At 42.8% G+C, this 59195-nt stretch overlaps 2 protein-coding genes across 4 annotated transcripts; both read left to right on the top strand.

Moving 5' to 3' along the window:
- The first annotated feature begins 6919 nt into the window (after nucleotides 1-6919).
- On the top strand, nucleotides 6920-19678 carry LOC127455936 (sodium- and chloride-dependent GABA transporter 2-like). 2 transcript variants are annotated; one of them, XM_051724124.1, is made up of 14 exons: nucleotides 8399-8537; nucleotides 8635-8769; nucleotides 9169-9309; nucleotides 9419-9506; nucleotides 10781-10913; nucleotides 11004-11138; nucleotides 11901-12004; nucleotides 12280-12404; nucleotides 12536-12648; nucleotides 14993-15130; nucleotides 16210-16312; nucleotides 16421-16521; nucleotides 16697-16867; nucleotides 18682-19678. In XM_051724124.1, exons 1-14 carry the CDS (start codon nucleotides 8399-8401, stop codon nucleotides 18814-18816), a joined length of 1761 nt encoding a protein of 586 aa, XP_051580084.1. In that variant the 3' UTR covers nucleotides 18817-19678. The 2 variants fall into 2 exon arrangements, with proteins under 2 accessions (XP_051580085.1, XP_051580084.1); XM_051724125.1 differs by lacking the exons at nucleotides 8399-8537; nucleotides 8635-8769 and adding an exon at nucleotides 6920-7055.
- A 9735-nt stretch (nucleotides 19679-29413) lies between these two features.
- On the top strand, nucleotides 29414-54630 carry LOC127456466 (sodium- and chloride-dependent GABA transporter 3-like). Of its 2 annotated transcripts, XR_007899837.1 has the most exons (4): nucleotides 29414-29583; nucleotides 29795-29929; nucleotides 43009-43141; nucleotides 54492-54630. XR_007899837.1 is itself a non-coding variant. In XM_051724986.1 (3 exons), the coding sequence occupies exons 1-3, from the start codon at nucleotides 29445-29447 to the stop codon at nucleotides 43086-43088; spliced, it is 354 nt and encodes a 117-aa protein (XP_051580946.1). In that variant the 5' UTR covers nucleotides 29414-29444; the 3' UTR covers nucleotides 43089-43307. The 2 variants fall into 2 exon arrangements, 1 of the variants encoding a protein (XP_051580946.1); XM_051724986.1 differs by lacking the exon at nucleotides 54492-54630 and having other exon boundaries at nucleotides 43009-43307.
- The last annotated feature ends 4565 nt before the right edge of the window (nucleotides 54631-59195 follow it).

The following is a 59195-nucleotide window of genomic DNA, read 5'->3' as shown; positions in this document are numbered from 1 at the left end:
TGTGTTGTGACACATTCTGCCCGAAAACATCAATAAAATGTTCTGTAACCATCAATAACATTTTCTGTGACTTGTGCTACAGTAGACCTTCTGACAGTTCAGACCAGATGGGATAGCCTTTGTTGCCCTCGTGCACTGATGAGCCTTGAGTGCCCAAAACCCTGTTGCCAGTTTGTGGGTTGTCCCTCCTCGGATCACTGTCGGTTGCCTTGCCGTTTCAGAGATGCTCTGACCCAGTCATCTGGCCATAACAATTTGGCCCTTGTCAAAGTCACTCAGGTCTTTACTCCTGTCCATTTCTCCTGCATTCAACACATTGACTATTTAATCTACCCAGACTTAGACATGTGGCCATGTTAGGAGATGATCAACATTATTCGCTTTGCCTTTGTGTGGTCATAATATTTTGGCTCATTGATGATACGGCAAGGCTTGTGGGGTGCTCTCGGTCAGAAGTGGTGAGTACCTATCAATAGTGGTCTGAGGTGGGACAAACCACAAACCGGCAACAGGGCGTTGGGCACCCAAGGCTTATCGATGCTTATCGAGGGCAACAAAGTCTATCCCGTCTGGTACGAACTGACAGAATGTCTACTATGGCACAAGTCACAGAAAGTTTAATGGTCCAATGAGTCCAAATGAGCCACCTACCTAAACATTGTTTCAGACCAGGTACACCCCTTCATGGCAATGGTATTTCCTGATGGCAGTGGCCTCATTCAGCAGGATAATGCGCCCTGCCACACTGAACACATTGTTCGGGAATGATTTTGGGAACATGATGAAGAGTTCAAGGTGTTCCCCTGGCCTCCAAATTCCCCAGATCTCAATCCAATTGAGCATCTGTGGGATGTGCTGAACCAGATACCACATGACACCTTTAGGGGTCTTGTACAGTCCATGCCATCCCAAAATGAGCTATATTGAGAGCAGAAATGATTTTTTAAAAACAACAGCTGCAAAATAGCATCCTCATCTGATAACTGTTATGAAAAACATGGCATAAAAATGCATTATGCCTTAATAATTTGCTGCATCTACAATACTATGAGACCATGGACACATCTTTGTTTGCTGTTTATAGCATCTACAGCAGCCACAGAGACCAGTGAAATATCTCTGGACACTTATTTCATTAGTATCTCTCAAGGAGTAGGACAATTTGTTTGCATACCTTTCCATGAAAAACATGGTTTACAGCACCTTTAAATGTTTCCAAAAGTCTAAGTGTGAGGTAGACTTCTTGAAAGAACTAGTCTCCCCATAGGTTGCATTTTCATTGCAATAGGTATTAAATCTCTTAAATTCTCATCCTCCACAATACTAATCTGCCAGCAGACTGTGGCTATCCGCATTGCTACACCAATCACAAAGCTACATTCATGATTAGCATCAGAGCATCAACGCCAGCATCAAACGGCACTTTGAACTCCATGGTTGCAGACAAATACGTCTCATTCTGCGTTTTGGTGATAGTTATGACTTGATGTGCTTCTGTGGTTATTAAAATGCACCTTGCATAGGTTCCATCCATCCATCCATATCCTAAGGCGCTTGTCCTATGTAGGGTGGCGGGTAGTGCTGAAGCCTATCCCAGCTGTCTCAGGCTGAATGCAGGGAAACATCCTGGACAGGTGGCTAGTCCATCACAGCAGTGGTTCCCAATCCTGTTCCTAGAGGCCCCTAACACTGCACATTTTGTATATCTCCCTTATCTGACACACCCAATTCAGGTTGTGGAGTCTCTACTAATGAGCTAATGAGTTGAATCAGGTATGTTTGATTTGGAAGATAACAAAAATGTGTAGTGTTGAGGGGCATCCAGGAACAGGGTTGGAAACCACTGCATCACAGGCAAACACACACACAGAGACACATTCATACTCTCACTAACAGCCAATTTTGAATTTCCAATTTCACTTAATGTGCATGATTTTGAACTGTGGGGGAAACCGGAGCACCTGGAGAAAACCCACGCAAACCCTGGGAGAACATGCAAACTCCACAAAGGTAGGCCCTGGGTGAGCCAGAACTCAAATCGGGGACCTTCTTGCTGTGAGGCGATGCAGTGCTATACACTGAGCCACCGTGCTGCCTCTACATAGGTTCCATCCAGCTATTTTTGTACAAAAAATAGCATTAAGAGTTCCTTTTTTCCATCATTTTATCACTGACAGGGAAGGGCTGTGTGTCCGTCAGTGTAATGCCTCCGGGTGGATACATTACAAAGGTTCCACCCTCCTAAGAATTGTTTATACTGGTTAATGCTGTATTTAGGGTAAATGTGTTAATCGTGATTAAGAAAATCAACGCATTAAACTTATTTAATTAATCGCATGCATTAACTCTGACAGCACTAATATACATATATTGTATATATTTTATGGACAGATTAGTTATATGAAAACAAATATAGTGTATTTAAAGAAAATAAAACACTCCATATGCTAAAAAACTATACTGAAATAATTTATCATGAAGAGTCGATTAGTGGATTTCTTATTCAGTTGTAGTATATTGTGATCATAACCCATTATAATTATTTGATCGAATGCACAACGCAAACCAGCACTCAATGCATTGGAGTTTAATTATTCAGCCATATGACCTCCAAACACAACATGTTTGCAGTAAAGACAATGCTTTTGCGGATGCTTTGCCTAGAGCTAGAAATATTTTTTTTTTTAAATTGCTATCTCTAGACTGTCTATCTTATCTTCCTTGGTGTTTGACTTTATGGTGGCAGGCTAACGCCTTTAACTGAGCTCAAATTTGAATGTAATTTATTATTTATTTATTTTTGGTGACTGTGGCCACCATTTTGGGGTGGGGTGTTACGTCCCTCATTCCCTTGTGGTTATCACATTTTTCATTGTTAGATCCTCCCTTGTGAGGGTATTTTTTTGTTGTATTTAGTTTTTCCCTAATTGCAGGTTAGGGTAAGGACGATATTATTGTAATTACTACTCGTATGTTTCTGAAAATTGGACATACTGTGCCTTTCACTTCACATTCATTCAAAGAAGTATGTGAAAATACATAGTTTTGGTCTAAGTATTGTTATGGTTAAGGCCCAGGTATACTTTGTTTTTGCGCACGTTCTGAATCTGGTCACGCCTTTCTGAGTATACTATTCTGACCATAAACAAATAGGAATGCGTTCGATGAATGCACACTACAACTGCTTTGTGAACCTCTTTTAGTACAGTCAATGGCCAGAGCATGTGTAGATGATGCGCACAGACAAGGACCGTGTGTGCGAGTCAAGAAAATCAAATTACTACTTATCTGTTTCTGAAAATTTGTACAATGTACTGTTCCTTTCATGGCACATCTATTCAAAAAAGTGAAAAAACACTACTAGAGGGCAGTTTGGACATTTAGAAAGCATTTTTAGCAGAAAAAACATCCATTCCCTATCCAGAAGGTAACTTTGATGCTGCATCAGATGCTGACTCTAAGGGAGCTCCTCCCAGGGACAGTGACCTTGAATCCTTTTTCAACTGTGCCAGTCTGATTGGCTAGTGAAGTTTGGTGTTCCTCCTATGCTGACGTATAGAAAGCATATAAGGCCAAGGTCAGCTTCGTATCATCAGAATTATCCTCTTTCAGGGCAACAGTCACCTCTTGAGTACCTGGAACCCTAAACAAACACTTTGCTGAGATTTCTGCTCATGGTCAGCAGGGCAAGTTATATTCTTCTCCCTGTGTGTGCCAGCAAAGAAGCAGTCTGGGACTTAGCGCTGGTGTTAAATGTGCTTAGGGGTTCTCCATTTGAGCCACCAGAGGCAGTACGTTTATGCAAACTCTCTTTCGGGACTATGCTGCTACTCACTTCAAGTATCAGTCAAATGTACTGGGGACTCTCAGACCCTTTTGGTCAATAACTCCAGTGTAGAGTTCGGACCGGGTCTGCCGTAAGCCATTCTTAAGCCCAGGAAAGGTTATGCGCCCAAAATGTTGGCAACCTCCTTTAGGGCTCAGGTTGTTACCTTAAAAATATTCTCTCCTCCTTGAGTCAGACGAGGCTAAGAGACTACTCATGCTCTGCCCAGTTAAGGCATTAGTCATGTACATTGACCAAACGAGTAAATTCAGGGTATCAGAACAACTGTTTTTTGCTTGTATGCCGCACAGGGTTTGGCCATCCCCAAGCAAAAATGTCCCACTGGGTCTTTGATGCTGTGTTCGCATATGGCTTGCAAGGCATACAATTCCCATTGGGCATAAAAGCTAATTTAACCAGGAGTATGGCCACCTCCTGGACATGGGCAAAGGGTGTGACTCTAGAAGACATATGTCTGGCTGCAGGTTGGGCTTCCCCTAACACCTTTGCCAGGTTTTATAACCTGCATGTATCTTCCCTATCTTCTCAGATCTTTACAGAGGAAAAGGTTAATCACTGATCAGTTGGTGTAAAATTTGGTCTCTCCATTTGCAGTGGTGTGAATGAATGCACAGGTACCAATGTTTCACAACCCTGTCGGCTAGTGTCATTGTGCCAAAAGCCATTAGTTCACCACTTTGTTGACTAGTGTCATGGTGACAAAGCCCTTGGCCAGGCTTTCAATCTGCTCCCCTCATTTCCGCTGACCCGGAACACTGACCCACAACCCAGAATGACTAGTACCTCTGTCTTGTAGGGCTGAAACGATTTGTCGACATTATCGACAACATCGACAATAAAAAATTGTCTACAAAAATTTCCGTTGTCGAATAGTCGTTTGATGTAATTTAACGTAACATGAGATCACATGAAACTCTAATGATGAGCACAAGAGCAGCAATGCAGCTCACGCCTGACTGAGAAGAGGAAGAAAACACAGCTCACAGTCCAGATGCACTCTAAACTTTCCAAACAGCTTCAGGTGAAGTAGATCACAAAGTATGAGGGAATTATACAAAAATACCAAATAAGTAAATACAGAAGCACTTTCATTGTGGAATAAGCGGAGCCAGAGCTACCGCTCCGCTTAAGCAAAACTTGCGTGTCGAGCGTCTTTAAAGGAAACACCCCAGCATTACAGCTTTAATGTAGTTATATTTAATGTGTTATAGCTTTATTAAAGTTCAAATAATAAGGAAGCAGCTCATGTAAATAACTACAAACTCCGAAACTTGCATTTCTCTGTGCGGTCAGCGCCTCTAATATGAGTTGCGCGAAGTGTCCCGATTTAAGGGGGAGGGTTTGAAACTGCATCCGGTTGATGCACAGTCTGTCGCAGGGACGCTTGTCCCTCGAGCTCACGCGCTTGCTGCAGCTAGATTATAACTTATTGAATCAAAATATAGTATGTGTCACTGTGCATTTCTTATTGTGAAGAAAATTGGCAATACGCAGGTTTATTCATTTTTGTTTATAGCAGAGTTTGTTTTTTGTGAGTTAAAGATGGATTGAAGTGAACAAAAAGGTGAGAGAGGGTAGTCTTCGCCCCATTATACACTGCAACAAAATATGTTTTTGATTTTTGTTTTGGCTTGTTTTCCAATATAAATATCTAAAACTCCTTTAAAACAACATACATTTACTTTAGCTGCTATACTGCAGAAGAATTTTTTATTTTTTTTATCTGAGAATGATGAATATAATATTAAAAATACAAATATTTTAAAATATCTAAAAATCCTTTAAAAAGATGCATTCACCTGAAAAGCAGCATATAAGAAATTTACACTTGCTTTTAGAGAATAGATTTTGAATATATGTACATTTTCACTTTACTGCACTCGCAGAAGTATAACCAAGTGAAAAAAAATACACTTATATACAAAATACACTCATATTTAAGATACATTCTCTTAAAGCAAGTCTAAATATCTTATATGTTGCTTCTCAAGTAAATGTATCTTGTTTTAATGATTTTTAGTTCATTTTAAATGTAAAATAAGACAAAAACACTTGATAACAATAGGGATTTTTTGCAGTGATTTTTTTACTGAATTAAACTTTATAAAAAAGTATTTTTTCCTTTAATTCAGTCAATGTCATTTAGAGGTATTTTTAAAAGATGGTTTTGTCCTCTTTATTGTTAGCAAGCATGTTTAATACATCCTTTTAAGTCGGGGCACAAGCTGAATAGTCGGTTAAGAGCTAATGATTAATCATTGCAATAATCGCCTGAATAGTCGAATAATCATTCTAATAATCATTAGATTAGTCGATTATCAAAATAATCTTAAATTACAGCCCTAATGTCTTGACATCGAGCTCTGTCTTGACATCGAGGCTTATTGTTCCCACCTTCCTTCCTGTTTTTCAGGACGTAGGAGTGGCTTCAGCAATGCTTTTGACAACCATGTAATGGTTAGTAGACACTGCACATCAGCGCTACAACATGATTGAATATGACTCCCTTAGCTTTTGACACAGCATCAAAGTTACCTTCTTGAAAGGGAACATCTCAGTTACTAAGTAAGCCTGGTTCCTTGAAAGGAGGGAATGAGATGCTGCATAGCTGTGCCGGAGCCACTGATTTTTCACTTTTAAAGGACAGCAAAATGTCTTCTCTCCTTCCTTCAGTCAGAAAATCCTGATAATGTGGTGCTGACTCCGGCCATATATGCTCACTATACGTCAGCATAGGCTGAGCGCCAAGCTTGACAAGCCAATTAAATTGGTGTGATTTGAATAGGATTTGAAGCTTACCGCCCCTGGGAGGATCTCGCTTAGCATCAGCTTCTGACGCAGTATCTGTTCTCTCCTTTCAGTGAAACCAGGGTTACATAGTAACTAAGACTATTTCCTGTTGCAGATTTTCCTCAAAGATTATTTGCTAGACATTTGATACATAGGTTATGCAATCCAAAGAACATTAGAAAATCATAAAATTGTATTACACACTAATGCCAGGGTCTCTGGAGAGAAGTTTGGATGGTGATATATTTTTGTTACATTTAATCGAGCGATGAGTTCAGTGACGGCGACGTCTTCCACTGGTGTTTCAGGGCCACGTTATGATGGGGAAGGAGCTGGATTCCATTTCAACAGCCTTGGACATGAAGGAGCTGAGGAATGCTGATCCCCCGGAAGCACCGAGAGGGTTCTTGAAATACAGGTATATGGCCCTTATGGCGGCACCGAAAGTTTCTTTATCTGTAACGCAGATGAACGAAACGTGAAAAGGTTTGCTCGTCAGATCTTAACCTTGTCACTGGTATTCTTATCTCCCTGGCATGGAGATTCGAACTTGCCAATGATATTGTCTCTTAGTGAGACTTGGTACTTGGTCAACGTCATATTGTCTCTCTTGGATTGAGTATCCGAATGTTGGACAATTTGTTATTCTCTCTTTCTCTCTGTGAAGCGGAGACTTTAGAGTGTTACTGTTATTGCCTCCTGGAGCGGAGACTAAACACTAAGGTTTCATATTCTGTTATTGTCTCCTTTCTCGGGAGTGGAGATACAGAACAAAGGTTGCTCTGTAACTGCCTCCTTTCTTGCCTGACTCAGGACTCGACTTGAATTGTTTTATTCTGTTTGCCGTTGATATTGCATATTCTGTTATTGCCTCCTGACTTGCAAGCCGGCAACCCAGAATAAAGTTGTGGCTGATTGTAAGGATACTTTATACCTTCCGGATGAGGAGGAGATTCCAGTTTGGCGCCTTCCTTCTCTCGTTGACCAATGAGAAGTCCTTTCCAATGTGTTGGAATGTCCAGGGCCTTCCTTATGAGGTGTCTGGCAGTTGACTGAGCAGCTTATCGGATGGCTGCTTTGCAACTGTTTGTGTTGGTCCACCACAATCCAATCAAAATGGAGCCACTTTTCCCTTCCTTGACAGTTAGTGAGCCATAAACTGAGATTCCTGAAATTTCATTTTGTCCAATTGTTCACCACACACCTCCTTTAATAAACATTTCCACTCTCTGAATGAGTATCTATCCTTATGGTTTCAAAACTGCAAATCAACACAGGGAGTTAATTTTCTTCTAATGCTAACAAGCAGCTCCTGCGAGTAAAAAAACTTTTGTTTTTTTCAACATTTAAATGGTAGAATGTTGCTCTTTGGTTAAATGTTAAAACTCTAATTTGAAGCATTAGTAGACTGAATTAATGTTTTCCTAGACTGTACCCTACAGGTGTTATATGTTTAATTTGAATCCTTGTTAATCCATGTTATTTAAATGAATCACTTTGTAGTATTACAGATTTTACCCAATTTTACATACCACATTACATTATGGGTTTTACAAGGCTGATCCAGTGACTTTTCTGTTTCTCAAATTATGTCCTGAGCTGTCATTTTAGCTGGGGAGAATCATTCAATGAATAGCTTGAAGAATTTACATAAATTTACAGCTAACCTGAATTCAGTGCATGCTCCACATCTGTGGACTGTGGAATTAGAGCAGTTTGGACAGCAGAATCAGAGAAAGCTGGTAAAAGCAGTGAGGAGGTATGAACAGAATAGATGGACAAATAGAGGAAAGAGGGTACTGGGGGAGTAAAGCAGAGTTTATTCTGGCTGTGGCAGGGAATGTGGTTGGATTAGGAAATGTGTGGAGGTTTCCCTACCTCTGCTACAAGTATGGAGGAGGTAAGAACCCATCAACAGCTTAAATACACAAAATTATCTGCCTGGAACCTCTGTAAATGGTATTTAAATAATATGTTTTGCACTGCCGTGGTCTCAGGGGCATTCTTGATACCTTACCTGGTGTTTGTGGTTACCTGTGGAGTGCCTTTGTTTCTGCTGGAGACAGCAATGGGACAGTACACACGGGAAGGTGGCATTACATGCTGGCATCGCCTCTGTCCATTGGCTGAGGGTGAGAGTCATGAAGAAAACAAATTTATTTAATAAAATAACTCCTTTTCCTGATGCAAACGTTTCTAATGTTCCTAATATTCATTGAGTATATTATTCGTGTTGCAGTGGCAAAAGAAGACATTTCATTTTATTATCAATAACATTTGGTCCTCTTTAGATGAAAAAATGAGAGAGATGAGTGAGAAAAATAAGAACGCACAATGCAGTAGAAAGTGATTCATGAAAGCTTAAGGAACCCATCTAGTCTTGTCAGTAGAAAGAGACAAAATTCACAGTGCGGTTGTGTAGAAACAGGAGGACTGCATTTTTCATGGGTCAGTGAGTGTGGATCAATCATATACTACTTTGATTATCTTCTTGCTGGTCAGTATGTCACTTGTCTGTTTCCTTTTGTCAGGTATTGGTTATGCAGGACAGCTGATTCTGCTGTACAGCTGCATGTATTACATCATCATTCTGGCCTGGGCACTTTTCTATCTTGTCTACTCTTTCAGCTCCCAACTGCCATGGGCCAGCTGTGATAACACCTGGAACACAGGTGATAATTTGACCCCCATATAAATCAATAAAACTGGGCTAAAAAGAGAATAGCAACATTTGAATAGGCTGGAATAAAAAGGTAACACTCTTTTTTTCTCTTTTTTTAGATGACTGTGTAAATCTTGCTGCAAAGAATCTTACTCTCAACCGGACAGCACAAATTAATACAACCTCAGCAACTACTGAGTTCTGGGAGTAAATACACAAATAATGAGTCTTGCAAGAACAGTCTGAAGTTATACATTTTCACCCTTGGATGGACTCACAGGTCAATTTGACCAGTTTGAACTTTTAACACTAATTTACATTAACTTAACTTTGCTTTCTCGGCCTGAAACTTCCTGACATCCTCCACAGAGGTGATCTGAACCTGAAGTTTTAAATTAAAATGTAACGTTTAATTTATAAACAAAGCTACAAAAAATTACCTACTTTGTACCTACAGGTCAGTTTGACATGAATCATATAAAAACACATACATACATTAATCCACACACACACACACACACACACACACACACACACACAAACACTAATTAACAACAAACACAAATGCAAGCACAATATTTTTTATTGATATTCTTTTGTTCAAAAGTTATTTTACTGTTCATTTAGTGTACATTATATGCTAATTAAATGCTTGAAATGCTTAAATGCTCGATATAATAAACAAATAAACACCTGTTCAGCAAAACGTAGAATAAATGCAAATTAAAGTTATTGGTTAATGGATTATTTTGTTTGAAGTCTTTTGTCTACTCCGATCATTACTTCTCTAAGCCCCTAACAGCCTCTATATCAGCTCTTACCATAGGTTGTTTTCTACTAAATTAGTCTATTTTTACTTGTCTCTCAGCTTGCTGGGCAAATAATCCAATGTCTCAAATGTCAAAATGATCCAAGATCATGCTTGTTGTCCATTCAGAGGCTGAGATATTCCACAAAACATGGAGGAAGGGCGAGGCTTTCAAAAAAGACTGGATGTCTATGGGCGGAGTTACAAAACATGTTGGGGCACCCCTGCCTTTCAGATATGTATATTGTGATAGAAGATGATTATTTTTCTAGTGTTTGGTGCCATCTAGTAGAATGATCTAAGACTAAAATGAGAGCGATAGAACAAACAGAGCCTTTATTACAAGCTATTTTATTACAAGACTTTTGAAGCTGCGTTGCGATGTCCCCTGACTTTCAGATTTGTGGATTGTGATAGAGAAAAAAAAAATGTTTTTTATTTGCTGCTACCTAGAGGAATCGAGATAAAGCAAATTGAGCCTTTATTACAAGCTTTTGAAATTTAAGATAAAAAATGGGTCAATTTTTCCAAGCAGGTTCAAAGTAGGGACTTGATCATGAAGACCATCCAAGGGTTAAGTGAATAAAATGTATATTAATTAATAGTAATAATGAAATGCAAAAATGTATTGTTTATTGCATTCTCTCTCTGTCTCATTACTGACACTGTACAGACGCAGAGTGCTGTCAATCTCTGGCGGTATTGAGGAGATGGGTAAGATCAAATGGGAGATTCTTCTGTGTCTCATTGTAATGTGGATCATATGCTATTTCTGTATCTGGAAAGGAGTCAAATCTACAGGCAAGGTGTGTAAAAATGTCATCTAAGAGAATTTTGTCTAAAATCAATATATTTTCATCTAATTTTGCAATAACCATCTTGTTTTGTGCCTGCAGGTTGTGTATTTCACAGCCACATTTCCTTACGTGATGTTACTGGTGTTGTTGATTCGTGGGTTGACTCTGCCTGGAGCCCTGCAGGGGGTTGTGTTTTACCTGTACCCTGAACCAGCCCGCCTCTCTGACCCACAGGTACTCTTATCTGCCGTCTACCTCCATGGGACCTTGTTAACACATTTTAAGGCAAAGGCTAAATCAGTTGATCAGTATTAATAGTGTAAACAATTATAAAATGCATTTAAAAAGGTCTAAATTTTTCACATAAGCAGTTGTGCCCTTCAAGTGGATTCAGAAATATCGTAATTACAAGTTCTGAGCACATGAATGACCCAGCGAAGTCAAGTGGGAAACTCGGAATTCTAGATTATACCCGAGTTTCCGAGATGGGAGGAGTCCTAAACTTTCAACATGGCGGAGGAGAGTACAGTGTCTGTAGTGAATGACAGATATTGTTAATTTTTCTAAATACAGCTAATTGTTAGCACTTGCCGTTTTGGTCATATACATTTATGTATATCAGCAACCATTCTATACATGTTGTAAATTTTTACACCATGAAAATAGCTTGTATTTGACCAAAATTTCATTATCGTCAGCAAGCTAACTGAGTGAAATTTATTATGTGTCAAAATAATAGTTCCTCACGAAATATGAATGAATGAACCTGGCGTCGTCCATGTTTCCTGTTCTTTCCGACAACAAAGCATGTGAACACAATGTACTCATAATTGCCACTTCAGAAGAGGGAAGTAGGAAAATTCTAATAGCACATGAAGGCAGCAAGTATTTCAAAAACCAGTGAAAAGTATGTTTCTTTCTGTAAGTAGAAAAAAAAAACTTAAACGTAGTATTAATATAGTACTGAATATAGATCAGGTGCTGTGTGCTTTCTAGGTTTGGATGGAAGCTGGAGCTCAGATCTTTTTCTCCTACAGTGTGTGTGTTGGAACTCTCACTGTATTAGGCAGCTACAATCAATACAACAACAACTGCTACAGGTTAGTATTATTGTCAATAAAATGACAGTATGAATGTGTAAATGATGAGCAAACAAATGGACAAGTAAAGTGTGAACTACTTGTTGTGTTGCGTACTTTCTTGTGAATGTGAACGCTGCATGGGCAATTATTTTACATTTTATTTTTAAATATTTGTGTACTGCTTCTTGTGATTTTATTTTTTTATTTTTAATGTTCAGCTAGCAGATGCCAGAAAATGAATAACACTGATGTGTGCATATGTGTTTGTATAATGTCCATGTGTGCCCTAACAGGGACACCTTGCAACTGTGCCTACTAAACAGTGGCACAAGTGTGGTGGCTGGCTTTGCTGTGTTCTCAGTTCTGGGCTTCATGGCAAATAAGCAAGGTATCCCTATTGAGGAGGTTGCAGAATCAGGTACTGCAATATTTAATAAAAACACTATGGGTATTTTAAGAAGAGAAATAAAATTACCAACATACAGTATTGCAATACGAGAATTTACTGAAGTAATGAATTTTAAATGCTTTTTCTCTCATTTTTCTCAGGTCCAGGACTTGCGTTCATAGCTTATCCACAGGCAGTAGCTATGATGCCTCTCTCTCAGTTGTGGGCTGCATGTTTCTTCATCATGATAATTTTGCTGGGGATAGATACACAGGTGAGATTAAACTCACACATACATACAGAGGTGTTAAACCCTGAATACAATACATCATATTTTTGGGATTGGCAGTCGGCAGGGATTGGCAAACAACAATGCCTGAGGGACAAGAGATAAGCCAAAGTCCAAGAGTTGAATCAGGGTCCAAAAACCAGAGAGGCCAGGAAGGAATAACAGACAAACAAATCCAGTAAGGGGCAGACCAAAAGCGGAGTCAGACAACAGGAAAAATATAAACACTTTAAGTCAAGCGGGGTCTGCAGATAAACAGACAGAAAGAAAACTAACTAACAGGAGAACAAAAAAGGCTCGATTTAACACATCAAAAACTGAAAATACATTCTGGCACCGGATAGCGCCCGGGGGAGGGAATAAATAGGGTAGAAACTAATTAGGGGAAATGGAGAGCAGATGCCGCTGATAGGAGACAACTAAAGTAGCTGCCACGCTAGTTTATTTGTCTTAAGTCTAATTTTTAAATATAAATTTACAGTAAATGTTAAATATACAGCTTTGTATAAATATATATACACTGATGAGCCAAAACATTATCACTACTCACAGGTAAAGTGAATAATGTTGATCATCTCCTAACAAGGCCACATGTCAAGGTCTGGGTAGATTAGATGGTAATTGAACAATCAGTTCTTGTAGTCAATGTGTTGAATGCAGGAGAAATGGGCAGAAGTGAAGACCTGAGTGACTTTGATAAGGCCAAATTATTATTGCCAGACGACTGGCTCAGAGCATCTCCGAAACGGCAAGACTTCCCTGCTGAAAAGACCAGCCTAACCAGCATGCAATTCCCATGCTGGTCTAGGCTGGTTTATGCTGGTTGTTGATGGTTTGGTGCTGGTCAGCATAGCCATGTTTTTCACTAGCAAACCTAGTCGGTGAAGCTAGTTGACCAGCATAGTCTTTCCGATGAATCTGGTTAAGTTAGTTTAAAAGCCTGCTGGGGACACCAGCATCCAAAACACAACATAAGCTGATGACCAGTAATGCTGGTCTTTTCACCAGGGTTGTGGGGTGCTCCCGGTCAGCATTGGTGAGTACAGTGGTCCGAGGAGGGACAGACCACAATCTGGTGACAGGGTGGTGGATGCCCAAAGCTCATCGATTCGCAAAGGGCAACGAAGGCTCTCCCATCTGTTCTGAACCAACAGAAAGTATACTGTAGCACAAGTCACAGAAAATGTTAATGATGATTACGGGAAGAATATGTCACAACACACAGTGCATTGCACCCTGCTGCATATGGGGCTGCGTAGCCGCAGACCAGTCAGATTGCCCATAATGACCCCTGTCCACTGTCAAAAGTGCTAACAATGAGCACGCAAGCATCAGAACTGGACCTTGGAGTAGTGAAAGAAGGTCGCCTAGTCTGATGAGTTCCGTTTTCTTTTATATCACGTGGACAGCCTTGTGTGTTTGCGCTGTTTTCCTGGGGAAGTGATGGCACCAGGATGCACTGTTGGAAGACGACAAGCCGGTGGAGGGAGTGTGATGGCAATGTTCTGCTGGGAAACCCTGGATCCAGCCATTCACGTGGATGTCAATTTGACATGAGCCACCTACCTAAACATCGTTGCAGACCAGGTACCTCCTTTTATTGCAATGGTATTCCCTGATGGCAGTGGCCTCTTTCAGCAGGATAATGCGCCCTGCCACATTGCACACAGTGTTCAGGAATGGTTTGAGAGACATGATGAAGGGTTCGAGGTGTTGCATTGGCCTCCAAAGTCCCCAGATCTCAATCCGATTGAGCATCTGTGGGATGTGCTGGACCAACAAGTCCGATCCATGGCGGCTCCACCTCGCAACTTACAGGACTTGAAGGATCTGCTGCTAATGTCTTGGTGCCAGATACCACAGGACACCTTCAAGGGTCTTGTAGAGTCCATGCCTCGGTGGGTCGGCGCTGTTGTGTCGGCACACGGAGGACCAACAACATATTAGGCAGGTGGTCATAATCTTTTGGCTCATCCATGTACATAGAATTTTTGTTGATCTTCTCAAGTGAGATCAAAATACAAAGTTATCAAACAAACAAAATCTATATCTCTGTTGCTAAATCTGATAAAATTTCCCTTTATTGTTTATAACAGCTTTTTTATGTTTTATTTTATTTTTTGGGGCATGCCATATGATCTGGGTTATTTTCAACATAATCTAATATCTATGTGGCATGCTGTCAATTACTACAAACAATAATTTTTATTCAGTGTGTTTAAAAGAATAGGAAGTGCATTTAGAACAAATAGAATATGTTCCATTCATTCTAAATACTAAATTAATTTCAGTGATATTGCTCTAATGCTGTGCTCTACATCTCTTTAAGTTTGTTGCAATGGAAAGTGTCATTACATCAGTAATGGACCTTTTCCCCATGTTGCTGCGCAAAGCTGGACGTCGAGAAATTTTCCTTCTTCTTTTCTGTCTCATTTGCTTCTTTGGACAGCTTGCCATGGTCACAAAGGTTAGGGGAGAGTGTGTTTGTGTGTGAGAGAGTGAACTGAACAAAATGAGTTATTATAACACAAAAACATTAACTGATTATATAAAGGTTAGGCCTTGGTTTAATATGAAAAGTAAATATATGGGCCCAACTTTCCATTTGAAAGTTCTTTTAACCAGGGTTGGGAGGGTTACTTTTGAAATGTATTCCACTACAGATTACAGAATTCATGCTGTAAAATTTAATTTGTAATGTATTCCATTAGATTACTCAAGGTCAGTAACGTATTCTAAATACTTTGGATTACTTCTTCAGCACTGGTAGATTTTTTCACTTGTTTTGACTATAAAAACTCTGCCAGTACAGTAAGACAAAATACACATGTTAAAAATACATTCTCTGAAAAACCTAAATATCTTATGCAGTGTTGTTTCTAAAACAAGATAAATCAAATTGATCTTGTTTTAAGGATTTTTAGATATTTTTACAGGAAAATAATACAAAAATTATTATCAAGAGTACGATTTTTGCCCTAATATCAAAGGTCTTACTAGAAAAAAAGAAATTAAGATCCAACGTGAATTTTCTTGATAACAAAATATAATCGTGCCTGGTAACATGCATGTAAAATGGCTAGAAATAGCATTTTAGCTTAGCATAAAGCTGACAATTTACACAAGGTTTATTTCTATTTCTTCTGCTCCAAACTTACTTCAAACTTACTTCTTTATCTGCTCGTATGAATGTAAAACATCATAAGAGATTGTTTCACCACTGTTCAAATGCACTTTGGATCGCACTTTATATTTATAAATATTTTCCATCTGAAAGGATTAATATTAAATATTAAATGAAACAAATGACAATAAAATGCAAAGTAATCTCTTCAGTAATCAAATACTTTTTGAATATAACTGTATTCTAATTACCAATGATTTAAATTGTAACTGTAGTGGAATACTTTGTATTTTAAATATGTAATCCCATTACATGTATTCCGTTACTCCCCATCCCTGCTTTTAACTAGACAGAACAATATACCTGTATAATGGGTTTGTGAGACTTTATCCTGAGTTGTAATGTTGTTTTGTGATCTGCAGGGGGGGATGTATGTATTCCAGTTGTTTGATTATTATGCCTGCAATGGAGCCTGTGTTCTGTTCCTGTCTGTGTTTGAGTCTCTGGCAATGGGTTGGATCTTTGGTGAGACACACACAAGCTACAGAAAATTGCCTTAGCATACAAATTTGCAACAGGCTATTAGAACATTTCTTAAAAGTCAGTTGCTCAGTTATACCCTACATACCACAGGGGCTGAAAGAATGTTTGACATCATTGAAAACATGACAAGATCACGACCCAACTACATATTCATGTTGTGCTGGAAATATCTGACTCCTCTTGTGTCTCTGGTAAGAGCCTCTTCGTTCCAATCATCTATTAGAGCTTCAAAGATGCCTTTAAAAAAGTCAAACAATGTCTTCATGAAGCTTATTTGGTTGTAAATTTCTTTTTTTTTCTAAATGTTCTTATTCACATTTTGCTTTTCAATCCGTTCTTCCCATTTACTCTTCCGTCCATTTTCAGGTGTCTTTTGTTTATTCTCTTGTGGAGTACCAGCCCCTGACTTTTAACCGCTGGTATGTGTACCCGGGTTGGGCGTATGCACTTGGCTGGCTTCTGGCCCTGTCCTCTATACTGCTGGTGCCTGGATGTGCACTGGGCCGACTCATTGCTGGCAAAGGCAGCCTGAAACAGGTGAGGAAGAAAGCAAATTAAGCTTTGTTTTTTTCAACAAAACTAATCTACTTAACTAACCAAGTAAACCTGTCTAAAATGCCTTTATGCTAGTGGTTTGGAATCCGATAAAAATCTGATTTTTTTTAATGCGTCTCAGTCTGAATGGTGTTTTTTTTCTTCATTTGCTGTGCGCAACAGTTGTTATACATCAGTTTTTGCGACGAGAAAACATACTCCGCTCTGAACGGCATAATTAATGCCTCCACAGGGCACTTCAAATTTAATACAATAATGATGGCCATGCAGTAGGATCGTTACAAACAGAATTTTCAATAAAAATGTCTTCAAAGGTGAGTTCAGCCTGTTTTATTACACATTTTAGCCCTACAAAACTCTCACAGTGGAAGGTAAATAGGGCATAGAGATCATCACTTCTGAATGAAACACCCATATGTCATTTATATGTTACAGGGCATGCAAAACACTGCAAACCTCTTATAGTAATACAGACATTGGCTTAACTTACCCAAAGAGATGCGCTAAGGTGCAATTACCTATACCGGTTGCGAGAAACCACAACGCGATAAAGTATTGAATGTAAGCATTTCATCACAGGACACGGGTCCTCGTCTCACCATCCGACCTTTTTATGCTTTAATATGAGAGACAAAGCCTTCAATACGGGATGTTTCGCTCTCTGCTAAAATACAGGACCTCAAGATAAAAGGCGTCCCGTATGGGACGTTGTAATTTTGGCCAAAATACAGGTACAGGACTTCCCCGCTAATACGGACAGCAACAACACTAGCAGCAACAAACATTGCATTTGCCACTTCTCCCATTTTTAAGCCGTTGTCTGTGAAGAATGTTCATATTTGGATACTGCCCTCATGAAAATCATAATCAGTGGTAAAACATCCATCGCTAATATCTCATGCATGGTGAACAGGGTTGGGAGGGTTACTTCTAAAATGTATTCCACTATAGATTACAGAATACATGCTAAAATACTTTAGATTACTTTTTCAGCAATGGCATATTTTTTCACTTGTCTTGGCAATAAACAAGTTAATAACAAGTGAAAAAAAGTCTGTCAGAACAGAAAGACAAAATACAGTTTTGTGAGAGGTGCATGTAAAAGGGCTAGAAAACTTTTTAGCTTAGCATAAAGCTAAGTGTTTACATGTCAATTTACACAAGGTTAACCATTTCTGCTAGTCCAAACTTACTTCAAAACCCCACAGAGTATATACAACAACATCATCTTCTGATCGTATAACATCATAATTACCTTATCATTCATAACAGTGTGAAAGCGCCCTCCGTCTGTTGGTATGAATGCAACACATCATAAGAAAGTGTTTCACGGCTGTTTAAACACTCCTAGGATCGCATAGATGGATGTAGACTAAAACTTTTGTGAAACAAATAGTAATCTTGTAATGCAAAGTAATCTCTTCAGTAATCAAAATACTTTTTGAATGTAACTGTATTCTAATTACCAATTATTTAAATTGTTACTGTAGTGGAATACAGTTACTTATATTTTGTATTTTAAATACGTAATCCCGTTACATGTATTCCCCAAACCTGATGGTGAATATACGCAAGTTTGCTGCGTTACCATGACAACTAATGTGGACGTGGTGGCAAAAGCGACTAGTCTGAACAAAAAAAATCTGATCTGGACATATATAACTTGCAGTTTGAACAGTCACAGTTTTTTTTTTTTTTTTTTGAGGAAAAATCTGATTTTTCCTGCAGTGTGAACAAAGCCTTAGAGTTCAGTACTGCTCAATTGTTTTATCCCCTGTGTCTGTGTTTCTTAACAGCGTTGGCTTCACCTGTGTAGTCCTGACAAAAACCTCCCGCTTACCTGTAAGCAACGAGCTGAAATTCAGGAAATTACTTTGACCACAGAGATGGAAGACTTGGTCAGGAGAAACCCAGAGGAACATGGACACTGAAAGAACAATTAAAACACTAGTGAATCATTCCTATACTAGTTATTTTTCTCCATTAACTAACATCTAATGGAGTTTTGTGTTCCTTGCCACAGTCGACTTTGGCTTGCCTACTGGACAAAATAATATTTTTTTTAAAGCATAATCTACAATCACATTTTTCATTAAACCCCAGAATGATGACTTTGACATTACAGGTTTGATGTCTGTTACAGCATAATTTTCTGTAAAGCTGCTTTGAAACTAAGTGTGTAGTGAAAAGTGAAAGACAAATAAAACTGTCTTGACTTAACAGCAATGAATATTATTTAGTAGCAAAGCATCATGTAAGCTACTAATCTCTCAGTGAGTTACACAACCCATTGTTATATAATTATCTATATTTAGCAATGTTTCACCACATGCAGTTCTGGAGATACATTTTGCATGGGCATCTTTTTATTTTATAAAGTGCTAGGGGCAGTTTTAGGGTGGGGTACAGACATGTTGGTTGTGACACTAAACATCATGAATATTAATTAGTCTATGCACAAATGATTTCAAATCTTCTACTGTTTTGATAAATAGTCATTCTTGCTGACAAAAACAAGCGCTCAAATAAATATTTGACATATTTAATTTGATAACTTCATCCCTGTATTTGCCACTGTCAGTCCTGAGATTCTGTGAGTTAGTGCATAAACAAGAAAATACAGTACAAGGTATGACTGACTGGTCTAGTAGTTACATTTTCGCTTCGAGAACAAGGGGTCCTGGGTTCTTGACCGCCCTAAAATAATTATTTTAAGAAACTTAAGATTGCAGAAACAGGGACATATTTGTTTGCAGTTTGTTTTGTGATTTTAATAAAAATGGATAGTGAGCTGCGGAAAAACGGAATGCGTGTTTGTCTTTGTGCACAATATAATCATTAGACACCCCTGATAACCATAGAAATCAATTAGTAGATCCTGCATTAGCAACTGTTCTCATGGACCGTGAAAAATCTGCACATCCACCATATTTAAAAGGTAAAGATCCACTTGTAAAGACATGAAACTGAATTGGCAGATGCGGTCTGCATCAGGCAGTAGTCTTGTCCAGCCAATTTTCACAAGATTTGGTTTGCCATAAACATTGGACAAATCTGCATGTTATAAAAGATATTTAAAATTCTAAATTAAACAGTATTGGTAAAACACTATTTAAAATAATGTTGAGCTTTAGAGTGTAGTCTGATTTTCTTTTAACATTTAATAAAAGTGGTTGGACTAGTCATCATAACCGAATTGCCATGGTTACTTTATTTGGAGTTTTCTACAAGAAAAAAAATGCTGTTATAAGAGAATTCAAAGGAATTTTGCAACAAGTACGATTTATTTACGGCACTAATTATTTTCAAATCTATAGTTCAGCCAGGACCACTTTGTATGTTAGATATAATAATTGTACTTTGGCGGTGTGGTTCCATTATGGGGGGGTGCTCTTCTCCCACAGTTAAAGGAAGTAGCTCTACAAGAACCCCCCATACTGGAAACATCAGCTAGAAAAGCAAAACATTTGTCAAAATATCCAAGGAAAGGAGACTCCTGATCTGAAGAGGGGTATCTCAGAGGTGATCCATCTGGGCTGCTTAGAAGATCTGGTCATGACAGCTGTCACCTGGAACATAAAGCAACAAACAGAAAAGTGCACAGAGCTAGGCCGGCTAAAGCTATAAACTATTAACAATGGAGACTAATGCATATGGAAGGTAGCTGGGGAGGAGGTGGGTTGTTGTCAGGTGCTTGGCTAGGCTGTCAAGAATGCTGTGTTGAATATACACAACCAGTCAAAAGTTTTGAAACACTCATTCTTTATAATATATATATTTGTTTTTTTTTTTTGTTTTTTTTTTTTGTTTTTTTGCACATTTGAGAATAATAGTAAAGTCATCAAAACTATGGAATAACATAATTCCCATAGTTCCATTTATGTTGTGACTAAACAAAATCCAAAATAAATCAAAACTGTGTTATATTTTAGCATTTTCAAAGTAGTCACCCTTTGCCTAGAATTTGCAGAATTTTCTGTTCTCTTTTCTTGTAGTTTCTGTCCATTTCTTGTAGTGTGGTTCGACACTGATATGTTGAAAGTTTATCTGCTCGTTTATGAATCATCTTCACAACTTGCACAGCGGCTCCTGCCTGTCATTAGTGAAGTCCGCGATGCACTGTTTTAGTTGTAGCTTGTAAACTGTATAGTCACGGGGTCCGTTGATAATTTCTCTGAACTCAAGTCATGGAATGCGCCGATATAGGTTGAGATCGCTCGGTTTCTACAGTTTCACTCTCTAACAGCGGCATGCTCCATGCTAATTAATGTCGAGCATGGTTGTGTGAACAGTTGAGATTAGCTGAAGGTGGTCAATTCATTAAGTGATTAAAATAGTTAGATGAGGTAAACGTCATGGAAGGCTGACGTCCTGGCGGCCGTGATGATCTGAGTTAAGAAAATTCCAATCTCTCTCCAAGCCTTGTCATCACCACACACACTGTCTGGAGTTTGTGCTGTGAATCATATGCCTGATCTCTGAGAGACATCTTGAATATTATCCATTTAGTGACTTGGGTAACAATTTCTCAGCTGGCATGTGCGACAGTAAATGAAGCATCACTTATGCTATTTAGGCTAAAGCTTGGCTCCTCTAAAGGAAGGCTCGGATGTAATCAAGAATGACAAAGTCGTAGGTAATACGAGGTCAATTGCAATTGTTTTAGAAAATCTAGCTGCTTAGACTGTGTATCGAATATACATGGCTGCTGCATCCGAAGGTATTCTTGCCAGAGATAATTTAGCTGAGATGGGCCACTACTTTAAAAAATAAAGTGAGGATTGGAAAGCCCAAAAAAGGAGCTCTAGCACCCGGTGGTCAACGTATGTGAAAGGAGTATGGTAATATCTTGTCATGAGCCATGCATGCCTAATACTTTTGCTTTATAGAGATTATTTAGCAGATATGTCAATCTTTTCAAATGAATGGGTATAATTGGAACGCTCAACCAAGCAGATCTGAGCGCCCAATGGTCAACAGATATACAGTAGAAGGGAAGTCCCGCCTTACATTTAAAGAGCCAATCACCTTTAGATATGGACATCACCTGTCAATCTCTAAAAGTGCATAAGCTATCCACCTTTTCCTGGGTCTTACTGGAGAAACGAAGTGGTTGGAACTTCCGCCAGAAGTCGTTCTGTGGCATTCCCTAGGTCTGGCTGCAGTCATTTTAGACCCTGTTTACAGCTGGTAATAAGATGCGCTTCTGATGATCCTATCACAAATGGTCAGCACCAAATATATATGTAAACGGGGTGCAAAATATTTTGTTATTGGGTCACAAAAAACACATAGAGAGTTAGTCAAAACCACTTCGCATTTGAGGTTTAAAACGCTGTCCTGATCCATCCCGGATGGCAGTTAAGCTCCACCTCTCACCAGTCAATCACCTGCCGAACAGAGTTTAAACTTACGTGCAGATTTAAAGTAAATAACCGACCGATCAGAAAACTTGAAAGAGATTACATACCCAGGATGAGAACTTCAAAGCTCCTCCTCAGTGTGCCTGTCTGATTTGAACATGCAGGATGACACAATGGATGACATGCTCAAAATCCCAACACCGCAATGAAAGAATGAACATACACCACAACAACAGCTGTTTACTTGACAACGGAAGTAATGCCTATGTTTCTCACTAAGCATCACAGGACGTAGGAAAAATGTGGATAACTGCCGGGAAAATTACTTTGCGTAATACAGGTAAAGAATCACAATTTATGATACCGTTATTGACAGATTTAATAGCTGATTTGAAGTGTATTCTTTAATCGTAGTTCCCCTTGTCACTCACTCGACGTTGTGTCGATGCAGTGACACTAGGGGTCACTTTTGAGAGCCCCAATCACCTCAGATCTTTGAGAAAAGGTCAGTGAGAATTGGTGGAATTTGCATGCCATTCCCCAGGACATACGGATATAAAAGGGAGCTGGAATGCAGGATTCATTCAGATTTTTTCTTTGGAGCCGAGCAGTTGTACTATCAGTGAGCTGAATACTACTGCTGTTCCATTCACCTCTTAAGAAGCGAATGCTGTTGGATATACGATGCATTTCCAGCAGCTTCCTCTCCTTCTAAACGATGAGTGCAGATTTCGCCCCTGGGCACTTCGACAGCGCTAAAAGAGTGTACATTCCTGCTAAAGAGTATATTTTCCCTATTAGAGCACACACATTGACGTTGAATGTCTTTTTATAGACGCGTCTTTTTAAAGATGCCTTTCCATCTTTGTGTGATTCCTGGATGCGGTCGTTATCTCTCCACCTCCAAAGGCCACGGGTGCTGCCTCACGTGTCTGGGCAGTGATCACACTGAGGCAGCGTTTGTGGATGGTTCATGTTCTCATTGCGAGGATATGACCATGGCAACGTTGTGGTCGCGGCTTTCCTTCTTCTGAGGGAAAGCCACTCTAGCCGCCCCCCGTGCTGTGCCTTCTACCCACGGGTGTGAGGCCGGCCCGGCTGGCGCTGGAGGTGATTTGGGGAGTTCAATGGGCGCGGTCTCACCAGGTAATTCCCCTCGGACCTTCTGTTCCCCAGCACGCTCATTTGCTCCCGTCCGGTTCCGAAATGAGACCAGCCCGACTCATGGCCGGCTTGACGTCTCTTTCGGGGCCCGCGAGCAGGATGAGTCTTCGATTGCTGCATCGGAGAGCACACTGGCGATGTCAGATGCCGAGGACTCGACTGGGCTGCCACCTTTGGGTCTGCCTGCTCCGATGCAGAGCTGACCGCCATGCTTGCCCGGGCCGCCGCAAGTTTCAGGTTTGACTGGAACCCTCCTGCCTCCCCTGAGTGCTCGCGGCTTGATGATTGATGATTGGTTCCTGGGTTCGGGGTGCTGCGGTTCCTTTCTTCCCGGAGGTGCATGACGAACTCACGAGGTCTTGGAGGGCACCTTTCGCTGCCCGAAACAGACTTCCGAGTTCGTCCACTCTCACTTCCCTCGACGGCGGGGTGGTCCACGGGTACACAGAGGTCCCTCAGGTGGATCAGGTGGTTGCGATGCACCAGTGCCCGCAAAACGCCGCCACCTGGCGGGATCGTCCTGCGCTCCCCTCCAGAGCCTGTAGGACTACGTCGTATCTGGTGACCAAAGCCTACAGTGCCGCTGGACAGGCTGCCTCCACCCTGCATGCCATGGCCCTCCAGCAGGTACACCAGGCCAAGGCACTAAAAGAACTGCACGTGGGTAGTCCTGATCCCGATGTGCTGCAGGAGCTGCGTTCGGCGACCGACCTCGCCCTCCGGGCGACGAAGGTCACGGCGCGAGCACTCGGGCAGGTGATGTCCACTTTGGTGGTCCAGGAGCACCACCTGTGGCTGAATTTGGTCGAGATGAGGGACGCAGACAAAGCACGCTTTCTCAATGTGCACATCTCCCTTTTTGGCGACACCGTTGAGGACTTTGCCACCGATGCGGCTCAAGATCCCGCACCCTGTCTGCTCACCGAGGGCATCCCCCTGCGGTGGCGAAAGCCCAGGCGGCTCTGCCTCAGCCCGAGCCTAGCTCTCAGCCCTAGCATAGAGCTCCCCGCAGGAAGCTGACGCCCCCCGTCTCTCGGGCCAGCACGAGGACCCGGAAGGCTCCTAAGCGCCCCTAAGACGGACGACCCAGGGAGCGAGATGTCTGCTACGGAGCTGGTATCCAGACCACTCCATCCCCCGCTGGAGGGCTGGGAGGTAAATCGGTTCATGCATGCAGGGTTGAGGCGGCCTTTCCAGCGGCACTGTAGATGTGATCGTCCCCTTAGTGCCCCTTGCCCGGAGCTTGGACGCATGGCTAATGCTTTCCAATCCGTCGCGGTGGCTGGCCAGGACCATCCGACTCAGCTATGCAATTCAGTTTGCCAGGCGCCCACCCCGGTTCAGCGGCGTCCGCTTCACTTCAGTGCAAGGCGAGAACGCTGCCACCCTGCGTGTGGAGATCGCGACCCTTCTACACAAGGGCGCAATAGAGCCTGTCCCTCCAGCCGAGATGGGGAAAGGGTTCTACAACCCTTACTTCATCGTACCAAAGAAAGGCGGTGGGTTGCGGCCAATCTTGGACCTGCAAGTTCTGAACCGGGCCTTACACAAGCTCCCGTTCAAGATGCTAATGCAGAAACACATTCTGGCATCCAGCATCAAGATTGGTTTCGGGCGGTAGACCTGAAGGATGCGTACTTTCACGTCTCGGTTCTACCTCGACACAGACCCTTCCTACGGTTTGCTTTCGACGGCCAGGTGTATCAGTACAAGGTCCTCCCCTTCGGCCTGTTCCTGTCCCCTCACGTCTTCACGAAAGTCGCAGAGGCAGCTCTTGCCCCGTTAAGGGAAGTGGGCATCCGCATACTCAACTACCTCGACGACCGGCTGATTCTAGCACACTCTCGAGAGTTGCTGTGCGCGCACAGGGATTTGGTGCTCAGGCACCTTAGCCGTCTAAGGCTTCGGGTCAACTGGGAAAAGAGCAAGCTCTCCCCGGTTCAGAGCATCTCTTTTCTCGGCATGGAGTTAAACTCGGTCTCAATGATAGCACGCTTCACAAGCGAGCGCGCACATTTGGTGCTGAACTGCCTGAAGTGATTCAGGCGGAGGACAGTGGTTCCAATGAAACACTTTCAGAGGCTCCTGGGGCATATGGCTTCCTCAGCGGCAGTCACGCCGCTTGGGTTGATGCATATGAGACCGCTTCCGCACTGGCTTCAGACTCGAGTCCCAAGATGGGCATGGCACCACGGCACACATCACGTAGCTATCACATCGCTCTGCCGCCATTTATTCAGCCCTTGCACAGACCTTGTGTTTCTATGGGCTGGAGTTCCCCTACATCAAGTGTCCAGATGTGTCATGGTCACCACAGATGCCTCCAAACTGGGCTGGGGCACCGTGTGCAATGTGCACGCAGTCGCTGGTTCCTGGTCAGGACCGCAACTGGGTTGGCACATCAACTGCATAGAGATGCTGGCTGTACTACTCGCCCTGCGGAGGCTATTGCCGTTGATCCAGGGCAAGCATGTGTTGGTCCGGTCCGACAACACAGCGACAGTAGCATATATAAATCACAAAGGCGGCGTACGCTCTCGTCACATGTCGCAACTCTCCCGCCATCTCCTCCTCTGGAGTCAGCAGTGGCTGAGGTCGCTGCGGGCCACTCATATCCCAGGCCGCCTCAACGCCACAGTGGACACGCTGTCGCGGCAGGCAACGCTCAGCGGAGAGTGGAGACTCCACCCCCAGGTGGTCCAGCTGATTTGGAGTCGATCTGGCAAAGCACAGGTAGACCTGTTCGCTTCCCGGGAATCCTCCCACTGCCCACTCTGGTATTCCCTGACTAGGTGAACAAAAATGCAGTTGGTGTAAGAAAGTAAAAAAAAAAATTACCAGCTGCTTTTACTCTTTGCTATTTGAGTAAGTTGGGGGCATGTCAAATGGTGCCCAGGACTGTCCTTATCAGTGCCTGATTTCATGCATCCTGCCTGCAACTTTGAAGAATGAAGGCAAAAGCTATAACAGTAACTATATGTGCTCAACCAATGAATTTATGAAATTGTAAATAATATGTTGATATTAATTGCCAGCTTGTACTATACAGCAGAGTGATGAATGTCTTTTATTGCTAAAGCTGGAATGGCTAATCTCGGAGAGGTCCACATTCAAAGTTGATAATGGCAGCGCCCTGGTTAGCTGAAAATAAGGTGGACAGCGTAATATAGATGCAGCAGAATATAAGATACCATTGTTTCCTCACCACATACCACGGACTGATAAAAGATGTGTTATCGATGGTCGCTTTTAAGGAAAAAGGGGCTCTGGGAAATGTATGCTTATCGACTCTTGCTAGACCTTAATTCATCAACAATGACAAAACTCAGTGATTGTGTGCTTGAATAGAGCTTGGAGAGGTCTTTGAAGTTGACAGGTGAACTTCTCATGAAACGTGTGTGTGAGGGGCATGCAAACTTGGTGATTCATCCGCAACACTGCAAGTATGATATAACAGTTAGATCACGAGCAATGTCCTCATGAAGCCGAGGTTGCATGGATTGATGCAGCTAGGCCTTTCCGGAGACAGAGAATGAGTGTTTGCTGGGGATGTGCTAACTTTGGCTGTGGCTACCATCCACTGCGACCCGTGAAGAATCGGTGGTGAATGAAATTGCGATCGCAGTCCTGAGTTCCAGGGAAACAGGAATGACTGATCATGGTTGGAGTTGCAAGCGGCCTGGATGTCGAGGCTGTACGGTGCATGTCTAGCTGCCAGTGGAGCTGCACTTGGGTGTGGGATATATTCCACTTTTCTAAATTAAGAATTGTGTGTCCTCGAGCAAATCTTTGAAGATCGAAGGCTCCACGATGATCTCTAGGCTATCCATCATGAAGAAGTATGGTAAGACAAGTTAGGAGCATGACGTGTCGAGCCATGTTGCTAGCTTGGTTTGTTGTCAGGTGCTTGGCTGGGCTGGCAAGAATGCTGTGTTGAATATATAAAGGCCATCCTTGATACATAGACTACTGTGATTGGAGGAAGTAGGTCAGCTGTGTGTCAGCTGATATTGAGCTTGCATCTCCTGGCCTGACTGAACTAATGCTTGCACTTAATTTGGATCAGAAATATAAAAGACTGGTTAAACTAATATAAACTTGAGTATAGGGCTAAAAAGTTGAGAAAATAAATTAGGTCATAGCCATATATTGATCTATATATACTTTATTAAGCTGAAATAATAAATAATTGCAGTGCAGTATATTTAATTTACATGCATATCTACAGTTGTGCTCAAAAGTTTGAATACCCTTGGAGAATTGGTAATATATGTACCATTTTTAAAGAAAACATGAGTGAGCAGGCAAAACACATTTATTTTATTTCTTATGGGATTCATATTCAACTGTAGGTTATAACAGAATGGCACAATCATAAAACAAAACATGGCAACAATGAAAAAAATGAAATGACCCCTGTTCAAAAGTCTGCATACCCTTAGTTCTTAATACTGTGTATTGCCCCCTTTAGCATCAATGACAGCATGTGGTCTTTTGTAATAATTATCTATGAGGCCCCAGATTCTTGCAGGTGGCATAGCTGCCCATTGGTCTTGGCAAAATGCCTCCAGGTCATGCAAAGTCTTTGGTCATCTTGCATGAACCACACGTTTGAGATCTCCCCAGTGTGGCTCGATGATATTAAGGTCAGGAGACTGTGATGGCCATTCCAGAACCTTCACCTTTTTCTGCTCTTACCACTGGAGGGTCAACTTGGCCTTGTGCTTAAGGTCATTGTCGTGCTGGAAAATCCAAGAGCGTCCCTTGCAAAGCTTTCGTGCAGAAGAATGCAAATTGTCTGCCAGTATTTTCTGATAACATGCTGCATTCATCTTGCCATCAATTTTCACAAGATTCCCTGTGCCTTTAGAGCTCACACACCCCCAAAACATCTTTCTGGCAACTTGACCATGCAGCTCATTTTTGTTCAAGTATCGTCGTATTGTGCTCCTTGAAACAACCACACCATCTTTTTCTAGAGCAGCCTGTATTTCTCCTAAGCTTACCTGTGGGTTTTTCTTTGTGTCCCGAACAATTCTTCTGGCAGTTGTGGCTGAAATCTTTCTTGGTCTACTTGACCTTGGCTTGGTATCAGGAGGTCCCCAAATTTTCCACTTCTTAATAAGTCATTGAACAGTACTGACTGGCATTTTCAAGGCTTTGGATATCTTTTATATCCTTTTCCATCTTTATAAAGTTCCATTACCTTGTTACGCAGGTCTTTTGACAGTTCTTTTCTGCTCCCCATGGCTCAGTATCTAGCCTGCTCAGTGCATCCACGTGAGAGCTAACAAACTCATTGACTATTTATACACAGGCACTAATTGCAATTTAAAAAGCCACAGGTGTGGGAAATTAACCTTTAATTGCCATTTAAACCTGTGTGTGTCACCTTGTGTGTCTGTAACAAGGCCAAACATTCAAGGGTATGTAAACTTTTGATCAGGGCCATTTGGGTGATTCTGTTATCATTATGATTTAAAAAGGAGCCAGACAACTATGTGATGATAAATGGCTTCATATGATCACTATCCTTAAATAAAAGACAGTTTTTTTTGCATGATAAGTCATATTTTCAAAATCAATGCCAAAATGTTACATTTTCTGCCAGGGTATGCAAACTTTTGAGCACAATTGTATATTCTTACCATAAAAATTAAGCTTTTATTACCCTGGGAAATAATTACATTGCAGTAACCGGTTTGAGTCTAATGCTCACAGAAGAGAATTCACATATTCCCAGACTGGAGGGTGAAGGATTTACATATTTTTAATCAGACCATGTTCTTGAAATTAATCACTTTGCATGAAATATTTCACCTCAGGCCCACCTTCTCATTAGATAACATGAATTTTGTAAGTGTTAGACTTTTTGGACTTATTTGTTTTTCAAATCATGCCTTCAGTTGAGTACACTGATGCATTTTTATAAAGTTACAGCCAACCAGAATTCAGTACATCCTCCATTACTGTGGAATTATAGCAGTCTGAACAGCAGAGTCTGAGAGAATTGGTGAAAACTGTGTGAAGGTATGAACAGAATAGATGGACCAAAAGAGAAGAAAGGGTACTGGGGGAATAAAGCAGAGTTTCTTCTGGCTGTGGCAGGGAATGTGATTGGTCTGGGTAACGTGTGGAGGTTTCCTTACCTTTGCTATAAGAATGGAGGAGGTATGATGCAGCCTAAATACACAAATTGTTTTATTCAGATTTCACAATACAGTATGTGCATAACAGGAACCAAAAATGTTGTTGGCAATTACAATAATAATTGTTCATTTTATTACTTTAAATTCAATATTTCTTATACAACAATATGTTCTGTCTTGGCATACTGTCAGTGGTATTTAAATAATGTATTTTTGCTTTGGTGTGATCTTAGGGGCATTCTTGTTACCTTACCTAATGTTTGTGGTTATCTGTGGAGTGCCTATGTTCCTGCTAGAGACAGCGATGGGACAGTACACACGTGAAGGTGCCATTACATGTTGGCAACGTCTCTGTCCTCTGGCTGGGGGTAAGAATCATAAAAAAGAAAAAATCACGTAAAAGATTTTCAATGTTTTTATTTACACATTATTTTTTCATGCAAAGTTTGCCTTTATCAAAATGTATTCAAATTTAACCTGAATTTATTCAAAGTTTGCCTACACCAAAATTGTAATTGCTTTAATGCTATATAAATAAGAAACAGCTGATTGATTCTACGATATATTATATAATATTTTGTCCTTTTCAGTTGCAATTGTCCTGGGTCAGTGGGATCAGTTGCCTTTCTTATTCTAGTTTTAATTCCTTCTTTCTAAATTTTTTTTATTAATTTTTTGAATTTTTTTATTTATCAGGTCAAATCACATTTTCATTTTAATGCAAGTTCATTTGTTTATTCAGGTCAAATCACATTTTCACTTTAATGTAAGTTCATGCACCCATTGAACAATTTCTTTCCTGTAGGCTGCCAAAAGAACCCAGATGTGGCAGAGCCGAGCGTTTGTTTGTGCTCTGCCAGAGATGTTCTATGCTTATATAACAAACTCTGCATTTTTATCATAGCAGAGAGCGTACCCAGAGCCCTTCTACCAAGGTGAGAGTAAAAGGTTAGCAGAAAATAGCACCTGTACACTGGTGAGGAGACAAGAGGTCGTTCTTTTTGAATTCAGTAGTTCTTATGTTAATGTAATCTTGTGTTGAAGCAGTAAATGTATTTGGCTTGCTGTCCGTATACTGGAGGGCTCAGAGCTCGAGACTCGATTCGAGTCCTGATTACCCCCCTGGACTTTACTTATTTAGATAATCTAGAGAATATGTGGTGATGGGGTGGAGGTGGGATGTCAGGAGAGTTGTCACAGGAAGCAGGTAAGCAGCAGCATATATACTCCTGTTCGTGGGCTGTGATTTGTCAGATTAAAATTAAAATGCTCCTCCAGAACCTCTGTTAATTAACTTCATTTCAGTAGTTCGTACGTTAATGTAATCTTGTGTTGAAGCAGTAAACATATTTGGCTTGCTGTCCGTATACTGGAGGGCTCGGAGCTCGAGACTCGACTTGAGTCCTGATTACCCCCAAAAAGGCGTTAAGATGAAAGAACAGTACCATGACTATGGCAGGAAGTATTTAGGACAGCAAGCCAGCAACAATTCTATTTGGTAAATTGGCTTGACGGATACTTCTGAATTGTTTCCCCCAAAAAGTGTGTACAGAGGGAGTGCTTTAAGCATTTGTTTGAAGGTGCATTCTTGTACGATTGCTGGTCGAGAGGGCTACGCTGCGATTCAAACGAGAGACCACCATTCATCGTAGAAGTGGGTGGGCTCATGGTATGCGAACAGGGAAGGTGAAAATGAGAGTTGGCGAGTGCTGCATTCGAAAGGGAGGGCTCATACTGCAATTCAAATGGGAGACTTCTCTATAAAGAGAGAGGCTCATGGCATTTGAACGGGTAAGCCCAGCAAGCAGTCGAACAGGGAAAGTGAGCACTAGTTGGTCCTGCTGCGTTCGAAAGGGAGGGCTCACACTGCGATTCGAACGGGAGACTGCTCTATAGAGAGCGCTCATGGCATTCGAACGGGTAATCCCAGCAAGCAGTTGAACGGGGAGAATGAGAACGAGAGCTGGCTCGTGCTGAAAGAGAGAGCGCTCATGGCATTTGAATGGGTAAACCCAGCAAGCAGTCGAACAGGGAAAGTGAGCACTAGTTGTTCCTGCTGCGTTCGAAAGGGAGGGCTCAAACTGCAATTCGAACGGGAGACTGCTTCATAGAGAGAGAGCGCTCGCAGCATTCGAACGGGTAAGCCAAGCAAGCAGTCGAACAGGGAGAAGGCTCACACTGTGTTCGAAAGGGAGGGCTCACACTGTGATTCGAATGGGAGACTGCTCTATAGAGAGAGAGCGCTCACGGCATTCAAACAGGTAAGCCCAGCAAGCAGTCGAACGGGAAGAATGAGAACGAGAGCTGGCTCGTGTTGAAAGAGAGAGCGCTCATGGTATTTGAATGGGTAAGCCCAGCAAGCAGTCGAACAGGGAAAGTGAGCACTAGTTGGTTCTGCTGCGTTCGAAAGGGAGGGCTCACACTGCGATTCAAATGGGAGACTGCTCCATAGAGAGAGAGCGCTCACGGCATTCGAACGGGTAAGCCCAGCAAGCAATCGAATGGGGAAAATGAGAACGAGAGGAATGGGGCTTGTTTGCGGGGGTAGCCTCACTCAATAGACTACCCATAGATAGGGAAATATGGTGCTTTGAGAAGTGAAAAGAGAGCCCATACTGCAATTCGATGGGAAAGCCTGCATAGCGTTCGAACAGGAGGGCCCACACTGCATTCGAATGGTGGGTGGTGCAGAGTATAGAACCTTGCTGAATAGCGGTTTGATGGGTATACATTTATGAGCTGTGCCCCTAGAGTTTTAAGAGGAAACATAAGAGGAAATAGGAAACATGATTGCGAATAGGTGTGAATTATCCAGGAATGCATTGAGTTGCAGCTCTGCACTGCAAACAGGAATGCAGGAGATATGTGCTGGGAAATACAGTACATCTTAATAAACAATGTGAAAAACAGCATAAAATGATCTGAGAAATAAGAGCTTTGGCTCTGTACTGCATGCAGATATGCAGGAGAAATTACCTTGCAATCATTACTGAAGGATACGCTTGTGGTCATTCGCTCCTTAGGAGTATGACTGCCCCCTGCTGTACAATACACATCAATATATGTCAATAATGCTGAGAGGAAGCGAGACACATTGCAGAATGATTATGAATGAGTTGGAACACGGCGCATGATCCGCCTCTTGCGGAGCCGAATTCGGCTCATGTCTGTTCGGACAGAGTCCGTGTATAACTGCAGTGTGCTGTGGAATGGACAGAGCCAGTGCTGCGCGGCAGCGAGCTTGCGTTAAAATGTCTGCGTTGGTTTGAAAATAATTTGTCATTAGATTATCGGTCGATTGAAGGGAGCTCTGTGTTGCATGATGCCCCTGTGTTCAGAATGAAATAATTCACGCTCCGAAGGGCACTTTGGAGGGAGAAACAATCGTGATATTCATGTTAGAAGATGAGGAACAATCGCTGAATAAAGCTCGCCCCCTAAACAAGCTGTGGCGTGGTAATGAGGCTGACAGGCATTACCTGTGCGGCAGAACCTGATTAAAAATGCTGGGGGTTGAAATTGTGGTTGGATTGAATAGATAATCTTTGTTTCTTTCGCTTTCAAATAAAACTGAATTCTAATGGCATGAAGCCGGAACGGCGCCCGTTCACGGAGGCAGCTGGCACTGCTTTCTGAGTGGAAAGTTTAGATAAGAAAACATGAGCAGTCATAGAGAGCTGTTTCACATTTTTTAAAGTGCAGGAGCAGCCAGTTTGTGGCAGCAACTTCGTGCTATAAACTGCTTCATCGAATGGAGCATAGAAAGACAGACAGGATAAAAAATATATCAATATTATATATATATATATATATATATATATATATATATATATATATATATATATATATATAACACAATGTGGTAGCCATCAATACTGTTAAAAAACAAAGAGCTGCTGTGGCAGCTTCTGTTGAATAACAAGGCTGTTTGGATGGAAGAGCTGTTCTGGTGGAGCCAAATGCTTTGCAGGGAAGTTGCATCCGATGATCCGTCTGCCTGGGTCTGTTCGTGGAGAAATGGGCGGGGCTGAATGCCGGAAAGATTCTCATATCAGGAGAGTTGTCACAGGAAGCAGGTAAGCAGGGGCTTATATACTCCTGCTCGTGGGCTGTGATTTGTCAGATTAAAATTTACATGCTCCTCCCGAACCTCTGTTAATTAACTCCATTAGATGCTATTGAGATGCTATAGTATGCTGAATAAACTGATTTTTTGAGGAAACAGCTCATTACATAATGAATTGATCGTCTGTCCAGCAATCTTCAACATGTTTTACACTTAGTAATCCTTTTAGAATGAACTGTGTGGATTATACTACGATAAATTTGCAGTTTAATAAGAGAAGTCACGGACAAATTTTCCACAGGAAGGTTGAAAACAGGCTGTCCCCATTAATTTGCATGGTGTCTGCAAATGGGACTAAGGGCACCTACACACTAGAGTTAACGCTGCATCAGAGAATGCTGCGAATGCATTGATTTCAAAGGGCATGGTGCATTGGAAGGACAGAGGGAAAACCCAAGGGTTTCCGATAGTGAAGCTCTGTCATGCAACCAAAAGTTGAGAACATTTCAAGTTTTTCTGCAACGCACTCTGATGTAGGCATCCGTTGACCAATGAGAATCTCGCAGAGGCAAGACTAGCTGCGCTGTGAAATTGTAAAACATGGCAGGCAAGCTCAAACATGCACTATATTCTTTTCCTGTCCTCTATTATCCTTCTCTGTCATGCTAAAAAGAGAGAGAGCCTGGAGAAGAGTTTCAATGTTTACCGGTACACTGTCAGAAATATATATTTTAAAGGGATAGTTCACCAAAAATTGAAAATTCAGTAATTGTTTACTCACCCCTGTGTAATAACTCTACATGACTATCTTTCTTTTTTCTTAACACAAAGGGAGAAATTGTGAAAAAAAAAAAATTGTGCTCAGTGATGTCATACAATAGCAGTTTATGGTGACCACCTCTTCAAGCTTCAAAAGAATGCAAAAGTATAATTCAGAAGTCTAATAAATTATTCCATGAGACTCATGATTGCTATGAAATCATATGATAAGGTTTGGTGAGAAACAAACCAAAATCTATTGTATCATTTAGTGAAAATGTTCACTGACCGTTGAGCTCCTGTGCATGTTCATGATAGGGCATGAGAGCAACAGTTACGCAGGACAAAACTCTGATTAACATAGAAAACATACCTTTTATCACGTGTCGTTTGCCATTAGTTTAATACACGGTGTGACTGTGCCCATTTTGTGGTTACTATGATTTTACTACAAAATACCAGGGTGATACTACTTAGTAAATCCATGGTTAATTTTTGTAAGGTAAGGTTAGAGTTAGGTTTAGGGGTAGGGGTTGGTGTACAGTGTCTATGGGACTCTAAATAAACACAATAAACACACTGTAATGATACTGTATGTTAGTATTTCATTAGGGGTGTAAATAATATCTGCCACTATTTTCACTTTGTACGAAGAAGATGCTTTGCCAACACGCTGGTTTGCATTTATAGTTCTGCACTGATGTCTGCATCGTTCTGTGAGTACACAGCCAAAATGCTAATTATACATTCATAAATAAACAAAAGCAATGTAATTCGTGGATTCAGAAGTATTTATTAAATTATTGTAGTATTAAAAATTAGTTCAAAGTATTTTAACAAAGTATGAAATTTAGGTACATATTATTTATTATACATCACCTGCATTACAGGGATAAAATAAATGATAAAAAATACTGTTTGATTGTTCTTGAGTCACTTAAATAATAATAAATATTTTGGCATACTTTTTAAGTTTTCTGCTGAAAAATAAATCGTCATGGTTACTTGCGTAAAGGGAACGAGACGTTGTGTCGATGTAGTGACACTAGGGGTCACTCTTGGGAGCCCGAGACACCTCTGGTCTTTGATAAAAGGCCAATGAAAATTGGCGAGTGGTACTTGCATGCCACTCCCCTGGACATAGGGGTATAAAAGGAGTTGGCGTGCAACCACTCATTCAGGTTTTATGCTGAGGAGCCGAGACAAGGTCCGGCCATTTCAGCGGGTAGTTTAGCGTTGTGGCAGGAGGGACACAACGTCTCATTCCGTCCATCAGGGAACGGAGGTTACACAAGTAACCATGACCTTCCCTATCTGTTACTCTTTCGACGTTGTGTCGATGTAGTGACACCAGGGGTCCCTATACAAAACGCCACAACTGGCTGAACTGTGTTACGTGAACTGGCGGTGCGTGACGGACAGACAACTGTGTGCCTCATTGCCAGCGCACCAGGCCAACACGGAACCTCCCCCAACATAGTTATGAGTATCGAACGGCCCTTTGGGGCCAAGTCGACTACCCAAAAGATAGAGACAGGCTAACCCAGTCGTGGCCTCTTTTCCCCTTCTTTTTTCCCACACCCTAAAAAAAGGGGGATAATAGTTGGAAATATCCAACTAGGCCAACCAGGTCTAGTCGGGGGGGTGTCCCTCCCAAGGGGAGGACACCGCGGAGACCACACCTCGCCCAGAGAGAGGGGGGGGTATTTAAGTGGAAAATACGTCACATGGACTTGCCAAACTATGTCGGAAGTATGTCATGTGGAGAAGTCTCATGGTAGATCCTACCCAACAGGGTAGGAGTTACTACAAACATGGAGACTGTGGCAGAGGGTGCTCTGCCCAAGGAAGACACAGTTTGCCAACAGGGAAACGAATTAGCATAAGATATACATCGCATGGAGTTACCTTACAGGGAACCACCACATGCGGAGCACCTACCCCAGAACAGTCTCTCCGAAAACTCGACTGCCACAGGGCTCGGAGGAAGTCAACCAGGGAACATAGTTTGTGACCACTACTGGGAATTAATGGTGCACTTCTTCAGCTCAGAGGAGGTGAAAGGCGCTATTTGCAAGCGATACACCCGGCCGGCTATCCCGGGCTTATCCGCTTGTATTGCGTGCCACTACCCGGGATGAAACTGGTTCCACCCGGAGGTTGTAGAACCTGGCAAAGGTGTTGGATGTTGCCCAGCCCGCTGCTCTGTAAATGTCTGTTAGAGAGGCACCCCTGGCCAGGACCCAGGAGGCCGCTACACCCCTGGTAGAATGGGCTCGTAGCCCTACTGGGGACGGCACGTCCTGGGCATGATATGCCATAGCTATGGTGTCAATGATCCAGTGGGTGATCCTCTACTTGGAGACAGCGCTTCCTTTCTGCTGTGCACCAAAGCAGACAAAGAGCTGCTCAGAGATCCTAAAGCTCTGCGTGCGATCCAAATAGATGCGTAAAGCGCACAGAGCAACGACAGGGCTGGGTCTGCCTCCTCCTGGGTCAGGGCTCGCAGGTTCACCACCTGGTCCCTAAAAGGGGTCGTGGGAACCTTGGGTACATAGCCCAGTCGGGGTCTCAAGATCATGTGAGAGTAGCCCGGACCGAACTCCAGGCACGTTTTGCTGACAGAGAACGCTTGCAGGTCTCCTACACGCTTGACGGAAGCAAGCGCAGTCAGGAGGGCAGTCTTCAAGGAGAGTGCCTTAAGCTCAGCTGACTGCAAAGGCTCAAAGGGGGCTCTCTGTAGACCCTGAAGAACTACAAAGAAGTCCCATGTGGGAACGAGGTGCGGTCTGGAGGGGTTCAGCCTCCTGGCACCTCTCAGGAACCTGATGATCAGATCGTGCTTCCCTAATGACTTACTGTCCACTGTGTCGTGGTGTGCTGCTATAGCAGCAATGTACACCTTCAAGGTGGAAGAGGACAGCCGCCCTTCCAACCTCTCCTGCAGGAAGGAAAGCACCAATCCAACTGCGCATCTCTGGGGGTCTTCTCGTTGGGAAGAACACCACTTAGCGAACAGATGCCACTTAAAGGCATACAAGCACCTCGTAGAGAGGGCCCTAGCCTGAGTGATCGTGTCTACCACCATGAGTGGTAGACCTCTTAGGTCTTCCGCGTCCCGTCCAGGGGTCAGACATGGAGATTCCAGAGGTCTGGTCGCGGGTGCCAGATGGTGCCCCATCCCTGAGAAAGAAGGTCCTTCCTCAGGGGAATTCGCCGGGGGGGCTGTTGCGAGGAGCGTGAGGTCCAAGAACCACGTCTGGGTGGGCCAGTAGGGTGCTACCAGGATGACCTGCTCCTTGTCCTCCCTGACCTTGCACAGAGTCTGTGCAAGTAGGCTCACTGGTGGAAACGCATATTTGCGCAGGCCAGGGGGCCAGCTGTGTGCCAGCGCATCTATGCTGAGAGGTGCCTCTGTCAGGGCGTACCAGAGCAGGCAGTGACCACCTGAGGGTGGAGTCTCCACTCTCCCCTGTGGGTAACCTGCCGTGACAGCACGTCTGCTGCAGCGTTGAGGTCACCCGGGATGTGAGTGGCTCGCAGCGACTTTAGGTGCTGCTGACTCCAGAGGAGACGGTGGGTGAGTTGTGACATACAACGAGAGCACAGACCACCTTGGCAGTTGACATATGCTACCGTTGCCATGTTGTCTGTCCGAACTAACACGTGTTTGCCTTGGATCAATGGCCAGAACCTCCGCAGGGCGAGCAGAATTGCCAGCAACTCGAGGCAGTTGATGTGTCCGTCCATAAGCTGGCAGCTGCGTGCCCATTGCAAACAGCATGCCTAGAGACCTGCTCTAGGGGAATGCCTGCCCGTAGAAACGTGAGGTCGGTCCAAGGGCTGAAGAGATGGTGACAGACCAGCGTGGTGACCACGTGATGTGTCCCACAGTGCCATGCCCATCTCGGGACTCGAGTCTGAAGCCAGTGCTGAAGCGGTCTCTTATGGATCAACCCGAGCGGGGTGGCCACCGCTGAGGATGCCATATGCCCCAGGAGCCTCTGAAACAGTTTCAGTGGAACTGCTGTTTTCTGTTTGAACGCCTTCAAACAGGTCAGCACTGACTGTGCGTGCTTGTTCGTGAGTCGCGCTGTCAATGAGACTGAGTCCAACTCCAAACCGAGAAAAGAGATGCTTTGAACCGTGAGGAGCTTGCTCTTTTCCCAGTTGACCCGAAGCCCTGATCGGCTGAGGTGCGAGAGCACCAAGTCCCTGTGTGCACACTACATGTCCCGAGAGTAAGCTAGGATTAGCCAATCATCGAGATAGTTGAGAATGCGAATGTCCACCTCCCTTAACAGGGCAAGAGCTGCCTCTGCGACCTTCGTGAAGACGCGAGGGGACAAGGACAGACCGAAAGGGAGGACCTTGTACTGATACGCCGGAGGAATGGTCTGTGTTGAGGTAGAATCGAGACGTGAAAGTACGCATCCTTCAGGTCTACCGCCGCGAACAAATCTTGATGCCGGACGTTTTTGCCTCAGCATCTTGAACGGGAGTCTGTGTGAAGCCCGGTTCAGTACTCACAGGTCCAAGATTGGCCGCAACCCACAGCCTTTTTTTCGGTACGACGAAGTAGGGGATGTAAAACCCCTTCTTCATCTCGGCCAGAGGGACATGTTCTATCGCACCCTTCCGTAGGAGGGTGGCGATCTCCGCGTGCAAGGCAGCAGCATGTTCGTCCTTCACCAAGGTGAAGTGGATACCGCTGAACCTGGCGGACACCTGGCAAACTGAATCGCGTAGCCAAGTCGGATGGTCCAGACCAGCCATCGCGATGGATTGGAAAGCGCAAGCCACACATCCAAGTTCCACGTGAGGGGGACCAAAGGGACAACCTTGTCGGACGTACCGGCAGGTGGGTCCTCGCGGCAGGGCGGAGCTCGAGGTGCCACACCATGTAGTGGCCGTGCTGAGTCTAGGGACATTGAAGCACTTACCTGGCTCCTTATGACCACCCCCGGAACAGCCTGGGACGGGGGAGGAAGAGGCCTGTCCTCGCAACCCGTGGAGACTGTCACATCGGGGCGGATGTTTGCCACAAATGGGCGCGCAGGGGCGGGGAGACCGCCGCTGGAGCGCCAATCCTGCAAGGGTAAAAAGGTGGACGTTGGTCGTGATGATGACCGTGCACACCGGGTATGTGACCCAGGGAAGGAGGAAACCGCTCTTTTGCTGAACTGTTGGGTACCGCAGCCACTTGGGCATGCGGCAAAATCAAATGAAAAGGCAACAAAAGATTCTCCACCTGGCCCTCCACCGGGGGATGGAGTGGTCTTACTACCAGCTCCAATGCAGTGGGTTTCGTCGACCCTGGGTCGCCCATCTCAGGGGTGCTTTGAAGCCCTTCATTGGTTTTCGCCGGGGCCGGGCCAAAGGGGTGGGTTGCGGCGGAGCCGGTGCAGTCACCGCAGGGGGATGCCCTTGGCGACGAGCAGACGGGGTGCGGGATCTTGAGCCATGCCGGGGCAGGATATGCCGGATAGCCTCCATCTGCTGCTTCACCGTCAAGAACTGCTGGGCAAAGTCCTCGACGGTGATGCCGAATAGGCCAGCCTGGGAGATAGGGGCAGCAAGGAACCATGTCTTGTTGGCCTCACCCATCTCGACCAGGTTGAGCCAAAGGTGACTCTCCTGGACCACTAATGTGGACATCGTCCGCCCGAGAGACCGCGCCGTGACCTTCGTCGCCTGGAGAGCAAGGTCGGTCGCCGAGCGCAGTTCCTGCATCAAATCTGAGGTGCAACTACCCTCGCGCAGTTCTTTTAGCGCCTTGGCTTGGTGGACCTGCAGGAGAGCCATGGCGTGCAGGGCAGAGGCGGCTTGTCCAACAGCATTGTAGGCTTTGGCCATCAGGGACGACGTGAACCTACAGGGCTTGGACGGGAGCTTTGGGCGTCCGCGCCAGGTGGCGGCGCTCTGCGGGCATAGGTGCACCATGATCGCCTTATCCACCGGGGGAATCGCCGTATAGCCCCTGGCCGCCCCGCCATCAAGGGTAGTGAGGGCGGGGGAATTAAGAAATCGGGACCGGGCAGTAAAAGATGCCTCCCACGATTTTGTCAGCTCCTCGTGCACTTCCAGGAATAAAGGCACTGGAGTGGGGCGTGGCTGCTTTGAGCGGCGCTGCGAGCCCAGGAACCATTCATCGAGCCGCGAGGGTTCGGGGGAGAGCGGAGGGTTCCACACTAGCCCGATGCTTGCGGCCGCCCAGGAAAGCATGTCCATCATTTCCGCATCAGCCTGTGACTGGGCAATCGTCCCCGAAGGGGGGAGCCCAGCTGAGGCTTCTGCGTCCAAATGGACAAGCCTGCTCTCTGATGCTGCGCTCGAGAGCTCATCACTTCACGGGCTCCGAACAAGAGGTCGAACTCGCCATGAGACGAGCCGGCGGACTCATCTGGAAGCCCGATCAGGGCAGACGAGCATGCTGGGGAATGGGAGGTCCACAGGGGGATACCCGGCAGAGGCGGTTCCATTGGGGTCCCCAAATCGCCCCCAGTGCTAGCCGCGCTGGCCTCATACCCGTAGGTAGAAGGATCGAGACGGGGAGCTGCTGGGGTGGCTTGCTGGGGTGGCTTGCAAGCTGCGACTGCAACGTTGCCATGGTTATGTTCTCGCAGTGAGAACATGAACCATCCACGAACGCTGTCTCCGTGTGGGTCACACCCAGACACAAAAGACAGCGATCATGACCATCTGAAGTTGAGAGGTAACAACCGCAACCAGGAATAACACACAAACGGAAAGACATTTTTAAAAAGATGTGTCTTTAAAAAGATGTTCCGTGTGTGCCGCTATTTTAGAGAAATATACTCTTTCAGGAAAATATACTCTCTTTTTTCTGCTGAAGCACCCAGGGGCGTTCTCTGCAGTGCACAAGTACAGAGGATAGAGAAGCCGCTGAAATGCGCCGTCAGATCCAGCAGAGGTGAATGAACAGTCAGCTCAGTAAACATCAACCGTTCGGCTCTGAGGAGAAAATCTGAATGAGTGGTTGCACGCCAGCTGCTTTTATACCCGTATGTCCGGGGGAGTGGCATGCAAATACCACTCGCCAATTTTCATTGGCCTTTTATCAAAGACCAGAGGTGTCTCGGGCTCCCAAGAGTGACCCCTAGTGTCACTACATCAACACAAGGTCGAGTGAGTGACAGATAGGGAACATCAAATTAATAAATAACTACTTGCTTGTTGAACAATAAAAAAACTTTTACAATGCATATAGGCAATATAACCAATTCTTACCAGGTGCTTATTAATTTGCTAACAAATTAGAAGTGTTTTATTTCCATAATTTATGAAATATGAATATTTACTGTACACAATACTGTCAAAAATACAGTCAAATCATCATGCAGATCGGAAAGTTTGCGAGTAGAATATAACACATATTATTTCACTCACATATCAAATTAATATCAAGTAAAAGAAAAAAAAGCTTTTAGTGTTTATAAGCTGTAAACAGATATCTTTTGTCACGTTTTGCTTGTAACTTAATGAAATACAAACAGAAAATAAAAACAGCAGATGCTCCCGACTGAAACAATTGCACCTTAATGGTCCCAAGTTCAAATACAGTGAGATATGATACATAGATATTAAAATAATCTAGGTAAAATGCGACGCTACCTCAGGTATTGTTGTTATCATCCTGGGGGGTGGTGTCTGGTTACAAAGTGCACCAATCACAGCTGTTTGTGGTCTGGGTCGACGCGCAGTTAAATTTTTGAAGAGGTGGATGCCAGGCAACAGTGTAGGCTACGCCGTAACCGCTGTAGCTATGCGTAACCTACGCCATAGGTTTGACGCAAAAGTATAAATCGGCCTTTAGTTTAAATAACTTCTATTGCTTAGAGCAAATAGCCTCTGCCATAATATAATTTACTCACCTTCATGACATTCCAAACCAAACAATGATTTTCTTTCTTCTGCAGACTACAATAGGAAATGTTTTAATGAGTATCCCAGTCCGTCCTTTCAATACAATGGCAGCAGATAGTGAACCACTTTAAAGTTTTAAATTTACCATGTGACTAATACATCATATTCCAAGTCTTCTAAAGTCATACTATAGGTACAGTATTGGTAAGAAAAATTTGTTTGAAAATTGTTCAGTGTAAATCGTGACATTTATTGTGCTTTCATGAACGCTATGAGAGAGGCTCATTCACAGTGATTTGCGTGTTCATGTGAGAACTTGAGTTGTTGAGCACTAAACTTTAGGCATACATTAATCTTTTATTCCAGACCTTTGACAGCATAAATTATACAATATCATTAATACAATTTTGGCATTTTGTACAACAAAGTGGACACAATAAGCTTGTTTAATGTATGGCACTGTGATCTGTTCTGCAGACAACAGCGAAGAAATCATGTAAACCTGTTAATTGATTTAGTAGTAAAAGTTTTCCTCCATACAGAAGCAATAAGCTCTAAATATTTCAGAGACAATTCTGAACATGAAAAATTAGGTGCTTAAGGAATTTGTTGGCAAACTTTAAGACATAAGTCAGGACCCTATATCGGTCTCTGAAACAAAATTCATAATTTAAATCACAACAAAACTCACTGTTTCTCTCTTTCTTTCACTGTCTCTCTCCTGACATTGTACAGACGCAGAGTGCTGTCAAGCTCTGGTGGTATTGAGGAGATGGGGAAGATCAAGTGGGAGATTCTTCTGTGTCTCATTGTAATGTGGATCATATGTTATTTCTGTATCTGGAAAGGAGTCAAATCTACAGGCAAGGTGTGCAAAAATGTCACTTGAGACAATGTTGTCTATACCCTGTTTACATTTGTGACAAAAAAAAAAAGAAAAGAAAAAGAAAACAAGAATCCACAGCTTTTCCTTGAGTCCTTGATTGTTTAACCTCTTCTTAAATGACTGCTTTTTACATACCATAAATCATGAATTATATACATGTGGACATGTAGACTGTAGCCATTTTAAATTACTTACACTACCAGTCAAAAGTTTTGAAACACTTACTCATAATTTATTATAATTTCTTTTTACATTTTAGAATAATAGTAAAGTCATCAAAACTATGGAATAACATAAATGGAACTATGGGAATTATGTTGTGACTAAACAAAATCCAAAATAAATCAAAACTGTGTTATATTTTAGCATCTTCAAAGTAGTCACCCTTTGCCTAGAATTTGCAGACATGTACTCTTGACATTTTCTTAACCAACTTCTTGAGGTGTCACCCTGGGATGCTTTTTAAACAGTATTGAAGGAGTTCCCATCTATGTTGGGCACTTATTGGATGCTTTTCTTTATTATTTGGTCCAAGTCATCAATTTTTTTTTTTACATTTTAGATTTATAATGAAATAAATTAATATAGTGGCACAATTATATTTTTGTCTACAAACATAATTTCAAACATTTAAGCATACGCCTTCAGATCAAAAGATTTTCAAGATCATGAGAAACATTTCAGTCAAGTGTTTCAAAATAATGTTTATGTATTTATAGATCAATTATTATTTTGTTGATTGTTGAGTTTAATTATGAATATTGAACATGGATAAATAAAAGGTGGAAAGAAACACAAAAGCATAATACGGGGGAAATGACATTTCAGAATTGTAAAAAAAATATGTTTGTGTGTGTATGATGGGGAGGAAATGTTTTTGTGGTGTCTCTTTTTGTATTTATGGAAAGCTGTAGAATAGGGATAAGTATGTCTACATTTTATTGATGATCCAACAATAAGCAATTTAAAAAAATTCCATTTGCATCAAGGTGTGGTTTGAGTTTACTTATTGTTAATAGAGTGAAGAGAGAAGCAAAAAAAAGAAGATAATTAAATGCATAGATGTTGCTATGCCATGATCACTACAGCCCCCACACACCATATTTTTGTCCTTCTGAGCTGTGTTAAAATTATCCTCTTCTGAGATGTGTAATGAGCCTTTTCCTTTTAACGAGTTCACAGTGGCCCCCCTCCAACTGGGTATCCAGGGTCAGTGTGACCAGCACCTCTGTAATCCAATCCGGGGTGGGGGCCATGTCCTCAGAGGCCTGTTTTTTATCCTCGAGTGCAGTGGTGGTCCTTGGAAGCTTCCGTGGGTCACTGCAGCCTGTGTGGCAATCGATCAATATGAGATTTAGTCGGGTTATAGTGATCCAGAGAAAGCTGTAGAGCAATAAACCCTCCCAAATCTTTGCTCCCTCCTAAAAAAAAAAAAAAAGCATACAGACAAAAAAATAAATACATTCATATACATTGGAATAAAAAGAAAAGAGGTTTAGAAAAGGCAGAGAATATGTCTTAATGTACAGTTTATTTATAATGTTATATTTAAACATAATGTGACGTGAACTACTGCTTAGATAGAGGTGTATAGAGAGAGGGTGCGAGGCATCAACCCAATTGTTCTGGGAAGCTGATGAAAGTGTTGTCAATGAATAGATGATGTAAATGTGTAATACCCTTTTCTTTCCAAGTAAAGCTGATGAGAGGTAGTTTGTTGATGGTGAACTCAGGATTATTCCATAAAGGTGTGTTTGTGTTTGGTGTTATACTGTGCCTTGGCATTTCGTTAACTTTCCACCATGCTAACAATGTTGTTTTAATTACTGAATTTCTAAGTAAGCTGTGATGTTTAAAGGCCAATTCAAACTGCTCCAACAAACTCCAACAAACATGTGTGTTGGGTTTTGTTGGGTCATTGTGTTCACCCTGTTGGCATTTGTTGGGCCAGATTGATACTTTCAGTTATGCTTCTCAACATTCTAAATCCAACTGCATCCAACTGCCAACTTTAGAATGTTAGAGTTTGTTGGGGCAGTGTGAACTGGCCTTAAGAAATGAAGAAATGAAGGGTAGATCAGATATGGAAATTTCTTTGCGTTCTGGTTCTTCTATGTGTAGCCATGAGTTATGGTTATGGCTGCCTTGGATCCATTTACATAGGTATTGTATTTGGCTTGCTAAATAGTAAAAATGAAAGTTAGGTGCAGCTAGTTCCACCTTGTTTTGCAGTGTATGCAACTTTATTCATGTTTATATATATATATATATATATATATATATATATATATATATATATATATATATATATATATATATATATAGAATTTAGGTGTTATGCTATGTAAAGAATCAAGCCATAGTCGGTTGTACTGAGGTCATTGTGAACAGGTAGCTAACTCTATGTAGAATATGTAGAATTTTCACTGCAGCAATACGTCCAACAAGAGAAAACTGTTTTTTATTTAAGGATAGTGATCATATGAAGCCATTTATTATCACATAGTTGCTTTGCTCCTTTTTAAATCATAATGATAACAGAAATCACCCAAATAGCCCTGATCAAAAGTTTACATACCCTTGAATGTTTGGCCTTGTTACAGACACACAAGGTGACACACACAGGTTTAAATGGCAATTAAAGGTTAATTTCCCACAACTGTGGCTTTTTAAATTGCAATTAGTGTCTGTGTATAAATAGTCAATGAGTTTGTTAGCTCTCACGTGGATGCACTGAGCAGGCTAGATGCCATGGAGAGCAGAAAAGGGCTGTCAAAAGACCTGCATAACAAGGTAATGGAACTTTATAAAGATGGAAAAGGATATAAAAAGATATCCAAAGCCTTGAAAATGCCAGTCAGTACTGTTCAATGACTTATTAAGAAGTGGAAAATTCGGAGATCTCTTGATACCAAGCCGCTAAATACAGGCTGCTCTGGAAAAAGATAGTGTGGTTGTTTCAAGGAGCACAATACGACGATACTTGAACAAAAATTAGCTGCATGGTCAAGTAGCCAGAAAGAAGCCTTTACTGCGCCAATGCCACAAAAAAGCCCAGTTACAATATTCACAACAACACCTTGACACGCTTCTGGCACACTGTCATTTGGAGTGACGAGACCAAAATAGAGTTTTATGGTCACAATCATAAGCGCTATGTTTGGAGAGGTGTCAACAAGGCCTATAGTGAAAAGAATACCATCCCCACTGTGCAGCATGGTGGTGGCTCACTGATGTTTTGGGGGTGTGTGAGCTCTAAAGGCACGGGGAATCTTGTGAAAATTGATGGCAAGATGAATGCAGCATGTTATCAGAAAATACTGACAGACAATTTGCATTCTTCTGCACGAAAGCTGCGCATGGAACGCTCTTGGACTTTCCAGCATGACAATGACCCTAAGCACAAGGCCAAGTTGACCCTCCAGTGGTTACAACAGAAAAAGGTTAAGGTTCTGGAGTGGCCATCACAGTCTCCTGACCTTAATATCATCGAGCCACTCTGGGGAGATCTCAAACGTGCGGTTCATGCAAGACAACCAAAGACTTTGTATGACCTGGAGGCATTTTGCCAAGACGAATGGGCAGCTATACCACCTGCAAGAATTTGGGGCCTCATAGACAACTATTACAAAAGACTGCACGCTGTCATTGATGCTAAAGGGGGCAATGCACAGTATTAAGAACTAAGGGTATGCAGACTTTTGAACAGGGGTCATTTCATTTTTTTCTTTGTTGCCATGTTTTGTTTTATGATTGTGCCATTCTGTTATAACCTACAGTTGAATATGAATCCCATAAGAAATTGAAGAATTGTGTTTTGCTGCTCACTCATGTTTTCTTTAAAAATGGTACATATATTACCAATTCTCCAAGGGTATGCAAACTTTTGAGCACAACTGTATACCATATATAAAGAGGTCAAGGTATATGAGTTGGTTCCATAGTAATATGATATATTCCATTTATGTGTTATATTGTGGATTTATTCCAGTTTATAGTAGTCAGATATTTTAGAAAAGTGGTTAATAAGCTTGCAAACTTCTTGAAGCGATGTGTTCAGGTTCTGTAGGAAGAGAAGAATGTCATCAGCATAGAGGGAGATTTTGTGGTTTATATTGCTAGTTATGATCCGGGTAATATTCTCATTTTGTCTTATAGCAGCAGCTACTGGTTCAATGAACAATGCAAATAGTAAAGGGGACAGTGATCATCCTTCCCTGTTTCCTCACTCTAGTTTAAATAGTGGTGATGTTATATTATGTGTGATAACTGCTGCCATAGGGTGACTGTATAGTAATTTGGTCCAATTGATAAATGTTTTACCGAAACCAAATTTCTCTAGTGTTACAATTAGAAATTGCTATTACTCTATCAAATGCTTTCTCTGCATCTAATGATACTATTATTATTTTGTTATTGTTCTGCTTGCAAATATCCATAATACTGAATAAACGTTGTGTATTACTGGAAGAGTGCCTTCCTTTAATGAATCCTGTTTGGTCTGGGTGAATGAGATGTGAAATTACTGATTCTAGTCGGTTATCTATCATCTTACTGATTATTTTAAGATTATCTGTTTTTGTAAGAGATAATGGGCGGTAACTTGAGCACAGAGTAGGATCTTTATTTGGTTTAAGGAGGATTGAGATAATAGCTGTGTTCATAAAGGTTGGGATGCAGTGTTGGGTGTAATGCATTACTAAATAATTAATTACTGTAATTAAATTACTTTTTCATTGAAAATATTTAAGAGATTACTCTTAATTTTTCAGTAATTTAATTACAGTTACTTCTGATGTAATTGCGTTAAATACTGTATAGACTATAGAACAATTCTAAATAAAACAATAGTGAATTTAAAATAGAAATGTAACATCTAGTGTTAAAAATATATGTTTTATAATTTAACGCTGCCCCCTTAAATTCTTCAGCCAGTTAATAATTTATTTGATTTTATATGATTTATGTGAAAGAATTAAAAGAACAATTTCATGTCTATCCTTGTATTTTTCATCTGGTCGAGGTTGATCAGGGTTTTAGAAAGAAATTAGTAATAAGTAATGCAATTACTTTTCAGAGAGAGTAATTAGTACTAATAACACTGTAGAAGATGTAATTAGTAATTAGTAATTAATTACTGTTTTAGAGTAACTTACCCAACACTGTTGGGATGACAGAGGTGTGTATTTCTGTTGCCATTCTTGTAAATAGTGGAGAGATGGTTGTCCAAAAGTTTTTAAAGAACTCAGAAGGGTATCCATTCATTCCTGGGGCTTTACTGTTTGATAATGAGTAGGCTGCTTTGCTGAATTCAACTAATGGTACTTCCTGTGCCTCTTTTTGAGCTTTATTTAAATTTGGGAAATGTATATTACTCAAAACCCTTTCTGTTTCTTTATAATGATCTGCTTTCTTACTAGTGTATAATTCTTTGTAGAATGTCAGAAAAGTCTCATTTATTGCTTGGGGTGTATGGACCATATTCCCTTCTGAGTTCCTAATAGCAGAAATTATTTTTTTATCAGTTTTATCATTACAGTCATAGTGTAAACATCTTAATCATTGCTTAAGGAATTGTGCCTTTTTGTGTCTAAGGTTTTCTAGATTAAAGTTTCGTTTACTTCTTTAAATGTATTTTCATTTGCATGGTGTCACATCTTTGTGCAAACACCTTGTGTTCCCTATCTGTCACTCACTCAACGTTGTGTCGATGTAGTGACACTAGGGGTCACTCTTGGGAGCCCCAAACACCTCTGATTTGAAAAAGGCCAATGGGAATTGGCGAGTGGAATTTGCATGCCACTCCCCCGGACATACGGGTATAAAAGTAGCTGGCTCACAACCACTCATTCAGATTTTCTCTTCGGAGCCGAGCGTTTGCGTTCAGTGCACTGAATTCAATCTCGCTACTATTCACCTCAAACTGCTGAATCTGAGGCGCATTTCAGCGGCTTCTCCCCCTCTGTACCCCTGGGCGCTTCGGCAGAACAAAAAGAGTATATTCTAAAAGAGTATATTTCTAAATAAAAGAGTGGCACTCACGGAACATCTTTTTAAAGATGCCCTTCCATTTGTGTATTATTCCTGGTTGCGTTCGTTATCTCTCCACTTCTGATGGCCACGATCACTGTCTTACGTGTCTGGGCGCTGCCCACGTGGAGACATCGTTCGTGGATGGGTCATGTCCTCATTGTGAGAACGTGACTATGGCAACGTTGCGGTCGCAGCTTTCCTTCGTAAGAGGGCAAGCCACCCCTTCGGGTATGGTCGCCCAGTCTCAGGCCAACACGGAGATGACGGACATGCTTTCCCGGGCGGCCGCGAGCGTCGGGCTAGAGTGGAACCCTCCACTCTCCCCTGAACCCTCGCGGCTTGATGATTGGTTCCTGGGCCCAGAGCGCCGCTCATGGCCGTGCCCCGCCGCTCATGGCCGTGCCCCGCCCTTTTCTTCCCAGAGGTGCATGAGGAGCTGACGAGATCATGGGGGGCACCTTTTACTACCCGATCCCGGTCTTTCAGCTCCCCCGCTCTCACTACCCTTGATGGTGGGTCGGCCAGCGGGTATTCGGTGATCCCCCAAATGGATAAGGCGCTCGCGGTGCACTTGTGCCCGCAGAGCGCCACCACCTGGCATGGGCACCCAAAGCTCCCGAAGCTCCCGTCCAGGGCCTGTAGGTTTACATCGTTTCTGACGGCTAAGGCCTACGGTGCCGCTGGACAAGCCGCCTCCGCCCTGCACAGCATGGCTCTCTTGCAGGTACACCAAGCCTAGGCACTAAAAGAGCTGCATGAGGGTAGTCCTGACCCAGGATTGATGCAGGAACTGCGCTCGAACCGACTTCGCTCTCCGGGCGACGAAGGTCACGGCGCGGTCTCTCGGGCAGGCAATGTCCACCCTGCTGATCCAGGAGTGCCACATTTGGCTCAACCTGGTCAAGATGAGAGAGGCTGACAAGGCGCAGTTCCTTGACGCCCCCATTTCCCAGGTTGGCCTGTTCGGCAACACCGTCGAGGACTTTGCCCAGCAGTTCTCGGCGGTGAAGCAGCAGACGGAGGCTATTAAACACATCCTGCCCCAGCGCAGCTCAATACCCCGCACCCTGTCTGCTCATCGCCAAGGGCGTCCTCCTGCAGCAACAACACCGGCTCTGCCGTAGCCAGCCCCTGCGGCCCCGGCATGGAGCCCACCACAGGAAGCAGACGCCACCCATCTTACGGCCGGCCACCAAGAACCCAAGGAAGGCTTCGAAGCGCCCCTGAGACTGGCGACCCAGGGACGAGCAGACCCGCTACTCTGGAGCTGGTGGACAGACAACTCCATCCTCAGGTGGAGGGCCGGGAGGAAAATCTTTTGTTTAATTTTATTTCACCGCATGCCCAAGAGGCTGCGGTACCCAAAAGTTCAACAAAAGAGCGGTTTGCTTGTTCCCTGGGTCACATATCCGGTACGCATGGCCGTCGTCACGACCGCCGTCCACCGTCCCATTTCGGCAGGTTTGACACTCCAGTGGCGGGCCCCCTGCCCCTGCACACCCAGCTGTGGCACGAACACACCCACACCGGGTTGGTTCCGACAGTCTGCGGGGATGATATTCCTCCTCCCCCCTCCCTGGCCAATCTTATGGTGGGTATCAGCAGCCAGGTAAGTGCTTCGATGTCCCTGGACTCAGCGTGGCCACGGGGCTCGAGCCCTATCGACGTGGTGCCTAAGGGTCCACCCCGCCGTGAGGCCCCACCCGCCAGTACGTCCGACGTGATTGTCCCCTTGGTCCCCCTAGAGTTTGGACACATGGCTTGCGCTCTCCAACCCGTTGCGATGGCTGACCCGGACCATCCGACTCGGCCACGCGATTCAGTTTGCCAGGTGCCCGCCCAGGTTCAGCAGCATCCACTTCACTTCAGTGAAGGGTGAGAATGCCGCTACCTTTGCTTGTGGAGATCACTACCCTTCTACGGAAGGGTGCGATAGAGTTTTACAGCCCCTACTTCATCGTACCGAAGAAAGGTGGTGGGTTGCGGCCAATATTGGACCTGCAAGTACTGAACTGGGCTTTGCACAGACTCCTGTTCAAGATTCTGACGCAAAAACGCATTCTAACGAGTGTCCGGCATCAAGATTGGTTCGCAGCGGTAGACCTGAAGAAGGCGTACTTCCACATCTCAGTTTTACCTCGACACAGACGCTTCCTGTGGTTTGCTTTCGAGGGCTGGGCGTACCAGTACAAGGTCCTCCCCTTCAGCCTGTCCTTGTCCCCTCACGTCTTCACGAAGGTCGCAGAGGCAGCCCTTGCCCCGCTAAGGGAAGTGGCTGCATCCTCAACTATCTCGACGACTGGCTAATCCTAGCTCACTCTCGGGATGTGTTGTGTGCGCACAGGGACCTGGTGCTCATGCACCTCAGCTGGCTGGGGCTTTGGGTCAGCTGGGAAAAGAGCAAGCTCTCCCCGGTTCAGAACATCTCTTTTCTCGGCTTGGAGTTGGACTCAGTCTCGATGATGGCACGCCTCATGAACGAGCACGCACAGTCGGTGCTGAACTGTCTGAAGGTGTTCAGACGGAGGACAGCGGTTCCACTGAAACTTTTTCAGAGGCTCCTGGGGCATATGGCATCCTCAGCAGTGGCCACACCGCTCGGGTTGATGCATATGAGACCGCTTCAGCACTGGCTTCAGACTCGAGTCCCGAGATAGGCATGACACTGCGGGACACATCGCGTGGTTGTCACGTCGATCTGTCGCCGCCTCTTCAGCCCTTGGACCGACCTAGCATTTCTACGGGCAGGGGTTCCCCTAGAGCAGGTCTCCAGGTGTGTCGTGGTTATGACGGACGCCTCCAAGACAGGCTGGAGCACGGTATGCAATGGGCACGCAGCCACCGGCTCTTGGATTGGCCCGCAGCTGTGTTGGCACATCAACTGCCTCGAGTTGTTGGCAGTACTGCTCGCCCTGTGGAGGTTCTGGCCATTGATCCAGGGCAAGCATGTGTTGGTCCAGATGGACAACACGGCGATGGTAGCGTACATCAACCGCCATGGCGGCCTGCAGTGGTAGACACAATCACTCAGGCTAGGGCTCCCTCTACGAGGAGCCTGTGTGCCTTGAAGTGGCGTCTGTTCGCTAAGTGGTGTTTTTCCCGACGCGAAGACCCCCCAGAGATGCGCAGTCGGATCGGTGCTTTCCTTCCTGCAGGAGTGGCTGGAGGGGCGGCTGTTCCCTTCCACCTTGAAGGTGTATGTAGCCGCCATTTCCGCACATCACGATGCAGTAGATGGTAAGTATTTGGGGAAGCACGACTTGATCATCAGGTTCCTGAGAGGCGCTAGGAGGTTGATTCCATCCAGACTGTGCCTCATCCCCTCGTGGGACCTCTCTGTAGTCCTTCAGGGTCTACAGGGAGTTCCCTTCGAGCCCCTAGAGTCAGTTGAGCTTAAGCCACTCTCTTTTGAAGACTGCCCTCCTGACTGCGCTCACTTCCATCAAGAGAATAGGGGACCTGCAGGCATTTTCTGTCAGTGAAACGTGCCTGGAGTTCGGTCCGGACTACTCTCACGTGATCCTGAGACCCCGACCAGGCTATGTGCCCAAGGTTCCCATGACCCCGTTTAAGGATCAGGTGGTGAACCTTCAAGCACTGCCCCGGGAGGAGGCAGACCCAGCCTTGGCATTGCTGTGTCCGGTGCGTGCTTTACGCATCTATTTGGATCGCACGCAGAGCTTTAGAAGTTCCGAGCAGCTCTTTGTCTGCTTTGGCGGACAGCAGAAAGGGAGTGCTGTCTCCAAACAGATGATCGCCCATTGGGTCATTGACGCAATCGTGATGGCATATCACGCTCAGGACGTGCCGCTCCATGTGGGGTTATGAGCCCACCCTACTAGGAGTGTGGCAGCCTCCAGGCTGGGCAACACCCAACAGGTTCTACAATCTCCGGGTTGAGTCGGTCTCATCCCGTGTATTGTCAGGTACGAGCAGGTAAGTTCCGGGAAAGCTGGCCGGGTGTACCACTTGCGCATAGTGCCTTTCCCCTCCCCTGAGGTGAAAACGTGCGCTTTTGACTCCCAGTCATGTTCACAAGTTGTGATCCCTGGATGACTTTCCTCCTTAGCCCTGTGGCAGACGTGTTTGCGGAGAAACTCGCTGCCGGCCCAGTATATGTGCTAATTATGCCCTGTACTGGGGTAGGTGCTCCACATGCGCTGGTTCCCCAGAGGTATCCCCATGTGATATATCTTCCGCTAAATCGTTTCCCTGCGTATTCCTTGGGCAGAGGTTCCTCTGCCCCTGGTCACCGTGTTTGTAGAGCTCCTCCCCTTTGGGTAGGACCAACCATGGGACTTCTCCACATTACATACTTCAAGACTCGGTAAGACCATGTGACGTATTTCCACTCAAAATACCCCCCCCCCCCCTCCGGGCGGGGTGTGGTCTCCGCGGTGTCTTCCCCTTGGGAGTGACACCCCCCCGACATAGACTCTTATGGCCTCCAGCCGGTAAACAAAACTCCACTCTTTTTGGGGAGAAAAAAGAGGAAAAGAGGCCACGGCTGGGCTAGCCTGTCCCTATTTGTTGGGCAAGTCGACTTGTTCCCAAAGGACCGTTTGATGCTCATAAGAGCGTTGGGGGAGGTTACGTGATGGCCTGGTGCGCTGGCTACGAGGCACACAGTGGTCTGCCCGTCTCGCACTGCCAGTCCTCGTAACACAGTTCAGCATATTGTGGTGTTTCGTATAGGAACCCCTAGTGTCACTACATCGACGCAACGTGGAGTGAGTGACAGATAGGAAACGTCCTGGTTACTTTCGTAACCTCCATTCCCTGATGGAGGGAACGAGACGTTGTGTTGCCACAACGCTGAACTACCCGCTGAAATGGCTGGGACCTTGTCTCGGCTCCTCAGCACAAAACCTGAATGAGTGGTTGCGAGCCAGCTCCTTTTATACCCGTATGTCCGGGGGAGTGGCATGCAAATTCCACCTGCCAATTCCCATTGGCCTTTTTTCAAAATCAGTTTGGGGCTCCCAAGTGTGACCCCTAGTGTCACTACATCGACACAATGTCTCATTCCCTCCATCATGGAACGGAGGTTATGAAAGAAACCAGGATGTTTTCCCCTCACCTAACATAATTCTTTAACTCACAAATACAAGTCATAAGCACTGTCTCAGGGGAACATGTTAAGTCTTCCTACAGGCTTTTTAGTTTTAAGTACTTAGGCTGAATACTAATGAATTTAACATATATTGTTGCACATACATTTTTAGAATGTATGTTTTATCTAAAGAAGTGTTTCACAGTTAGGCTATAATGCACTTGTGTTGTAATTCGTCCCTCAAAGTTTGTTGGAATGGAGGTTATCATGATGTCAGTGACAGACCTGTTCCCCATGGTGCTGCGAAAAGCTGGACGCCAAGAAATTTTCCTCCTGCTCTTCTGTCTCACTTGTTTCTTCGGCCAACTCATAATGGTCACAGAGGTCAGAGGAGTGTTTGTGTGTGAAAAAGAAATAAATAGCAAATGGAGTTCAAATGTCTGAGTTCACATTCAAAACTTTTGATTCAAAATCGAATTTAAACTGGAAAATAAAAATAAAGTTTTTAAATTTGGAAAATGTTAAACATTTATTTAAATTTGTATTTAAATTTAAAACAATTATTTTGTAACACACTAAAGATTAATAAAAGATATATGCAAACGTGTTAGAGTTGATAACAAGAATGTTGACTCAAGATCGTTATTGACATGTTTATCAAGATCATTATTGACACAAAGAAGTGGATACTAGTGCAATTACTGTTGCTCTAATTACTAAAATAATTACCAAGAATAAGCATTTTAACTTATGAAAATGTAATTGTTGATGTCTATAATTCAAAACTTGCAACTGATTAAATGTTAAAATGACTAAACTTATGTGACACTTTATCTTAAGTTGTAATGTTATACTGTAACCTGCAGGGGGGGATGTATGTGTTCCAGTTTATTGACTACTATGCTTGCAATGGTGCCTGTCTTCTTACCCTGTCTGCGTTTGAGTCTCTGGACATCGGTTGAATCTTTGGTGAGTCGCAAACAAGCTACAGAAAGTGACCTTAACAGAGACTCATTGTATAAAAATCAGTCTCCACATATTATAAAATATACAAATAAATGTCACAAAATTACAAGACAATATTGGAAAGGCAGCAGTGTTGGTCCTGCCCAATTTGGCACCTTAGGCAAGACCCTCCTGCCTATATTGTGTAACATTAATGTAACTATGTACTAAAAACATCTCAACATATTTTACATTACACAGCACAAGTATTACGTCTCAAAAGCCTGCTGAAGCAGTACCATGGCACAGTGATGGCTAAATATGGTAAAACCATGGTACTTTGATAATATAACATGATATTTACATGGTACTCCACGGTACAGGTACAATGAACATGGTAATTATTTGGTACTTTTAAGTACTTTCGTGTAACGTTAGTATTTGATACACTTTCGCTTGGAAAATGCATTTCTTTACTTGCAGTACAGAGTCGTTCACAGGCTGCACACACATATGCACCTGACCTTCATCACTGGAAAACAATAGGATGCATTTGCAGGTTTTGTTTCAATGGATTGTTGTTGGTAAATATCCACTTCACTCGGCGCTATTTTAACTCTGTCTTCTAAAGCATCCCGCTACTGTTTTACTGCATGAGAAACCGCTTCAAATGATTTAGCCTGTGCATAAACTGTCCAAATTATTCAGAATAATCACAAGCCAATTCAGGCCGTTCTGCTAACAAGCAAGATCAATTTATTGGAAAAGAACCATCTCAGAAAGAGTTTCTAGTTCTGATTCTGCACAGCCCAGCACTCATGAGTCATGTTCTGCAGATGGCAAATGTTTGACACATCTTCAACACAAGCTGAAATTCGTAGATCGGCTCCCTATGCGGTTGCCTACATCACCTAATGGGTTGACCTGCCCTGAAAGCCTGTGATGCTCAGTTCTGACATACGTACCTCTGTACCACAGGGGCTGAGAGAATGATTGACATCGTTGAAGACATGACAGGATCACGACCCAACTACATATTAATTTTGTGTTGGAAATATCTGACTCCTCTCGTGTCCCTGGTAAGTTTATTTGTTAAAGATTTAGGAATGCCATGCATGTATTGGTCAGAAGTGTCAATCATATTCCTACCTTTTTTCCTCAACTGACTTTACATATTTCTCCAAACCAAGGTTAATGCTCTCAAAACAATTTACGCAGCCATCAAAGCTTCTTAATTTAGTAAAATAGTTCAATTTCATGTCATCATGAAGTATTTTATTAATTTCAGGTAACACATTTATTGAAAGCAAATACTTTAATCAAAATCCACAGTATAGATTTATCATCTGTTAATTACAACACATTCAGCATAGAGAACTAATGAAAAAAAAAAAAAAAAAAAAAAAATATATATATATATATATATATATATATATATATATATAAACTTATTATTTTTGGTTCCACAGAACAAAGTAAGTCCTATGTAAAATAAGCAGAATCTTAGTCACTATTTACTCACATTGCATCTTGTTTTATATACAATGGAAGTGAATGGTGATTGAGACTTAGCATCTCCTTTTGTGTTCTATAGAAGAAAGAAAGTCACACAGTATAAAACAACATGAGGGTGATTGAAGGATGACAGAATTAATTTGATTGGAGAATTTTGTTTATACTGTAATAAAATGAAGTAATTTAAAAGAAATCGATGAAACTATACAGCATGTTTTTGAAAATTACAAAGTGTTCAGATAGCTGTGTTACAGTTTTCCTCAATTGATTTGATACATTTCTCCAAACTATAGTCAATGCTTTTGAAACAATTTACACAGCCAACAAAAATAGCAGTCTTTCTAAATACACTCAGTGATCACTTTATTTGGAACACCTGTATACCTACTTATCCATGCGATGATCTAATCAGCCAATCTTGTGGAAGCAGTGCAATGCATAAAATCATGCATAAAGGGGTCACTGGCTTCAGTTAATGTTCACATAAGACATCAGAATGGGGGAAAAAATGTTATCTCAGTGATTCTGACCATGGCATGATTGTTGGTGCCAGATGGGCTAGTTTGAGTATTTCTGTAACTGCTGATCTCCTGGGATTTTCACACACAACAGTCTCTAGAGTTCACTCTGAATGGTGCCAAAAACAAAAAACATCCAGTGAGCGGAAGTTCTGCAGATGGAAACATGTAACTGATGAGAGAGGTCAATGAAGAACGGCTTTCAGATCATTTGAGCCTCTTTTGTGTCTTCTTTACTCTCTGCTCACCATCATTACATCATCTCTACTTGCTCTTTACTCAACTCTTTCAAAGTCCACCCCTGAAAGTGTTGAGAAAACCTTCCCCTTTTCTCATCACATCTTCCTCTTATTTCCTCTTCCTCTACCCACTCTCTCATCAGTCTACACATGTTCTTCATCTTGTTCTGTCTTTACTTCCTCCTCCTCATTATCTGCTTGCTCTGGGTTTTCATATTTGAACAGCAAAGTCATGATAGTTGTGCAATCAAATTTAGTAAATTGAGTTTTCTTTGCTGTGTGCATTACTAATGCAGCAGATATCAATGTGAAGGCATTTGACAACCTGACATTTGCATTTGAGAAAATAGCTTTAATTTAGTTGTCAGTGTTAACTGTTTTGAAAGCATGAACCTTGCATCAGATCCATTTTTGTGTATTGTTTAAAAAAAAAAAAAGTGAAATTGAAGAAATATTTACAATTTGTTTAGGCCATATAATAGTTGTTCAGATGACTGTGTTAATAGTTTTGAGTTTGGTCAACTTTTAAAAATCAATTGAGAAAAACTGTAATTGTTTTGGGAACATTCACCTTAGTTTGTAAAAATTTATAAAATCAGTACTGAATCGCTTATTTATTAAGAAATATTTATTTATTTATTTATATGTGTACAGTATGCCTACCTGAAGCATTTCTTTTCGACACAGAGCCAATTATCTGCTTCAATTAAACTTAAATTCCTCCATTCTTACTCCCCCCATCCCCCCATCCTTTCCATCCATCCTTTTTATTTCACTTTCTTTTCTGCCAGTCTCAGGTTTCTTTGGTCTGTTTTCTGGTTGAATACAAGCCCCTGACTTTTAACCACTCATATGTGTACCCGGGTTGGGCATATTTACTCGGCTGGCTGTTGGCCCTTTCCTTCATTCTGCTGGTGCCTGGATGGGCACTGGGCCGAATCATTGCTGGCAAAGGGAGCCTGAAACAGGTAAAGATGAATACATGCTCATTCCTGAGATGTCATCAAGGCAGCGATGTAAATGTTTTACTGTTTCAGCAAAGCTAATCTACATAAGTAACTAGTCAGGAGTAAATGAATCTAAAATTATCTCAGAATTCAGTTCTATTGAACTGTTACAAGGTTAATGTTTTTTCATGTGTTTCTCGACAGCGTTGGCTTCAACTGTGTAGTCCTGACAAAAGCCTCCCGCTCACCTGTAAGCAACAAGCTGAAATACAGGAAATGACTCTGACCACAGAAATGGAAGACTTAGTCAGGATCAACACAAAGTAAAAAAAGTGACTGTCAATAGACATTGAAAGAAAATTCAAACACTCTTCTGTTGACATTACTAGACTGGTTACATGTAAAACCAGGGAACAAAATTTACTTGTTGCTACACCTCAACACACACCTATGGGTGAGTTGAGAAAATACTAGCCAGAAATATTGCAGAAAAGCCATGAAACTGTATTTTGCATTATTTCATTAAACATTTTTGTCTCAATGACAATTGAATCATTTTGATCTTTTTCACTTGCATAACCAGTTTTGTGGTTGTTCTGTTTATTTCATAGCACCATATACTAGTCTCTCAGTGAAATGTCATACCTATAAACAGTTAATCCTATTATGATATAATTTTAATTTTATAATTTCTATAATTCTATAATTTTCTAATATCTTCATCAGTAGACGAAGACGTGGAACTATAAAGATCAAGATAGAAATCTTTAAAAAGCATTATTAATA

Source organism: Myxocyprinus asiaticus, chromosome 18, assembly GCF_019703515.2.
Source record: "Myxocyprinus asiaticus isolate MX2 ecotype Aquarium Trade chromosome 18, UBuf_Myxa_2, whole genome shotgun sequence".
In the NCBI taxonomy this organism is placed as follows: domain Eukaryota; kingdom Metazoa; phylum Chordata; class Actinopteri; order Cypriniformes; family Catostomidae; genus Myxocyprinus; species Myxocyprinus asiaticus.
Note: the sequence above shows the minus strand (reverse complement) of the source record. Positions and strands in the feature narration are given on the sequence as shown.

Coding starts and splice junctions, on each gene's coding strand:
- LOC127455936 (XM_051724124.1), top strand. CDS start 8,399: ATGAACAGAATAGATGGACAAATAGAGGAAAGAGGGTACTGGGGGAGT. Junction 9,507..10,780: donor GCAACTACTGAGTTCTGGGA/GTAAATACACAA, acceptor GACACTGTACAG/ACGCAGAGTGCTGTCAATCT. Junction 10,914..11,003: donor GAGTCAAATCTACAGGCAAG/GTGTGTAAAAAT, acceptor TTGTGCCTGCAG/GTTGTGTATTTCACAGCCAC.
- LOC127456466 (XM_051724986.1), top strand. CDS start 29,445: ATGAACAGAATAGATGGACCAAAAGAGAAGAAAGGGTACTGGGGGAAT. Junction 29,584..29,794: donor TTGCTATAAGAATGGAGGAG/GTATGATGCAGC, acceptor GTGTGATCTTAG/GGGCATTCTTGTTACCTTAC. Junction 29,930..43,008: donor TCTCTGTCCTCTGGCTGGGG/GTAAGAATCATA, acceptor GACATTGTACAG/ACGCAGAGTGCTGTCAAGCT.